Consider the following 72,089-nt stretch of genomic DNA (forward strand, 5'->3'; position numbering starts at 1 on the left):
CAATGCTCCGTTACTGAGCTGAAGGGAATAAAAAGACTCACAACCACATAGTGAAGGGGGACTTCTTACGACACTTCTTACTGGACAACACATACTGAACTCTCTTGTACACTGAGCACTACGCTCAATATTGTATTCAAACATTACTCAAATAATATACCGGTAAACACATTATTACCGTCACATGCAAATTTGATTTTGGTATGAAATTAATTAATTAATGAAAAGTTTTTATTTTAGTTTTTTTAGATTGACCTAAGTTTTTATGGTATAATTGTATTTATATCTTATAAAGCCACAAATTAATGCATTACTTATATTTTACCCTATGTATGGACTGTCTAGCATGTCAGTTTGGTCATGGACTTATGGCCCGTTGAACGAATGTGATTTATTTTGGGTTTTGCACCGTCTTTGGTGATTAATTAAAATTGGGACATGCGTGTCTCTTATCTAGTATTATAATGTAATCCCTTCCCCAAAATATGTACCACATTTCTGGTAGATCGGAAATGTATGTACAAATATCTCAAAGACTTCAAGAGTTGAAGACCCGTAGACTTCAAGAGTTGAAGACCCGAAGACAATGGGGATGTTTGGCAAATAGCTGTTAGCTGATTGGTTTAGCTGGTATTTAATAGTTGATTGTGTTAGCTGGTTTGATTAGTTGATTGTATTAGCTGGTTATAAAAAAAAATGTTTAGTTGTTTTTTTTTTTAGTGCTACTGACTCTCGGATGCCACTAGACCACAAGGTCATTGGCATGTAAAATGACCTTTAAGAGTATAAGTTATGTTAAGTTTTAACTATAATAAGGGTATAAACTCTTATGGATAAATGCTTATAAAATTTTGGTCACCAATTACACTTTTTCTAGAGACATAAATGTACTATTTTTATTTATTTAATATTATTAATTTTAAAATTTTAAATTCTAAAATGATTTTATTGAAAATTTATTATTATTAAATGAATAATCCACAATCAGTATTACTAATAATAATAATAATAATAATAATAATAATAATATATTATTATTATTATTATTATTATTATGACAAACCCTCCCACCCACCCCGTCAATCATTATTGAATGGACCATGGTCCACAGAGCTGTACATTTTTAATATACTAAAAGTACATTATTTTTGTACATAAAGTAAATTATTTTAGAGTACATTATTTAAATACTGAAAGTACATTATTTTTGTACATAAAGTAAATTATTTTAGAGTACATTATTTAAATACTGAAAGTACATTATTTTATATATACTATGAAATAATGTACATTCAGTACAAAAATAATGTACCACAAGTAATCAACTTTTGAAGTTGCGATTTTCCATTCAACTATTCGGTAACAATCAGAATCAACTCTGACTTTGCTAGCAACAAAAGAGCTCGATCACTAACTCGATCTTTATTTTTGGTACCAACATGGAAATAACAAGCACCAAGTTGATATGGTGTTCTAGTTAAACATAGTACCAGAATTAGGATTTGACAGTCGATCAAAAGTCGACCAAAAATAAAAAGTACATTATTTTTATATAGTAGGTACATTATTTTAGGGTACATTATTTTTGTACTGAAGGTACATTATTTGATATATACTGTCAAATAATGTACCTACAGTACAAAACTAATGTACCTTCAATATAAAAATAATGTACTATTTATTTTTTGTGTGGACCATGGTCCATGCAATAATTTGCCCCTCCCAGAAGTCCTAGCATTACCAATAGTGCTTCCAAAGCAGGCCGCCTCATCCCATTAGGCCCACCCTAAGGCAGGCTTAATTTCTGGTAGGCTTTTGCAGGCGGCCGCTAAGCCGTTGGCTAAGGTTCATGCAATACAATCACATTATTGAACCGGTGAACCCTAGCATCTTGGGCCGGCCCATGGGCTTTTTGTTTTGTTTCTTTTTTTTTTTTTTTTTTTTTTTTTTTTTTTTTTGAATCATGTGAAATTATGTACCAGAATTCAGCAAAGCCGGTTTCAGTCCGAGTAGAGCGCAAAAGGAAGAAAGCTCCGTGAGGCTGCCGGTCGGCTATGCAATGGAAGAAAGATGCGACTCTGGAAAACGCAATCTTTCTTGTACGCTGTTTAATTTTTATTTACCAATTTAATTTAATTTTTTGCCTTATATAATATTACGTATTACATATTAATTTTGGTAAATGGTAATTATTTTGTTTAATATTGTCATATTAATATTAACTTACTTACACGGATATGGCCGAAAAATGTCGCAACGAGATACGGACTTATCGATAAATGTCGAAATAAGATGTAGACTTAGCTGATCAAATCAATAACTTTTTATATGAGTGAGTAATTTAGTGTTACTAGACCACAAGATCCTTAATGCTCGTTAAAAGTTAATTATTATTTGTCCAAATTGATGGTGCCAATTTGTTATATAAAATATTTCACATGAGTCTCTGGCATTGAAATAATATTTAATAAATAGAAGTAATATAATGCCACGTCCCCATGCATATGTCGTGTATAGTTTGAGTATATTTCCATCGAAGTTAATGCCATAAATCCCATAATTATAAAACAAAACATCATGTTTCTAATACAACTCTTTTTAAACCTGTTTGGTCAATACTCAGCAAATCTATAAATTTCGACATTATTCTCACCAAAAAAATAAATTTCGACATTATACTATCCTTCAAAATATGCTTACCCTCGGCACGACTTAGGGTTTAAGCATAATAAAATCCAGGAATTATGGACACTAGCTAATTACTCATGATAGGTCATTGAATTACACAATTAAATTAAATAGTCACTGGTCAATTGTTGCATTTAGCTTATGAGAAAGATAGACAGAGGTATTAATGGATATAAAAGCATATTTATCAATGATGGGAAGTTTAACACAAAAGATAAGGATTTGCAACTAAAATCGTAAAATAGTGAAATAAACTTGCATTTTAATTGACCACACTATTTAATACTTAGTTCACACCAATTAACTTTGTCACCAATTAACTTGAATGCAATTTTATAGTAAATATTAATTACATCATAACCTCACACAATATTCATTTATTTAATTGTAGTGACAAATTCATTATAACAAATAATTACTCATCACAATTTCCATAACATTAGTAAAAAATTTAAAGTCGACGCGATTATTGTTACACTTTAGTAATTTTTGTTACGGAATTATATATAGAGTATCACAAATATGTGATACAATTTCATCACAGAAATGACAATATGAGTGACAATAGTATTTTTTTTCTTACAATCGTATCTCATTTCTAATGATACTAACTAGCTAATTGTATTTTTATTAACAAAAACATGTGCTACAAATATACTATACTAATAAGAGCCAAAGAAAGTTATGCCAAAAATGAATAGAAAAAATGACGGTCAAATTATTAAATCAAATGGATGGTTCGGATTGTTTAGATTTATATTTTTACTTCATGATTTCCTAATTTATCCTTAATTAAATGATTATCCGTTAAGTTTTCCTTTAAATATTATTATTTTTCGTTAATATTCCATTAACTTTTAACTTACCCATTAATTTATATAAGTAAGGTCTTAGGTTCGAACCTTATTCCACCCAAAGTTGACATAATTGTTGAACATATACTATGAATATGTTAGAATATATTATTCGAAAGTAAGTAACACACTCTATTACTTTTATTAAATTAATTCTTTTATTAAATTAAATAAATTAATAGTTACAACAAAAAAAATAACACATATGCATTTCTTTAATTTATAATTCGATGTCTACAATGTCTTTATTAAAAAAAATTATTATCCCAAAATCTAAAAAGAGATATAATTTCATTAGTTATATTGTCTATATTTTCTACAATACAAAGATTCCTTACCTCCAAATTTATTAATTAATTATATTCATTACATTTCAAAAAAAATAAATTATATTCATTACATTGTTCAATGTTTTTTTTACACTATCTTGTAATTAAATATCAAAGTTATACTAAAAAATAATGTTATATATTTATTTAAGTATTATGTTAATAAGATGAAAAATAAAAAAAATAAAAATAGTTTGAAACCAATCATATTAACCACTTATGGATAATTTGTTGGACAAAGAAAACATTCAAATAACCCAATAAATTGATTTAAAACTCATTATTAAAAATGTCAATGTAGGGCAATAGAACTATTTTTTCTCCCCTCCATTTGGCTATTTTATTACCCAATTGTTATGCTGTGGACCCATGTCCACCTTGCAAGGTGGTCCTAGGTCCAATACGACGTCGTTTCACAATTTTTTAATTTTTTATTTTTAAAAAATAAAAAATAAAAAAAATTAATGCCATTAACGGCTCCTCAAATTTAACATGTTTAATTTTAAATTCATGTTTCGATTAAAAATAAACTATAATTATATATATATATATATGGCTCGCGAGCGGCTCGACGAGCCACGAGCCTAAGACATTAGAGCTCGAGCTCGACTCGATTATTAAACGAGCCGCTCGAGCTCGGCTCAAACTCGAATTTGACCGAGCGGCTTGCGAGCAGCTCGCGAACCGCTCGGCTCATTTACACCCCTATTCCATATTTACAATTTGAAAACTCCACATTCACACATTACATGACTATATGTTTAGTAACTATAATACCACTATTATGCATTTACACATTCAAAACTCTATATTCACAGGTCCTATACTCCATGTTCACAACTCGGGAACTCCACATTCACACATTACAGGGCTACAAATTGCTAGAACTCTGTTAACTCTACTACAGATTTACACATTCATAACTCTACATTCACAAACTCCATATTCACAATTTGAAACCTCCACATTCACATATTTCAGGGCTGCTAGAACTCTATTAACTCTACTACAGATTCACACATTCATAACTCTACATTCACAAATTCTATACTCCATATTCACAATTTGGAACCTCTACATCCACACATTTCAGGGCTATATATTTAGTAATTTTTTTCTTTTTTAAATAATAGTGAAACGGCATCGTATTGGGTGGACCTGGGTCCACGGCATAATTTGCCTTTTTTACCCTTTCCAACTCAAACACAATATTCATTTATTTATGTTGGTTTTCAATTTCTCTGAACCCAAAATGCAATTCAACTTTTAGTATGCAAAACTTATGTTGAAACAAAACCACCATGTAATCTCTCTCTATTATTTTAAATCTATTTTGTATTTCATACTACTCTTCACTTTATTTATGGTATATTCATTCTTAACACAAATAATTCATTTGGTTCAAATTAACTTTGAACAAAAAATCAGTGCCCTTGCTCCACTATTTTTTCAACTGTACCAAACTACTCTATGCAAAATGGTTATGTGCAAGTTAAAACGGTTAGGCTATGCACTAAAACTAAGCAACATTTTGGATGCAAAATTGGGAGCCAACCTTCGCCTATCCCTTTTTTAATGTTATCCACATAGCGAGCAGAAGATAGAGCAGTGTTCGGTCATATTTTTCGTTGCTGTACCATCCTGATGAGTCCGAGGACTTTACTGCCTCACATCCATTCTCTTTCTGTGTTGATTTCTGTTTAGTATGAAAACAGTGAAATCATGTCACTTATATGTCACATATTGAGACTAGAGACAATCTGATATAACAATGCAGTAGTATTCCTTCACATTCATGTTCTAAAATATTCTGATTGTCGAGAACTGTAATGCAAGCAAGCAAATGTCAGCATCAGTAGGAACATGGAAAAATTGATTTTACCTTTCCGCAAACATAAACCCTTCCTTTGTCATTTTGAAGACTGACGACCTATTGAAGAGTTAAATCATGGTGAAAATTGGTACCTAGTCGTCCCTGGGGATAATTGAGTCTTTTCCATAATTCAGCTCAACTGGATGAGAAGTGTTGCTGCAGAAAGGAGAAAGAGAGTGATAAAAAACCATCGAGATGGATGCTATGTATGTAGCTTCAGGATACGCACTACTTAGAGCTACTTGAAACATACAAGCATCCATAAAATAATAATCAAAAACCAATTTCAAGAATAAATCAAAAAAAGGACAGAAAGTGGTTTAAAATATGATATATTTCCTTGCAATCAATTTTGCAACAACATGCATGGACATTTATAAATTTTGATAAAGAAAAAACATAACTGATGAATATTAGAACGAACAAATTGACCCATTTGTGTTTACAGCCATAGATGCCAAACACTTACCTTTGCATAACTTTAAGCATCCCTGTGCCCATCTGCATTGGTATGCCCATAATGATGCATTCACCGACTCCTTCAATTTTGTCATCCCGCCCACTTACAGAAGCATTGAAAAGGTGATCAGCAGTCTTCTCAAAGGAGGCTAATGTCAATACACTGTCTTTCATCTTCTGAATACCAAATCTAGTAATTCCTAATACTTCACCCTGAAACATTAAGAGTTATGAATGAATTGCAAGAACCTTTTGTTATGTTAAACTGGATAAACACTGAAAAGTATGCAAGTTTCTCGTATCACTACCTTAAAAGTCATTAGATCTGCTAGAAGCATCATGTGACGTACATCTATAGTCATTCCATGTTGTTTCATGATATACTTAATCTCACCAATTATACCCTGTCTTGCGGCTTCAATTCCAAGTACTTGATTCACTTCCATGATGTGATTGGTTTTTGTATTACATCCAACAACTCCATCTGTGCCCATAACAGCTAGAAGACCAGTCCTACAGCACATGACTAAATATTTTAAGGGAAACTGACTTTTATCATGAGAAGTAACATTCATATTAGTGGCCAGATACTCTTTCTCTGCCTTTTAACTGCCTTCTAGATACTTGAACCAAATTTTGTTTCAAAGCAATCTCCCAAAATGAAAGCCATATATATATATATATATATATATATATGTATATTTATGTATAGAGAGTAATAATCAAATGAGACCACCTCTTTCCGTGAGACTCTTCACAAATGCACACAAACTACTACACGAATGCACATAAACTAGATTGTGTGCAATTCCCCAGCATGAATGCACACAAGCTACCTTGTGTGCATTTACGAAGGGTCTCGCGGGACTCACACCAACAAGTGGATGCACTTGAATATTAGCCTATATATATATATATATATATATATATATATATATATATCATCATCATCCTATATGTGCAATTTGTGTACTATTCAAATATATGCTTCAGAATGCTTACTGTAATTTGCATGGAAACATGAAGTGACAAGCAGATAAAAGAACGTTTATTAGAATATAGCAAAGTTATGAAACTTGGTTTAGGTTGAATCACTTTGGAAATCCAAACTTTTCTCAAATACTATATATATCCCAATCAAGCAGACCAAAGCAGAACAGAAAAGAATAGTGATCATAGAAGATACAGAATGCAAAACTGTCATTCAGTTATCCTTGGAAAGATGTTAATCAAGTGATTTGCATGCAGGAAATAGACTCTGTAAGAAACACTAGAGAGGTTCTTTTCTAAGCAAAGATTAATAAAGACACCATGACAAAGGTGTGTACATCAGATAATATAACAATTGCTTGTAATTTGAAAGTTTCACTAGAAAAGGTAAATTGGCAATACCCTTCCACAAGCAAGTTGTACTTTTCCTTTCCCATTTCCTTTTCCTTTTCGTCTTTGTTGATCACAGCACGTTCAACAGTGTTGATACCCTGGTGAGGAAAATAAAATAACTGTTGTGAATCCACACAATTGAGCAGATCAAGAAACAAGTCACAATTGCGTTGGACTATAAAATAAAAATTTATGAAAATTCAAATTGTGCCATTGAATTACCTACCTTCACAACAACCCCAGGAAGTTTATTTTTGAGACGGTGGAGTTCAAAATGAAGTTTACTTCGATCAGCATGAGGGATAACTTCCAGCTTTCCAGGATCTAAAACCTTGATGTGCTGAAGGAAAACGCATATTTTAACATTGATCTGTCACAAGATGAATAGAAGAAACTTAAATGAATTGAAGCATATCCTACCTGTTCCTTCAACTTAATTTTTTTAGTCTGCAAAATTGATTCCTTGACAATATAAGCATCTATGGAAAGACATGAAGTTTGAATTGCTTCCAAATCAAGCACTATAACTATGGATGCTACTCTCGCAGCCATCACTATCTTAATACTCTTGGCAACCTACAAAGGAAAATGAAGTAACAGATCAGCTTAGTAATAACCAACATACTAGCTAGGTAGTTGGAAATCTTCTCATAATAATAATAATAATAATAATAATAATAATAATAATAATAATAATAATAAATAAATAAATAAATAAATAAATAAAGAGGGTCTATGCAGTAACATAGACAAAATATTGTTAATGAGTCTGAACAAACTAACAATGGCATAAAACACATTAAGACCAGATAAGTTAATGTTATTTTCATTACCAACTAGAGGAAGGGCGGATCGAGAGATTATACGACACACACCAGAAACAGAATTTTAGAAAAGCATTCTATGGAAGTTTAACATCCAACCCAGAAACAAGGAAAACTGTTGAAAAATGTACTTTCCATCTTTTTCCTTTGTTTCTTGGTGTTGTGTGTTTTATGGTAAAGAGCCTAGCCTAAATTATTATCTTAAAACATCACCACTAACAAAAAAGCATAGTGTCCCTCTAATGATAAAATAACTTTACTAAGGTTTGGTAAATTCACCAAGTCTACTTGTGGGAATCGAACCCAGGTTCTTCTAAAATTCTTCCCCACAAAGAGGGCTCACTTGCCACTTGAGCTACCCTATTGATTGCCTTTTGCATAGTTATTATTATTTAAAAGATGGAGAATAAGATGACTACCTGACCAAGAAGAGTTTTTTCAATACGACCCTTTACAATTCTAGCAAATTTTTGATTATCATCACATGAAAGTTTTGCTTCAATAATAGGTGTGCTGATCCTTTTGGCTGCATTTATAATTTCTTTTATGCGAGGAACACCGAGTGTAACATCTGAAAAGGTGTTAAAGAAACATTCTAAAGAAAAAAAAAATACAATCATGACTACTAATAACGATTCAGTTGGCCAAGAAACCATCTAAATTGGAGCAAAACCCAACACCAATTGAAACAAGGATACTCATGCTTGCAACACCAGCAAAGTGGAAAGTTTTTAATGTCATCTGCGTCCCTGGTTCTCCAATACTCTGAGCTCCTATTGCACCAATTGAAGTTCCGTCTTCTAATTTCTTTGCATGATAACGAGAGATGCAGGTCTCTAGGAAAACCTATGGCATTGGAAACACATCAAGCTGTTTTTGAGAATCAGGGCATATTGCATCATAGCAAGCAACACATAAAGCAGTGACCTTGTTACAGCTATACAAAAATAGATTAGCAGATAACAGCAAGCACCAATATCTACAAGCATAATTCTTCTGACACAGGATACAGAACAAAATGTATTATTCAAGTCCAGATAACTTTACATATTACTTTGAACCCAAAATCCAGAGGGCAGAGTTCCAGATCGTCAGCAGCTAGATTTCATAAGCATAAGGGCATCTAATTGATAAATTCAAAAAGCATAATTTCATAAGCATTTGAGGCAATAGTAATAGTAATAATAATAATAATAATAATAATAATAATAATAATAATAATAATATGCTTCTTATTTGTTTCATAGATTCCTGAAGAGTCATTCTACTTTTTGATCTCTAGCCTTGATGACTATTATCTGATGAACATTCACTCTAGTGGATAATGTACCGAATTGCCTCAAATTGCAATATCAATGTAGAGTCAAATAATGAAATTAGAAGTTCAAAATAATGAAATTAAAAGTGAATGTAAAAATTGACCAGGCATTAAAATGCAAGCTACTATGTTATTTTTTAACTAATATGTGAGCGAGTGCTTCACTCTTAATTACTCCATATAAATTATACACCAAAGACACTAAATCTAATTTCATAATACGTCTTAATGTGTAGTAGTACCAACAATGTCCAATGACTTGGCCTAGATGTCTTTTCCTGACCCTAAAATCAGGTGAATAAAGCTAAGATGCACGCACTGAAAATGCAGAAGGCAGCCAAAAGCGCCCCATCAAAAAATAATGTTATTGAGCAAATAGTTATATTATGTACATCACCTAGCTAGGGCAAAAGTCTACAACCACATGGAATTTATGTTTGAAGTATGAAAGCAACTTTGACAAACCTAAAGGATAATGATCATCATTCAACTTCAAATGCATTAAAGCTAGGGGCTGTCTTTGAAAATATATAATACACATTATGCTAACAAACATGGTATTATTGGTGAAAAATATACCTGTAGTTGCTTTCTTGTTACACCTGATATATTTAAAGTGATACTTTCAAGAGCATCAAGATCCTCCCCTGCATTATGTTCCCCATCAAGTTTGAGATCTTTCCGTGTTTTCTCTAAGCTTGCTACACAGTTGTTTTCAATGAATTCTTTTAATGAATTGCAGAAGGCCGCTGAGCACCCCCCATCTGGAGTCGTATCATGTTCTGAAAGCCTTTTATGCACCATCTGTTGGATTTCTGATGATGACAGACTCTTTTCCTCTCCGGGAGGACATGTTGCCTGTCAAAATAAATGAATCAATATTGCACTCAACCTGGAAATATATGTAATTGAGAAGAGATCATAAAAATTGAAGCTTCTACCTTAACTTTCATAAATAATCTATTAAAGTTCAGAGGATGCCCTTCTTTCTCTTCCATCTGTGCAGGGTCCATACCATCATCACCATACTCAAATTGCACTATGCATGAACTTGCATTTCGCACGGTTCTGTCGTACAAAATTGAAAGATCCTCCAGAGCCTTCATAAGCCGCCGAGACATATACCCTGTGTCAGCAGTTTTAACCTGTATAAATAAGAAAGTTTGAAAATGATTAAATATCGGTCTAGATGTTTAGTAGGGTAAACCGGTAAAACTTAATCTGTCAAAATATATATATATATATATTTTTTAAATCAGATTAATACAAATTAGCATCATTAACTACTGAAATAAGACAATGATTAAAAGCATTACCGCTGTGTCTACAAGGCCTTCTCTTCCACCCATAGTGTGGAAAAAAAACTCAGTAGCACTTAAACCATCATAAAATGAACTGGCGACGAATCCTTTAGCCTGAATTTACAATCATATGGATAAAATTCAGAACTAAAACTATCATATGTAATTGATGTTAGACTATACATTGTTACATACATTCAGCTTAATCTTCAATTCTTCACATAACAAAAAGATAGATAACACGATCAGATTAAATGAATTCAGATCAAATAATTTAGGAGGGTTTGAAGCCTATTCAGTGTTTCCATTTACATGAACTAAATACACAATGCAGGTTGGCATCCTCAAATTTTAAGGAAAAACAAACAGCAGAATGTCAAAAGCAAATCCACTCAACTCAAATTGCAATCCAAGCAATTAACTCTTTTGGATAAAGAAAAAGATGATGAAAGACCATGTGTTGATCTAGTGATAAGTCCAAGATCATATTGTGTACCCAGTAAAACCAACCACATTAAATCCACAGATAGCTTTGTATCACAAGTGCAACCTTTGAACTTCCACCCTCACCTATCTATCCACTTTAACCTTCACCTATACATAGCTCATAACATATTCATATAAAAAAAAATGTGTCTCATTCTCAGGACGTATGTATTATAACATTATTAATATAATCAATATGTTCATTCTTTCTCTGGTTTTCATATCTTAACTTTTGCTTCACTGTTTGATGATGGTTATTCGCCATCCACCACGCCTTGAATCCCTTTTTTTTCAATATTATAAGCAGAAATCAGAAATATACATATATGTTCATCTTTCTTTTTTTTTCACACTTGAAATCCGAATTAAATAATATACCCACAAGTAATCAACTTTTGAAATTGCGGTTGTCCATTCAACTATTCAGTAACAATCAGGATCAACTCTGACTTTGCTAGAAAAAAAGAGCTCACTTTAACTCAATCTTTATTTTTGGTACCAACATGGAAATAACAAGCACCAAGTTGATATGGTGTTCTAGTTAAACATAGTACCAGAATTAGGATTTGACAGTCTGCCATTTAGAAAGCCAATATAACATTTTTTTTTTATAAAAAACATAAAGAACTTACAGCTGGAAATATTGATTTTGTAGCAAAATGAGGAAGACTCCGGTCCATGAATCCATTTGGAGCACGACAACCCCCAACAGATTGCTGGCCGACACATGCAACCATCTGACTAATATTGATATCTGAGCCTTTTGAACCACATTTTGACATAATTAAGGGGCTATTCCTCCAATGTAGTGTATCAGTGCACACCTGCACAAAAAGGGTTAAAAAGACTACTATACCTATTTCCTCATAACACAAGCAAACTCAGAAAACATATGCACACTATATGGCTTATAGAGTCTTTGCCTTTAAAAGGTTAAACTTTCAGAATCGAGAGAAGCAGCGCCAAATTACCAGTTGCCCAACCTCAAATTTGAGAAACTATATTTAATATTTTGAATTTTTCATTACAAATTAGAAAATATTAGAGTGTATTTAGTAAACGGAAAATTTTTCATCTTTTTTTTTTTTCCTTGGAAAAATGGAAAACAGAATTTTATTTGGTTCAAAATAAACTATTTTCAGAATTAGGAAATGGAAATTAAAAAAATGGTCTTCCAACATAACAAAGGAATTTGAAAAACACTTCTTTCATGTTTTCTAAAATTTCAAATACAAATGTATTCAAAATTTAACTGGTAACTTACCATCTTCTTACTTATGAACTTCAACCTCACATATTTATCTAACCCAGTAAATAAATTTTAACAAACTATTACATTTGCATATTAATTTGATAAGTGTTCACCCCGTTATGGGTATTGGTGACGTCCAGAGCTTCTGTTTCAGGGGAAGGTCCAGTCCAATTTCAAGTGGTCAACTAGTTAGATTCAAAATGGCCTGGTTGTCCACTTGAAGGGAGTGTTAAGAGTCCCACATTGATAAAATAAGAGAGAATATATGCCTTTATAAGGCCATGGGTTAGACTAGCTAATAGGTTGGATTCAATCTTTTAGTGTGGTTTAGGCCATGAGCATTATAGCCCAATTGAGTGACCCTAGCCCAATCTTAGTTTATAAGAATAAGGTTATAGATTAACACACATGATAACAATAAGTCTGACAAGCTAGACCTAAATTTATGTTATTTTTCAATTGCCAGTCTTAGGCTCAATTTGACAGTGATCTAATATTTTCAGATCAGATACTAATGTAATTAATCTTCTAGATGCAAGTATACACCTACATTGTGTACTAGATACCCAAAAGGTTCCATTCCAATGCCCTAGCTGTTACTGTACCTATCAATAGGATCTGAAGTTCTAAATAGCAAATTAAGTTGTCAAACAAATTGAAAATTAATTCAGAATTTTGAACTTTTGAAATCTGTGTTCCCTAACATCATTTTGATTGTTCTACACATGAACAAATTGAATTTCATTTCTACATACATTAATTCCTGACTCCATGATCCCAGGAGTCATCCCTCAATACCTGAACAGAGTCTATAGAGTTCTGAATTTTTCATGTTTACTACAATCAAAAAGACATCCTGACCCTGAAATCCAATTGAATTTGTCCTTCATTCATGTGTCTTCTTTTCAGGTCCTTTCATTAAATGGACACAGATCTAACTGGGAAAAGCTGAGTCTAAAACTTTGAAATGTTATCCAGGTGACTAAAGGTTAAACCAGAAAGCTAAAGGAAAAATAATGCCATGTTAATTGCAGGAATGCAGGATCAGTAGCTAATGAGTAGTTATAACTTATAAATGGCTACTGTGCATTCCCTTTCTTTCTTCAGTAATTAGGATGAGGATGGTTCCATCAAAGCACAAACAAAATGATTGCAAAAAGATCTTACTTGCCCAGTTTTCACTCGGATAGCATTCAGTTCCTTTGTTATATTGGCTTCAAGTGTCTGTGCAGCATCACAGCCAGGTGCATCCTCAAGTTCCCCCTTCTTAAATGAAGCTATATACGCTTCACATATCCCATACCCCTTCTCTATTTCCATTGTCTTCTTTTCAACTAACTCCTTTCCTGGTTGGACATCATCGATGCCAATTGAAAATCCATGATTCCCTATCCAACGAGCACTGTCATGCCAATTGTGCGAAGATAAATAACCTTTTCAGTTAACTGAATATAGCAAGATATAATGAAATCAAAGTAACGATTGAACAAGTACCATTAAAAAAATCCACTTAACAGAAAATGCATATCAAACTCTATCCATCCATCATTAAGTTTATACCATGAAGAGAAATTTCAGACCTAGCCCAGGTCTCATAATCAATACTTTCTTAATTTCAGGCATCCTGAAAAAGAGTCTGCTCTAGTTTGGGAAAAGTAACTACTCTTTTTACCTTAATTGTTATCTAACTTAAATACTAACATGAAATGAAATAGTTGGTGATAACAGCAAAACTGTTTCAGTGAGAAACAACTATTTAGTGTGCTAAAATGTACAATAGCAAAGATAAGAATACGGAGTTAATTAGACAGGTTACGTCCAAATGACAAAAAACTATATAGAGTTGTGAGTTGACCTTTATCACGACTTAAACAACTTTAATTGAATACATTTAATGACCATTTGACTAAAAGCAACCAATTGAAGGTGACAGTTATACCATCTGGTGGTTTAGCAGAAGAAAAAAATGGTTCAAATAAATATACTTAAGTAATGCAGGGGCCAAATAAATACAGATGAGCATAAGAATCCAACACTATGTGTTGAAGCAAGTTTGGTGGACTACAAAAGAATGAGACGCCACAAATTTAGAATGAAAAATGTGTGATAAAACATGCAATGAGAAAAAAGAAAAGATGTGAAGTGCATAGGAAACAAATCTCATCAAAAGGACATGTATAGATATGCAAATATGCAAGGAAAACGCTGAGAAGCTGTTAGAAATGCCATAAGCATACCTCAACTTTGCAAGCCGATTCATACATATTGCAGCACCATGTGTGTTATAGTCCCTTAGCAGCACAGAATAAAGTCCATCCTTGTTTCCATTTCCTATTGCCCATTTCACAAAATACACATTCATAGTTTAAGTTAATTTTTTCCCTATTTAACAAGTATAATGAACATTTCAATGACAACCTTATCGATATTGTTGACATAAATGGTCTATGAAACATTAAGACTAATTCTCATTTTTATTTTTCATAAACACAATAAGCTGGTGCTTACAGCACTGACCACATGCAATGGGCTTTACCTATGACCTACCTCCTTACTTCAACATGAAGTAAGGAGTAAAATGGTGACATACGAAATTTCAGAGTCAACATCTGCCATATTTAAATAATTATCCAGTATCTAGATAGCATTTCCTATAAACAAAATACAGTTGCATTGGGATAAAATAGAGAACAAACAAATGTGAATCTGTAGTAATCAATACATATTATTATTTAGAATAAAATTTTCAATAGCCATGCATAAAATTACTTGATTTTAAAAAAATTGTTAAGTCAGATAAAGAAAAAAAATCAAGATTAGTAGAAACTATTTATACAGCACAGCAAATAACTTCATGTTAAAAACTATATATATATAAAGGGATGAAGAGAAGATGAAGAAGATATATTGGCGTTGAAGATAAAACAATACTTGGTGAAACTATAAGCTTCCAGTGGAAGAAGAAAAAATATAAATGAGCAATATTCAATATCATATACAGCAATGAATGCAAGAAAAAAAAAAAAGAAGTAAAAAAGGACACCTTTAACCCAAAAAAGTAATATAAGATTAGTATAGAATAAAAATTGGAAATTCACCTAGTGTGGCCTTTCCAAGTTGCCCACTTATCAGCTCACTGTTGCGGAAGTAAACAAACCCATCACTTGGGCACATTGTTTCTAGACCTTTTTCTAGACCTTTTTCTCTCGGGTAACTCTTCTCCTTAAGAGTAAGGTTTAAGTAGACTCTCATTTTACTATATGGACGTAGAAGCACACCAAATAATTGTTTTCCAGTCCAAAGCTCAACTGGCTACAAAAGCAACAAAACAAATTTTATTGTCTTTTTTCTAAATCTGAAAACAAATTAACCCCTAAGAATGGGATAAGGAAGAGAGCAATAATTTAGAAATGCATTTCATTCTAGAAACTTGACCAAACAAGAATTATGGAGTTCATGAGCCAACCTTAACTAAAGCTGGAGTTGGCAAATCAATGTGATCCATCGCATCGCCCATGTATGAACACATAAGTGAAAACGAAGCACGATCGTAAAATGTGTCCATCCTTGTAATGAGAAAGGAAGATGTTAGAAAATCCTGTGTAGAAGCAACCAAGATTTCCCCACTCTTTGGGGTGCATAAATTGTTTTGGACCTGCATTACCATCAGCAGTATGTTAAAACAATGGCAGAGTATTAGGAGATAATGTTGCCATATTTAACAATTTTCCTGTTGGTCTATTTCACACATATTGAAGAGAGACATATATAACTAGTTTTATGATCTCATGCTGATTAAAATAACATGTAAAGCAGTATTGGAAATTGGAATCCAAAAATATATTGGATATAAAGGTTATGAGTTTATCCAAATGAAGGAAATTGAACAGTTCACAAAATACTTGGCAAATAAAACACAAACAAGAAAAACTTATGACAAAGAACAAATAAACTCTTCCCATAAGGTATTGAAACCATTGCAATATTAGCCAGGACTGAGAAAAGGAGACTGAAACTATTTGATCAAGCAGCTGACAGCAAAACATATATCTGTAGCCACATAAGAATGTACTGAACACTGATTGACTAAACATTTTACCCCCATCAACAAAAGAGCCTCTGTGCGAGCCTAACATTTTACCCCCATCAACAAAAGAGCCTCTGTGCGAGCCTCTACTGTTTGTGGTACATGCATATTCATCTCATCACCATCAAAATCAGCGTTGTAGGGATTGCAAACAGATTCATTAAATCTCAAATCAGCGTTGTAGGGATTGCAAACAGATTCATTAAATCTCAATGTGCGCCATGGCATAATCCTTGCCTACACCCAAAGAAAATGTTAATATCAACATCATAATTAGACACTAAAAACAATTTTTTGAGTAATCAGTCACCCGATGGCACATGATAGACATTCGATGTAAACTTGGTTGTCTATTAAATAGAACAGCATCTCCATCTTCCAAATGACGATCAACTATGTAGCCATATTTCAATTCATCAGCATGACGCTTTCTACTAGAGTACATTAACGAACTGCAAAATTGCAAATGAACCAAAAAATTTTCAAAATCATCATATACAAATAGGATTGAGAAGAAATTGGAATTTACAATCCTACTTACATCTCGGTACCATCAGGATGCCTGATATACTTCGCACCAGGGTATTTGTTGGGCCCATTGCGAACACATTGCCTCAACTTCTCTATGTTGTGTCGTGAAACACGCTCAGGAAATGTTAAAATTCGAGCCATTAAGATAGGAATTGCTACCTGCAAATTCTATCATCATTTTCTATTTCTTTTTGTTGAACAGAGTGGTATAACCATGGTAAAACACAATACCTCAGTGATTTTAAGATTTGGATCGGGTGAAATAACAGTGCGTCCAGTATATTCAACACGCTTGCCTGACAGATTTCCACGGAAACGACCTTGCTTTCCTTTGAGGCGCTGAACAAAGCCACTCAGTGGCCTGGAAGCTTGCATTTGTGGTGGCAATCCACGTACATCACTATTTATGTACTGTGCAACTTCCATTTGGAGATCAACCCAACTAGCCTAACACAATTTTAAAACATAAATAGGGCTAAAGGCGAAGCCTCCAATTCAAGAGAACCACAGAATATCAGCACAGTGCAAACCATAATGGAGCATAAAACGTATTAGACATTACCATGTCAAATATAAACTTCGTATAGATGGCAATTGTTTTAAAGGGAAGAAAATATTTTATTAACCACAAGAATTCTCAAATCTCAGTGAAGGCATAATAAAGGCATCTACTTCAGATGTTTTAAATTTTTAAATAGGTTACACATGTTGGCACAACACAAGAGTATCTAAAATGCATAAATATAGTGACAACATGAAAGCTGAAAATAAAATAAAAATAATAAAATAATGTCCCCACCTAGAGACAAAGAAACTCTATTTGTCATGGAGATGCATGGCTTGGTTTTAGTAATGACAAAATGAAAAAAATCAGCTATTGTGCAAGATAATCTTAGATAACTTAAGAAAACCAAGGGAATCACATTCCCTCAAGAGAAGGGAAAAGGCTGATGTGGTAGGCATATCAGACTCCCTTGGATTATCACATAACATGAACCAAACAACACCTTTTATGTAACATCCCAACATAACATTACCTTGGTAATTTCAAATTACCTGAACCAAATGCCCCCTAAAAGATCAGAAAACATGGACTGGCAGATCCATTAACTAAAATGTCATATTCGGATTTAACTACAGAAACTATATAGGAGTACACCAGTCCAACATGAACACATCGTATGCAATTTTTTTTCTTTTAGATTTAAGTATCTTATTTACACCAACTAACCAAGATGGTGCTACAAGTGCTTTATACAAAGGTCAAATCTGAGAGAAGCTTCTACAGTCCAATAAATCCCATATTGCCTACATGCATGTCTCTGAATCATAAATAAAATAATATATTCAACTATACTCCAATCTTTGCACAGGAATCAATAACCCTTTAAACACCATCTGTTACTTTCCTCACTAACAATCCCATATGGTTAGAAGGACTGTGTCCAAAGTCTTTCATTTGCTTATGAATTTCTCAAATTTGCACAAAGAATGCAGTGATTGCAGTCCATTAGATTTTAGCTTAACTCAATCCATATAAAATATAAAATGATACAAAATATCCATGGTCTCACAATATGCTTGAATAGATAGTTGAGAGATTCATCTACTAAAATGTAGCAAAGATTCTCTTATTCTAGTATACCTACTGTGAGAATATGAAAGGAGCTCATCAAAATAATATCATACCAGACTTCTAGCTGGAAGAGTTGTATCGGAAATTTCTTGTCGAAGACTTGAATTTGCTTGGATAATGCGCTTCAGCCTCTCTGTGATGTCATTCTCATTACTGCAACAAAAACACCCAGGATCTCAACTAACTATATGTCTATATGTAATGTGAAGGAATAAAATGTAGTATAGCAATAGCACATTTTAATGCTAAAGAATGTTTAAAAAAAAAACTGAAGACAATCATGATTGCTGGAAAGTTCATCTTTTATATTGGTATAAGAAGCCAATAATTTAGTGTATTTACAAAAAGGATGTGAGGTTCAGAAATGCACAGACCACTGCCTGGTACTGGAACAAAATTTGCAAAAGAAATATTTTCTTACCTATCTCTCTTACCAGTAGCATTAGTCTATTATATTATTGTATTTCAAGGTGATTCTGATGACTTATGACTTTCACAAAAGTTTCCACCTAGTCTAAAATACCATTCCGACAATGTATGTTGACTTAACAAAATTTGTAGAAAACTTAAAGAGTCAACAGCATTTGTTCCAAGATTTTTATATCTAGTCATTGTTGCGATGCAGAAATTAATTTATATACCCTTACATAATGCTTTGGCATGATTACATGAGGCATTTATTCCCTCAATCAGAGTTGCATGACAACAAAGGCCAAATCCTGAATAGTTCACACAATTACACTTGAGCCAGACATACCTCTGCATTCCACCATCCACAAAGACAGAAGGGCGTATTGCTATTGGTGGCACAGGGATACTTGTGACAAGGAGTTTTTCTGGTTTGTCACTAAGATAAAGCAACTCACAGTCCTGCACATCACATGAAATAGGAGGAATTAGAATGTGGAAACAAAGAGGAAGAGCCTACAAGCATAATACTAACTGTGACCCAAATCAAATGTCCAATGTTATTTTATTTTTATGTGATAAGTTAATGTCAGAATTCAACTTTAAAAATCTGAAATGGAGTTTAAATTAACTGTTGCAACCATGTGTAAGAAATTGCTGGTCCACACTTCATTTACATTTAATGGATTGAAAAGTGTAAAGGCCTAAAGGGTGTTCACTGTTCAGGAAAGGGAAATACGCGCTAGAGCTTCACCTTAAAGGCAAGAAATTTCTGGTCCACACTTAAAAATCTTCTAAAGGATTGAAAACAAGGAAGGGTAACACCAGCAAACTCAAACTTTTGTCTTACAACTTCAGTGTAACTCAAGAGAAGGTAGAAGTAAATTATTGTATAGCAATCTAGATTGTAGACATTTTTGTGAATGAAAATTTACTTTAAAAAATAAAAAATAAACAAGTATATGCCTATCTAACCAATTTATTCAGATGAAAATTTTAATATTAAATTACTAAACTCAATTCAAGCCAGGTATCGCTAGGGAGAAAAAATAACCATATTTCTCTACTTAATATCATCAATGGCCATATTTACTATGAAGTCACAATATTGGTCTTTTTCTTCATGGCCTCTAACATTACTATGAATTATTTTACCACACCCAACTAGATTGTCAATTGACCATCACTATGTATGTCCCTACAATTACTTGGCCCATCTACTCTATAATTTTGAATGCAACCAGATCTATCAAGAGCAACCCTCAACTAGAGATCTGACCATATTTTTGACTGGCTATTTGCAACCCATAATGCAGCTTCAATTTTTATGCAGGAATAAAGTCTTAAATTTCATTTTTCATGTTATAATTTCATAGTTGTACTATGACATAACAGTTTTGAGCACATGCTTCATTAAGGTATTATATTATTATCATCTTTTGTCATATTAGACCAACACTCAGCATAGTGTATTTTATAAATTCTTTCTTTTGAAGGTCAAGAGGGAGATTTTGATCATTGGAAAATGAAACTCGTACTGAGATTCACACTCAATGTTAACATGGCAAGACAAGATTGGTTACTTGGCATAGAAGTTCATGCAACAAATCCTGTCCCGCCATGTCAATAGTGAGTGCAAATCTGGGTGCATGTAGCATAGAACTAGATAATCGTTACTCTTTTATTAACTTTTTGAGTGTTCTTGGATTCCAATTAACCCTAGAAGACTGTCTCTTCAATATTATTCCATTCTCTTCCTTAATTCCCAGTTCACTGCTTAATAATACTTCCCTTCCTAGTTCATGCACCTAGGCAGTTGGATTTTGCCCCAAGGGTAACCCTACTGCACCAATTTTGGCATTTTGCACTAACCATAAGCATTCATCTTCAAATGATACATGCACCATCTTCTAGAAGTTCATAAAACAGATGAAATCAAACCATTTTTTAGGTGTTCACACTTCACAGGTAGTAATTAAAAATAAAATTTGTAAATGAGAAGTAGAAAATGAAAGGAACCTGTATGGTTTTACTATGTAACTATAGATATAAACAAAGCACTACCTCATCTATCATTTTCTTGAAGAGGGCGTGAACTGTCTTCGAGTCGAGTTCTGGAGGCACGGTAATAGATCCCTTGATTTTGTTAGAAACGGCATTATGGCACTCATCTAAAAACTGACTTCCATATTCATGGATGATCTTCAAAGGGCCCTTTTTCACCATTCCTAGAATAGATAATCATTATACTTGACTCAATAACAGCTCATTCAAAAAGTCAACAATACTTCTTGAAAAGGTAAACATATCTAAATTTTCTTTCAGTCCATTTTGATTATCAAATACTTTGTTATGGCTAACATCACTCAACTAATAATGAAGCTACAAAATGGGTTCAACAATGAAATCACAAAAAAGTGAAAGTTGGAAGTGGGACCCACTTCAATATTACATGTCTTTGACACCAAGGATACAAAAGCATAAATTCCAAAAATTACATTTCACTTTTTCATTTGGTTTGATATTCTCCCTTTACAGCCTAAACACCTTTGTAAAGTTATTGTTAAAGTTTCATCGAAGGAAACGATCTTAGCCTTTATATTGACAAAAAATTATTCTACAGAAAAGAATAGGCAAAGAAAAATCATGAATTAAGGCTCATGGAATTGGAGGATTTGCAGATTCTATTATTGTGTGTGTGAGCAGGTGTAATAGGAAAATAATGCTATCCACCACATAGTCATATAGGGACAGAGAAGTTATTAACCATTTACGCATCCACATCTGGAACAAATCACTGCCTTGCGACCACTTGTCATGGCAGTGCACCGTTTCACAACTCTTTTGAGCAACTCATTCTTTTTCAAATGCTCCATCTTTGTATTTCTCATCTTTCTTAGGAAGTCTAGACGTTCTTTTTCACCAAGAAGAATGCGGGAACAACCCTGTAAAAATAAAATGGGGAGAATGAATGTAAGACAGTTTAGAATTGAGCAATCCTACATCCAGTGTTATTAAAACCAGACTGAACTGCAGTTAAAGAGAAAATGGTTCACTTTTTGTCAAATACCAACTATGCAATCCACCCATTTGACAAGCAGGTAAACTGCAAAAGTTATGTAACACCAGCAGTTTTTAAACTTTTTATCCAACCGAAAGGTTGAATCATAATTTTAATATTCATGGGTTAATGGGTAGTTCAGTTTTAATAAAACTGCCTGCATCAAACATCAAAAAATGTAAAATTTCCTTTGGACAATAACACCAGAACTAGTGCTCCGTAACCAAGTACCTTGCAAATGCATTTCAAGATGTCCACAATGATGGGTAGATATCCAACATTAAAAACTGGTAAAGCAAGATTCAAGTATCCATAGTGACCAGGACATTGTTTGAAATCTCCATTGCATGTGGCACAAGATTTGGTCTTATTTGGAGGGCCCTGAAACCCAAAGTTGTGTGAGTTATCTAAAAAATACAATTATAATCAAGTGGTTTGCAAGACTTGCTCTGCCCAAACAATGGTAGGCAAGATATAATGGACATAAATGAGAGGCAGTCATTCTAAAATATTTAACCATTGTTTCCACTGTCAGTTTGTCGAATTTGTTTCCATTCCAATGATCTATGACAAATACCATAAATTTATTCTTATTCACTTCTCAAAATGAATATAGAGACGGTGCAAGATGCAGGTAAAGTGATCTAGATTAAGATCAGTAATGTGAAGAATGGTTAACAGCATAATTTTACAAAAAATAAAAGGTGTATTCAAGCATGTCACGCTAATGAATCAAAAGGAATGCCAACTGAAGCCACTCATATTTCACTACAATGTTGATTAGCATCCCTCCTCTTAATCCAATATTAGCACTCCAAGTTTACTTGGCTTTCATGTGCACCACCTACATTCATGCTTTACTTTGTCCCCAAAAATCTGCCCAGTCAGTGTATGGCTCTAAATCTACTACCTACCATTTTACAAACCATAGAGAACTCCGTGTCTCGTCAAAGCAATAAATAAAGAATACAAACAGCTATGGAGGTCATAATGAAGTACAAATTGAAGAAACCCACAGCAGTTATAATGAATAGGACTTACAATTTATTATTTTATATAAGGAAAACAATTGGCTTCATTAGCTATCAAGTTAAAAGTTGCATTGAGGACTTCGTTTAATAATGGCATCCATGCCAAGTTGTAACAAGCTTTTTATCAAACCAAATGCTAATAGTTTTGTTTTAAAGCTTGCTTCTCATAATTACAACTTAGACAATGCATTCCTATACTTATCACAAAAGTAAGCATTACCATGCGAGGGTCTAATAGGCCGTTGGGAATAGGATTCTTGGAAGCATCATAGTAAACTCCACGATAGACTTCCACTTCAGCTGATTTCATTACTTCAGAACCAGAGAAAGTTGAAAACTGAATACTTTTTCTATAAAATGGCAATGAAATTAGGGTAAATATATAGATTAAACTCAACTTAAAGACACTCAAAAAGAAGGGAAGAAAGAACATGCTCAAATTGAGAAGAGCAGAAAGCATACATTTTCCGAGGGCCCACATCTTCAATGTAAGGCTGCTTGGTGAACAGCATTGCTTCACTTTTCCTCATCATCATCTTGACCACTGCTAACCTCAATCAACTTGTTTGTGGGGAGGTACCTCTACTCTGAGAAGTTGATCACTTGTATAGTGTCCTTAGGGTTCAGCCTAAGCATAAGCAGCAATGCAGTTATAATTTTTCAACGAAACAGTCCAACATCATTGCACCAAACACTACTGTAAATTGATCAAAGAAGGTTCAATGGATAAAATTGATTGAAAATAAGATTGCATTTACATTGAATTATATTTAGTTAACAAATACAACATTCTGAGTTTCAAATCTACCAGATACACTGATTGCATAGTCGAATTTCTTCTCCGAATGCTATCTTCCTTGCCGCTCCACTAATACTTACGCCCAATGTAGCAAGGCCAAAACAAAACGAATTGTATTGCAAAGATCAATGCACAACCCATATACCTCCTAGGAGTCCTAGCATTACCGATAGTGCTTTCAAAGCAGGCCTCCTCATCCCATTAGGCCCGCCCCGCTTAATTTCAATCATTATTGTGTGGACCAGCCATACTATTAAATAATGCACATTCAATATAAAAATAATGTACATTCAGTATAAAAATAATGTACATTATATTCAGGGGATGTACATTATTTGTGTACTATAAAAATAATGTACATTCAATACAAAAATAATGTACATTTAGTACATTAAAAATGTACATTTGATTATGGTCCACACAATAATTTGCCGCTTAATTTCTGGTAGGCTTTTGCAGGCCCACCCGCTAAGCCGTGGGCTAAGGTTCATGCAATACAATCACATTATTGAACCCTAACATCTTGGGCCGGCCCACAGGACTTCTTGTTTTGTTTTATTTTTTCTTTTAATTCATGTGAAATTAAGTACCAGAATAACAATATGCTAAATATGGATAAATTATTGTGTAGACCATAGTTCACATAGCTGTGTGGACCATGAATATAAGGTACATTTTTATTAGTACTAAAAGTATATTATTTTTGTATTGAAGATACATTATTTCATTGTATATATAACATAATGTACTTTTAATACATAAATAATGTATTCTAAAATAATATACTTTTTATTTATGATTTACAGAGTTGTGTGAACCATGGTCTATGTAACAATGATCGATAAATATTAGCCTTAGAGAAAGAAAAACTCAGCACAAAAGAAGAACAAACTATTCTTTCTTTTTCTGTTTCCAAAATCAAGTCTTTTTAGGTACAGAAATTGACAAAGATCAAAAACTTTACCAAACAATCAATAATTAACCCGGTTTTGAGCCACAAAAACAAGATAGAGAGATTATCCAAATCATGAAAATGCTAAAAGGGTGAGAGAAAGAATATGCGTTTAAATTCTGGTCTCGAACCGGAGGAGAAAACAAAATCCCATTAAAGAGCTGACAAGAAGCAGGGGACGCGTTAGTTTTGGGTTTTTGTGGGGTGGACTGCGGAGCAATCGAGGACTCTACTCCCTTCAGCAACGCCGTTGGATCTCTGTCTTCTCCCTTCAGCAACGCCGTTGGATCTCTGTCTTCTCCCTTCAGCAACGCCGGTTTCAGTCCGAGTAGAGCGTAAAAGGAAGAGAGCTCCGTGAGGCTGCTGCTCGGCTATGCGATGGAAGAAAGATGCGACTCTGGAAAACTCAATCTTCCTTGTACGCTGTTTAATTTTTATTTACCAATTTAATTTAATTTTTTGCCTTATATAATATTATTACATATCTAATCTAATCTAAAAACATAATAAATGTGGATGAAGGTTATACCCCTCATGTCTGTTTTTTCCGTTAAATTTTTTTGTACATTATGCTATAAAAGTTGTACTACATAATATTTTGGACAAACATACCCCTACCGTTATAACTTCCGTTATCTTTTCCACTATTGTTACTATACACATGCATCCACTATATATTTTCTTATCTTCTTCAATAATAATAATAATAATTATTATTATTATTATTTACTATTTAAAATTTTAATATAAAATATTAATATTGTGAACCTATTTTTTGCGCATCGCGCATAAGAAAAACTAGTTAATTTTGATAAATGGTAATTATTTGGTTTAATATTGTCATATTAATATTAACTTACTTACTGAGGCTCAAACCAACAACTTTTCACATGAGTGAATAATTTAGTGTCACTCCTTGATGCTTGTTAAAAGTTAATTGTTATTTGTCTAAACTGATGGTGCCAATTTGTTATATAAATTATTTTACATGAGTCCATGGCATTGAAATAATATTTAATAAAGGGATAAGGGTCAAATAGACGCTCAAACTATACCAAAAACAACAATTGGACTCTCAATCTATAAAACCTCCAATTGAACCTTTAAATTAGTGCAATTGACCCATTTTACCTAACTTCCAGGTTAATGCTGACATAAGCAACCATGAGGACTAAAAAAATAAAAAAAAATAAAAAAAAAAACAAAAAACTTACATATGGTGACATGTACTACAATTAAAATATATTTAATGTATATTATTATTATATCTAAAGCTAAAAAAAAAGTAAAATAAATAAATAAAACCCTAAACTAAACTCTTACCCAAATTCCACTCCACCTATTCTGATTATACCCAGATTCTATCGCGACTCCATTTGCGACTTCAACACTAACAGCAGTAGACACCATTAACCAGTTTAGAAACCAATTAAGAGAGCACAAGAGGTGTTTCAAATGTTTTGAACCATGGCAGCCTGGGCACAGGTGTAAATGACCAACTTTCAACATTATTGAGGACCAGGAAGAGGTAGAGACACCTGAGGTGGTTAGGCAAGAAGAAGTTGAGGAGGAAGCAAATGTTACCCTCTGTGTTGTGATTGGAGGTGAAGGCCTTAACACCATTAAGCTGCTGGGAACCATACAAACGCAACTAGTTGTAATACTGGTGGATAGTGAAAGCACTTACAGCTTCCTATACCCAAAACTGTTGTGCCAACTCAAGAGAGAACCAGAAAAAGCTAAGCTTCTCTTGGTTACAGTAGCCATTGGTGAACAGATGATTAGTGACTCCATTTATTATGGCCTCAAGTGGCAGATTCAGCAGGAGTGTTTCACCAAGGACTTTAGGTTGCTGAGGTTAGGAGGGTGGGACATGGTATTGGGAATGGATTGGGTGGACTTATTTGCCCCAATCCAACTCCATACCATGCCTCCTAGTATCTCTTTCCATAAAGATGGGAGAAGGGTGTTGCTGAGGGGTTTGACTAAGAAAGTGATGTTGTGAAGGGTGCCACTGAGAAACAACTCAAGAGGTGGAAGAAGGATGGAGTCCAGGGGTTTTTGGTGCAGTGCAGACCCTTACCTGCCACTGAAAATGAGGAATTGTCCACCCTATGCCACACAACTGCCCACACAAACCACCCTGAACTATCCCTATTGTTGCAAGAGTTTCAGGAATTGTTTCAAGAGCTCTTTACCCTACCCCCACAAAGAAACCTTGACCACTCTATTCCCCTAATTCCTTGTGCAACCCCTACCAACACTGGTCCATATAGATATTCCTTTGACTAGAAGAATATCATTGAGAAGATGGTGGATGAGATGCTTGAGGCAGGAATCATTACCCCTAGCACCTCTTGTTTTGCCTCCCTTGTGCTTTTAGTCCCTAAAAAGGATAACTCATGGAGATTCTGCATTGATTATAGGGCATTGAACAGTATCACTATTAAGAACAAGTTTCCAATACCATTGGTGGAGGACCTCTTTGCAGAACTTGCTGGGGCAGTCTGTTTCTCTAAGCTGGACTTGAGGTCTGGCTATCACCATGTGAGAATGAAGCCTGGGGAAGAGTATAAAACAGTATTTAGAACCCATCAATGGCTCTATGAATTCAGAGTAATGCCCTTTGGGCTCACCAATGCCCCTGCTACCTTCCAGGCATTGATGAACCAGGTATTTAAACCCTTATTGAGGAAGACAGTGATAGTATTTTTTTGATGATATTCTTGTGTACAGCTCTAACAAGGAGGCCTATTGATGACTGGGCAACACCTTAGCTCTAACAAGGAGGCCTATTGGCAGCACCTCAGCTCTAACAAGGAGGCCTGAGGCTGCTGTGCATTCCATTACTGTGTTGCAACCTCAGTGGATAGAGGATATCGTCAAAAGTTATGACAATGATGACTGGGCAACTGAAAACCTCACTGCTGCATTGGTAGCCCCAACTGTTAACAACTTGATGTCAGTATCAAAAGACCTTTTGAGATACAAGAACATATTGTATGTGGGGTCTTCAGGGAACTTAAGGGGGGACTTGATACTCAAGCTACATGAGTCTGCTATAGGGGGGCATTCTGGCCAAACTGGAACATATCAAAGGCTGAAGACTCTCTTCTACTAGAAGGGAATGAAAAAAAATGTAATTGACATGGTTAAGAGATGTGATGTATGTCAAAAATGCAAGCATGAAAATGTTGCCAGCCATGGGCTTCTACAACCTTTAAACATCCAAGAAGAATCCTGGCAGTGTATTTCTATAGATTTCATAGAAGGTCTTCCTAAGTCTAATAGAAAAGAAGTCATATTGGTGGTGGTGGATAGACTAACCAAGTATGGCCACTTCATTTCCTTGGCACACACCTACACTGTAGAAACTGTAGCTGAGCTTTTTATGGAACATGTGTATAAGTTACATGGGCTGCCTAGAAGCATAGTCTCTAACAGAGACATGGTCTTTACTAGTAAGCTATGGCAAACCTTGTTCAAGAAGATGCAGGTCAAGCTCAACCTCTCTATTGCTTACCACCCACAAACAGATGGACAAACAGAGAGGGTGAACAAGTGTGTGGAAGGATATCTGAGATGCATGGTTTTCCAGAGGCCTAAGTTTTGGGAGGGATAGCTACACTTGGCTGAGTGGTGATATAACACCAACTATCACTTAGGCCTACAGTACACTCCATTCCAGACCCTCTATGGTTATGCTCCTCCTCTCATGGGCTGCAGCCTGAACACAATTGACAGAGGGGTCTCATGGCTCACTAAGAGAAACACTGTGCTAGCAGCATTGAAAGAGAACCTTAAGCAAGCCCTAAACAGAATGAAACTCCAAGCTTATAAGGGAAGGAGTGAAAGGACACTAGAAGTTGGGGATTGGGTCTACCTTAAGGTGCAGCCCTACAGGCAGGTTACCCTAGCCATTAGGAGTAACCTCAAGCTCTCCTCCAAGTATTATGGACCCTATAGGGTCATTGAGAAAATTGGGGAGGTGGCTTATAGACTGCAGCTACCTCTTGGAACCCTGTTGCATCAAGTCTTCCATGTCTCTCAGCTTAAGAGGAAGGTGGGTAATGGGGGAGTGGCTCAACTGGATCCTCCAGTGGTAAGTACAGATGGACAGATCAGAACTGAGCCAGTGGCTATCCTAGGCAAACGGTTGGTAAAAAGGGACAATAAAACAGTAACACATATCCTTGTTTAGTGGGCCAATTTACCAGAAGAGGGGGCTACATTGGAGGATTATTATCACATCAAGAGTCTATACCCATGATCCTTGGGGACAAGGATCAGGTAATTGGGGGGGATGTAATGAACCAGAGAAATGAAACTAGGAGTTAAAGAAGGAGAAGTCCAATACGGCATCGTGTGAAACGACCGTTATTGGCAGTTGATTGCCTAGGCCAAAACGCCGCCGTTTGAAGGGGTTGTTGATAGCAGTTGAATAACCTTCGGACGACGTCGTTTCCATCAGCTTCCTCGTCGTTGAGTCTATTAAGCAATCAACTGTATTTTTGCAGTATTATACAGTATTTTAGCATTAGCTTTTGGATTGTATTTAAGGATTTTTGGTGCAATGTGGTGGATTATGCTAAGATTTATGATAATTCCTTTTCTCCTATCTCTTCTCTCGCCCTTGAACCCTAATTTCTTCCCTCTTTACCTCCCTTATCCTCTGAATTTGCTATTTTACTCCATAAGTGCATTGCAAAATCAAAAGCGAAAACTAGAAATTTAATGAAAATCCTTCTATGAAGACGTAGCTTGTGGTTGGCCGCAGGGCAGTAGGAATTGACAACTTTTTTTTTTTTTTACAGAAACCCTAGCTAACTGATATCAGATGAGAACTGAATGAATTGTATTGAATAAGATAATTCAAAGATACAGATTACAATGATATATATAATGAGAGAATCTCAGAAATACTAGAATAGGATAATCACAGGAAGCCTAGAATAGGGAGTCATGATTCAAATACATAGAGTCCTAATAATAGTAATCTTTTGAGTGGACATGGTAATTTATCAAATGAGTATAATGTTGAAATATATTGGTTGACAAATGATTTGTCCCTTATTTTGATACTAGTTTTATACGCGCATTGCGCGAATGGGTTAATGCCCGATGTTTATATTTAAATAAATATTTGAAAGTATATATCAATGCAAGATTATATAGGAGAAGTTTATACATGGGTAATTGAATGTCGAATTTTTTTATTTAAATATCTAACTCAAAGTATATGAACCAAGATAATTTAGAAAATTCATTATAATTATTACTAAAATAAATGTTTGCAACCTTGTAAAATCGATAGTCTAAATATTCGATCTAAAAATGATTGTCTAAATAAATAGTACTTTTAATTTGAATTTTTCTAAGTGTTCTTAATTCTCTTTTGAGTAACATTGTCATTGTCGATCTTCATCTTTACTAGTTGTTCTCTTCCTTTTTGTTGGTAGTGTGTTATTTGCAATTCGGTTATTGTTGGTAGCATAGATGACAACGTCATGCAATAAGATTATGATATCTGAGCTATGTACTTTCCTTTAGGTGTTCTGCTTGGGGTTCATTTGGTTCAACCATTATTGTTGAATGCGTTATTATGGATAAAGAAATCCCTAGTTTAAGAAAAAAAGATTAAATAAATTAATAAAAATCTAAAAATTTAAAATATTATGTATTCCAAAGTTATTTAAAGGCAGTTTCTTACTTCAATTTGCTGGGTAATGGGGTATTTGAGTACTTTCATTGTCAACAAATCCCCAAAGTAGTTAATATGATTGGTTTCAAACTATTCTTTTTTATTTTTTCATGGTATTAAAGAAATACATATGTATCATTTTTTGGTGTAACTACTAATTTATTTAATTCAATAAGAGTAAAATAGAGTGATTCCGCTTCAATTTGTTGGGTTATTATTTGAGCACTCTCTTTGTCAACCAATCCCCAAGTAGTTAATATAATTAGTTTCAAATTATTTTAAAAAAATTTTTCATGGTTTTAATAAAATACTTGGTAAATAAATATATAACATTATTTTATACTATAACTTTGATATTTAATTACAAGATATTGTAAAAATAAGATAATGGACAATGTAATGAATATCAATTCATAAATTTGAATGTAAAGAATCTTTGCATGAGAGAAAATAAAAACAGTATAACTAATGAAATTATTTCTCTTATTTAATTTAATTTTTTGACAATGAATAATTTTTTCAAATAAAGGTATTGTAGACACATAATTCTAAATTAAAGAAATACATATGTATCATTTTTTGTTGTAGCTACTAATTTATTTAATTTAATAAGAGTAAAATAGAGTGAGAAACTTAATTATGTCAAATTTGATTGAGATGAGGTTCGAACCTAAGACCTTTCTTATAGAAATTAATGGGTAAGTTAAAAGTTAACGGAATATTAACGGAGAAGATGATATTGAACGAAAAACTTAACGGATAATCATAAAAGTAAGGTTAAATTAGGTAATCTCTATTAATTATATTAATTTGAATTATCTTAACCATCTATTTGATTAAATAATTCATCTGAACCATCCATTTGATTAAATAATTTGACCGCCATTTTTTCTACGCATTTTAGATCTAACTCTCTTTGGCTCTTATTAGTATAGTAGATTTATAACCCTAGAAATGGAAAAGATTTTCCCACAGGGATTATGATATCAAAATATATTCTTAGAAGGATTGAAGCATCATAAGATATTCACGTAAGGTAGGGCGTATCAGTATTCGATTCAGTTTTTTTTTCAATTTCGGTTTGTTCGGTTCTTAAAAAATGAAACAATTTGATTTAACATTGTAATTCAGTTTCGATTCATAATTGGTTCAGTTCGATATCCGGTACGGTTTAAGAACCTCAATTCACATTATTTCATAGTATTCTGATCTAGCACAACTAATTAATTAATCAATTATTTATTTTTACTAATAATTTAGGATTAAAAATCTATTATGCATCCATTGGTTCAATCAAACTCATTTAATGAGACTTTCAATTCTCACTTTCATAAGTTCTTTATATAATGTAGCAAACTTTTTTGTTCAAATCCAAATTAACTAGCAAAATTAGAAATAACGGAAATAGAAGGGAAAAGAAATCACTCAAATAAATAACACATGACCATAATCATGAACACCAATGTTTCACTCCCATATATATAGTATTTTCATTTTGAGTGTCATAAAGTCGCATTCGGTTCAGTTTGATTTTTTACTGAACAATTCGATTCGTTTCAATTTTTTACTGAATCATTCGATATACAAGAACTCATTACTGTTCGATTGTTCGGGAAAATCAAACCTTATTGCCCACCCATATATTCACATACGATCTTATTCTGGTTAAAAGAACTTCCAGCACGTTTGGTTCACGGAATGGATTTGGAGGGAATAGGAATGTTATTCCATAAGGAATGGAATAAGTAAGGAATAGAACATGAATTGTATTCTATTGTTTGGTTCGCTGAAAGAATAGACTTTAGGAATTGTATTCCAACATTTAGTTGGTTAAAGGAATAAAAATGGAATATATATTTAAAAGACATAAATACCCTTATACAAAATTTACTACTATTATTATTATTACATAAGATTTTTATATAATATTATTCCATAGCAATTACAATATTAATAAAATGATCTATAAATTATGAAATAAAATATTCATATAAATAACAAAAATTTTTAAAGAACATTTATTAATACTTAGAAAATGAGATTATGAAGTCTTCAGGAAGTTGGTTTGAGATGTGTGTATCTCCTTATTTCAAGTAGGGCTGTCAAAGTGGACCAAAGCCCGCGGGCTGGCCCACACTCGCCCCGCGGTGGGGCGGGTTAGGGTCATGAAAAAATAGGCCCGCGAAAATGGGGGCCTAATGGGGCGGGCCAAAATTAACCCGCGGCCCGCGGGCTAAGTAAAAAAAGTTTTTTTTTAAAAAAAATATATATATATATATATATATATATATATATATATATATATATATATATATTACTATTTTTTTTTAAAAAAAAGAGGAAGATGAAAAGCCCGCCTGTCGGCCCGCGAACCCGCGCAGGGCGGGTTAGGGTTACACAAATTTTGGCCCGCGGGCCTAACGGGCCGGTCCGCAAAAGCCTGCCAGAAATTTGGCCCGCGGTGGGGCAGGCCGGCCCTCTTTGACAGTACTAATTTCAAGGAGTCTTCCTGTACCTAGATTACATTTCGTTTTTATATTTATTTATTTAAATGTGTATATTGTGAATTATTTGGATAGAGTTATTTATTTTTTGGTATAAAATTTAAAAAATTATACCAACACTTGATTATTTGTATAATATTTAATTAATCTATATTAAATATTAATCTTGTTTTAATCGTCTTGATGAGATGATATTATTTGTGTTTAATAATATAAAATATATGTATAAATATTTAACAAAAATATATAAATACATAAAAACAATATAAACGAAATATTACTACGAAAATAATAACGAAAATAATATTTTTACAAAAAAATAAATTTGATTCAAAAGTGTTGTGATCTAAATATATTTTAAGTTTAATTAAGGGTAAATAATAAATAAGAAAATTTATCGATTCCTGAGAACTCAGAAATAGGTTAATACCAAAGGGGGTCTGGTAATAGCTATTACCCTTGCAAGAGTAATAGCTCATTCCTAGGAACAATGTTCGTGGGAATAAAAAGCATTACCAAATAAAGGAATAGGCCTATTCCCGTGAATGCTATGCCATTCGAGGCCTATTCCGCGTACCAAACATGCAGTTCTAGTTAAAGAAGGCCTGCTAAGACATATAATATTTATTAATATAATAAATGATTCTTTACTAAGCTAATATAATAAATTTACATATTATATTATATTATATTATAGAGGATAGAGGAGGGATATCTAATGTGTATGGCCGAAATGGTCGTTTTAGTGGCCACTTTTGGGTCACATGTATAAACTTTTTTTGAGTTGATGAAATAAAGTCCAAGGTTTCTGTTAAAAAAAAAAAACTTTCTTTTTAATGAATTTCTCATAAAAGCAACATGAAAAAATTGACATCTTATATCTCAAAAGTTCGACAGTAATACGAAACTCAGATTACTAATAAGTCACGATGGTTATTGACGTACTGTAGTATTTTTTTTTTTTTTTTGAGTTCTACTGACTCAGTTACATTGTAGTATCTGTTCATACCTACTTTCTCAACCTACTGAAGCACAAAGAGTCAACAGATGCCTCCACTGAGACTCGAACTCACTCCCTTCCACATGGGAGCGACGTACTGTAGTATATATAAAAAAAAAAACAATTATCTATGGGAAACTCTTCACTATTTTTTCTCCCCTCCATTTGGCTCTTTTTTACCCTTTCCAACTCAAACACAATCTTCATTTATTTATGTTGGTTTTCAATTTCTCTGAACCCAAAACCACCTTCTAATCTCTCTCTATTATTTTAAATCTATTTTGTATTTCATACTACTCTTCACTTTATTTATGGTATACTCATTCTTAACACAAATAATTCATTTGGTTCAAATTAACTTTGAACAAAAGATAAGTGCCCTTGCTCCACTATTTTTTCAACTGTACCAAACTACTCTATGCAAAATGGTTATGTGCAAGTTAAAATGGTTAGGCTATGCACTAAAACTAAGCAACATTTTGGATGCAAAATTGGGAGCCAACCTTCGCCTATCCCTTTTTTAATGTTATCCACATAGCGAGCAGAAGAGAGCAGTGTTCGGCTATATTTTTTCGTTGATGTACCATCCTGATGAGCCTGAGCACTTTACTGCCTCACATCCATTCTCTTTCTCTGTTGATATCTGTTTAGTATGAAAACAGTGAAATCATATCACTTATACCTCACATATTGAGACTAGAGACAATCTGATATAACAATGCAGTAGTATTCCTTCACATTCATGTTCTAAAATATTCTGATTGTTGAGAACCGTAATGCAAACAAGCATATGTCAGCATCAGTAGGAACATGGAACAATTGACTTTACCTTTCCACAAACATAAACCCTTCCTTTGTCATTTTGAAGACCGACGACCTATTGAAGAGTTAAATCATGGTGAAAATTGGTACCTAGTCAGTCTCTGGGGATAATTGATTCTTTTCCATAATTCAGCTCAACTGGATGAGAAGTGTTGCTGCAGAAAGGAGAAAGAGAGTGATCAAACACCATGGGGATGGATGTTATGTATGTACTATCACTACTTAGAGCTACTTGAAACATACAAGTATCCATAAAATAATAATCAAAACCAATTTCAAGAATAAATAAATAAAAATGACAGAAAGTAGTTTAAAATATGATATATTTGAGTTATTTCCACTTTTGGTCCCACGAGTATGGGACCATTTCCACATTTGGTCTCACGACTTTTAAATCCCTACCACATTTGATCCTTTCGATCAAATTCCGGCCACATTCCGATCACCGGCAACTATTTTCCGACGAATGAATTAAGTCAAGGACAATTTTGTCATTTCATTTTTTTAATTTAATTTTTTAAAAAAAAACATATTAGTGGTTTTCTTCTTCTTCGTTTGACCCAGCTGGCACGCGAACCATGGACCTTCGTTGGCGTGAGAGAGAGAGCAAGGGGGGAGTTCACCATCTTCGTCTTTTTCCTACAGGTACCACCGACGGAGAGAGAGAGAGAGAGCGGGGGGAGCAGCTGGTCTTCTTCTTCGTCTTCGTTTGGCACCGACGAGAAAAAGAGAGAGATGCCGGGAGTAGCTGGTCTTCTTCTTCTTCGTTCGGCACGAGAGGGAGAGAGAGGGATGCAGTGGCGAACATGGCTCGGTGCAGCGATGCCGGTGGCAGTGGCTTGGTGCGGCGGCGACGGTGGTGACAGCTTGGCGTGGCAGTGGCGACTTCGCTCCTCCCTAGCCGGCGTCCATGGTTCGCGTGCCAGGTTCGAACGAAGAAGAAGAAGAAAACCACTAATATGGTTTTTTTTTTTAAATTTAAAAAATGAAATGACAAAATTGTCCTTGACTTAATTCATTCGCCGGAAAATAGTTGCCGGTGACCGGAATGTGATCGGAAGGACCAAATGTGGTAGAGATTTAAAAGTCGTGGGACCAAATATGAAAATTTTAATAGTCAGGGACCAAATGTAGAAATGGTCCCATACTCGTGGGACCAAAAGTGAAAATAACTCTGATATATTTCCTTGCAACGAATTTTGCAACAGCATGCATGGACATTTATAAATTTTGATAAAGAAAAAACATAACTGATGAATGTTAGAACAAATAAATTGACCCATTTTTGCCAAAGATCTTGTGGTCAAGCGGCGTAGCTGTGGCCCTTCTAAGTGAGAGGTCACAAGTTCGATCCCCAGTGGGGGCGTTGGTCTTTGTACTTTAGTAGGTTGATCTACTAATAGTCCATACTATTCAAGAAAAAAAAAATTGACCCATTTGTGTTTACAACCATAGATGCCAAACACTTACCTTTGCATAACTTTAAACATCCCTGTGCCCATGTCCATTGGTATGCCCATAATGATGCATTCACCGACTCCTTCAATTTTGTCATCCCGCCCACTTACAGAAGCATTGAAAAGGTGATCAGCAGTCTTCTCAAAGGAGGCTAATGTCAATACACTGTCTTTCATCTTCTGCATACCAAATCTAGTAATTCCTAATACTTCACCCTGAAACATTAAGAGTTATGAATGAATTGCAAGAACCCTTTGTTATGTTAAACTGGATAAACACTGAAAATTATGCAAGTTTCTGGTATCAATACCTTAAAAGTCATTAGATCTGCTAGAAGCATCATGTGACGTAAATCTATAGTCATCTTATAGTCTGACATGATATCCTTAATCTGTTCAATTATACGCCTTCTTGCGGCTTCAATTCCAAGTACTTGATTCACTTCCATGATGTGATTGGTTTTTGTATGACGTCCAACAACTCCTTCTGTGCCCATAACAGCTAGAAGACCAGTCCTACGAAACATGACTAAATATTAGGGGAAACTAACTTTTATCATGAGAAGTAACATTCATATTAGAGGCCAGATACACTTTCTCTGCCATTTAACTGCATTCTAGATACTTGAACCAAATTTTGTTTCAAAGCAATCTCCCAAAATGAAAGCCATATATATATATAGAAAGAGTAATAATCAAATGAGACCACCTCTTCCCGTGAATCCCGTGAGACTCTTCATAAATGCACACAAGCTACTACACGAATGCACACAGACTAGATTGTGTGCAATTCCCCAGCATGAATGCACACAAGCTACCCTATGTAGATGCACTTGAATATTAGCCTATATATATATATATTATGTAGCATCTTCCATAATAATCATCATCCCTATTACCTATATGTGCAACTTGTGTACTATTCAAATATATATAAAGCATTAGCCAATGTCCCCCGACTTGGGAATCCAATTGCTGTACAGTTAAGCTAGGGAGGCAAATCATGGTTTCAGTCATATTCTTGATTAACCAAACCACCTCAAAAGGGTTCACTGAGGTTTATTAGAATATATCAAAGTTATGAAACTTGGTTTAGGTTGAATCACTTGGGAAATCCAAACTTTTCTCAAATACTATATATATCCCAATCAAGCAGAACAGAAAAGAATAATGTTCATAGAAGATACAGAATGCAAAACTGTCATTCAGTTATCCTTGGAAAGATGTTAATCAAGTGATTCGCATGCAGGAAATAGACTCTGTAAGAAACACTAGAGAGGTTCTTTTCTAAGCAAAGATTAATAAAGACACCATGACAAAGTTGTGTACATCAGATAATATAACAATTGCTTGTAATTTGAAAGTTTCACTAGAAAAGGTAAATTGGCAATACCCTTCCACAAGCAAGTTGTACTTTTCCTTTTCCGTTTCCATTTCCTTTTCCTTTTCGGCTTTGTTGATCACAGCACGTCCAACAGTGTTGATACCCTGGTGAGGAAAATAAAATAACTGTTGTGAATCCACACAATTGAGCAGATCAAGAAACCAGTCACAATTGTGTTGGACTATAAAATAAAAATTTATGAAATTTCTAATTGTGCCATTGAATTACCTTCACAACAACCCCAGGAAGCTTATTTTTGAGACGGTGGAGTTCAAAATGAAGTTTACTTCGATCAGCATGAGGGATAACTTCCAGCTTTTTAGGATCTAAAACCTTGATGTGCTGAAGGAAAACGCAAATTTTAACATTGAGGTGCCACAAGTTGAATAGAAGAAATTAAATGAATTGAAGCATATCCTACCTGTTCCTTCAACTTAATATTTTTAGTCTGCAAAATTGATTCCTTAACAATATAAGCATCTATGGAAAGAAATGAAGTTTGAATTGCTTCCAAATCAAGAACTATAACTATGGATGCTACTCTCGCAGCCATCACTATCTTAATACTCTTGGCAACCTACAAAGGAAAATGAAGTAACAGATCAGCTTAGTAATAACCAACATACTAGCGAGGTGGTTGGAAATCTTCTCATGAAAATAATAATAATAATAATAATAATAATAATAATAATAATAATAATAAAGAAAGAGGGTCTATGCAGTAACATAGACAAAATATTGTTAAGGAGTCTGAACAAACTAACAATGGCATAAAACACATTAAGACAAGATAAGTTAATGTTATTTTCATTACCAACTAGAGGAAGGGGGGATCGAGATTATACGACACACCAGAAACAGAATTTTAGAAAAGCATTCTAGGGAAGTTTAACATCCAACCCAGAAACTGTTGAAAAATGAACTTTCCATCTTTTTCCTTTGTTTCTTGGTGTTGTGTGTTTTATGGTAAAGAGCCTAGCCTAAATTATTATCTTAAAAACATCACCACTAACAAAAAAGCATAGAGTGTCTCTAAATCTCTAATGATAAAATAACTTTACTAAGGCTGTTGATAATACCAATAAGTAGTTAGAGAATCAATAGCTGCACTTTTGCATAGTTATTATTATTTAAAAGATGGAGAATAAGATGACTACCTGACCAAGAAGAGTATTTTCAATACGACACTTCACTATTTTAGCAAAATCTAGATCATCATCACATGAAAGTTTTGCTTCAATAATAGGTGTGCTGATCCTTTTGGCTGCATTTATAATTTCTTTTATGCGAGGAACACCGAGTGTAACATCTGAAAAGGTGTTAAAGAAACATTCTAAAGAAAAAAAAAATACAATCATGACTACTAATAACGATTCAGTTGGCCAAGAAACCAACTAAATTGGAGCAAAACCCAACACAAATCGAAACAAGGATACTCATGCTTGCAACACCAGCAAAGTGGAAAGTTTTTAATGTCATCTGCGTCCCTGGTTCTCCAATACTCTGAGCTCCTATTGCACCGATTGAAGTCCCGTCTTCTAATTTCTTTGCATGATAACGAGAGATGCAGGTCTCTAGGAAAACCTATGGCATTGGAAACACATCAAGCTGTTTTTGAGAATCAGGGCATATTGCATCATAGCAAGCAACACATAAAGCAGTGACCTTGTTACAGCTGTACAAAAATAGATTAGCAGATAACAGCAAGCACCAATATCTACAAGCATAATTCTTCTGACACAGGATACAGAACAAAATGTATTATTCAAGTCCAGATAACTTTACATGATACTTTCAACCCAAAATCCAGAAGGCAGAGTTCCAGATTGTCAGCAGGTAGATTTCATAAGCATTAGGGCATCTACTTGATAAATTCAAAAGGCATAATGTTCAAAAGTAATAATAATAATATGCTTCTTATTTGTTTCATAGGTTCCTGAAGAGTCATGATTCTACTTTTCTTGAGTCCATCGTTGTTACATATGACTAAAAGAATAATATCACAACTAGTCTTAGATTTCCAATCTGTTCTGGTTACTTAAGTCCTTTAAGGAGTTCTCTACCTATTTTGAGGGAAGATCACAGAAAATTAGTACCTATTTTCGATCTCTAGCCTTGATGACTATTATTTGCAGAAGGGAAGAATACTTGAAATGCAAAGAACACAACAATGACAGAATTTTTTTTAAAGGCAATGAACCACATACTAATGAATATTCATAAAAGTGTGATGAACATTCACTCTAGTGGATAATGTACCTCCTCAAATTGCAATATCAATGTAGACTCAAATAATGAAATTAAAAGTTCAAAATAAAACCTTTTTGACACAAAGGGAAGTGCCCCGTGAATGTAAAAATTGACCAGCCATTAAAATGCAAGCTACTATGTTATTTTTTAACTAATATGTGAGCGAGTGCTTCACTCTTAATTACTCCATATAAATTGTATACCAAAGACACTAAATCTAATTTCATAATACGTCTTAATGTGTAGTAGTACCAACAATGTCCAATGACTTGGCCAAGATATCTTTTCCTGACACAAATATCTCCGGTCTAAAATCAGGTGTATAAAGCTCAGATGCATGCACTGAAAATGCAGAAGGCAGCCAAAAGTGCCTCATCAAAAAATAATGTTATTGAGCAAATAGTTATATTATGTACGTCACCTAGCTAGGGCAAAAGTCTACAACCACATGGAATTTATGTTTGAAGTATGAAAGCAACTTTGAAAAACCTAAAGGATAATGATCATCATTCAACTTCAAATGCATTAAAGCTAGGGGCTATCTTTGAAAATATATAATACACATTATGCTAACAAACATGGTATATTGGTGAAAAATATACCTGTAGTTGCTTTCTTGTTACACCTGATATATTTAAAGTGATACTTTCAAGAGCATCAAGATCCTCCCCTGCATTATGTTCCCCATCAAGTTTGAGATCTTTCCGTGTTTTCTCTAAGCTTGCTACACAGTTGTTTTCAATGAATTCTTTTAATGAATTGCAGAAGGCCGCTGAGCACCCCCCATCTGGAGTCGTATCATGTTCTGAAAGCCTTTTATGCACCATCTGTTGGATTTCTGATGATGACAGACTCTTTTCCTCTCCGGGAGGACATGTTGCCTGTCAAAATAAATGAATCAAGATTGCACTCAACCTGGAAATATATGTAATTGAGAAGAGATCATAAAAATTGAAGCTTCTACCTTAACTTTCATAAATAATCTATTAAAGTTCAGAGGATGCCCTTCTTTCTCTTCCATCTGTGCAGGGTCCATACCATCATCACCATACTCAAATTGCACTATGCATGAACTTGCATTTCGCACGGTTCTGTCGTACAAAATTGAAAGATCCTCCAGAGCCTTCATAAGCCGCCGAGACATATACCCTGTGTCAGCAGTTTTAACCTGTATAAATAAGAAAGTTTGAAAATGATTAAATATCGGTCTAGATGTTTAGTAGGGTAAACCGGTAAAACATAATCTGTCAAAATAATTTTTTTTTTTAAAATCAGATTAATACAAATTAGCATCATTAACTACTGAAATAAGACAATGATTAAAAGCATTACCGCTGTGTCTACAAGGCCTTCTCTTCCACCCATAGTGTGGAAAAAAAACTCAGTAGCACTTAAACCATCATAAAATGAACTGGCGACGAATCCTTTAGCCTGAATTTACAATCATATGGATAAAATTCAGAACTAAAACTATCATATGTAATTGATGTTAGACTATACATTGTTACATACATTCAGCTTAATCTTCATTTCTTCACATAACAAAAAGAAAGATAACACGATCAGATTAAATGAATTCAGATCAAATAATTTAGGAGGGTTTGAAGCCTATTCAGTGTTTCCATTTAAATGAACTAAATACACAATGCAAGTTGGCATCCTCAAATTTTAAGGTCAAACAAACAGCAGAATGTCAAAAGCAAATCCACTCAACTCAAATTGCAATCCAAGCAATTAACTCTTTTGATAATTTTCAAAAAAAAAAAAAAAAAAAAAAAAAAAACTCTTTTGGATAAAGAAAAAGATGATGAAAGACCATGAAAGACCATGTGTTGATCTAATGATAAGTCCAAGATAATATTGTGTACCCAGTAAAACCTACCACATTAAATCCACAGATAGCTTTGTATCACAAGTGCAACCTTTAAACTTCCACCCTCACCTATCTATCCACTTTAACCTTCACCTATACATAGCTCATAACATATTCATATATAAAAAATGTGTATCATTCTCAGGACGTATGTATTATAACATTATTAATATAATCAATATGTTCATTCTTTCTCTGGTTTTCATATCTTAACTTTTGCTTCACTGTTTGATGGTGGTTATTCGCCATCCACCACGCCTTGAATCCCTTAATTTCAATATTATAAGCAGAAATAAGAAATATACATATATGTTCATCTTTCTTTTTTTTCACACTTGAAATACGAATTAAATAATATACCCACAAGTAATCAACTTTTGAAATTGCGGTTGTCCATTCAACTATTCAGTAACAATCAGGATCAACTCTGACTTTGCTAGAAAAAAAGAGCTCACTTTAACTCGATCTTTATTTTTGGTACCAACATGGAAATAACAAGCACCAAGTTGATATGGTGTTCTAGTTAAACATAGTGCCAGAATTAGGATTTGACAGTCTACCATTTAGAAAGCAAATATAACATTTTTTTAAAAAAAAAAAAAAACATAAAGAACTTACAGCTGGAAATATTGATTTTGTAGGAAAATGAGGAAGACTCCGGTCCATGAATCCATTTGGAGCACGACAACCCCCAACAGATTGCTGGCCGACACATGCAACCATCTGACTAATATTGATATCTGAGCCTTTTGAACCACATTGTGACATAATTAAGGGGCTATTCCTCCAATGTAGTGTATTAGTGCACACCTGCACAAAAAGGGTTAAAAAGGCTAATATACCTATTTCCTCATAACACAAGCAAACTCAGAAAACATATACACACTGTATGGCTTATAGAGTCTTTGCCTTTAAAAGGTTCAACTTTCAGAATAGAGAGAAGCAGCGCCAAATTACCAGTTGCACAAACTCAAATTTGAGAAACTATATTTAATATTTTGAAATTTTCATTACAAATTAGAAAATATTAGAGTGTATTTAGTAAACGGAAATTTTTTCATCTTTTTTTTTTCTTGGAAAAATGGAAAACAGAATTTTATTTGGTTCAAAATAAACTATTTTCAGAATTAGGAAATGGAAATTAAAAAAATGGTCTTCCAACATAACAAAGCAATTTGGAAAACACTTCTTTCATGTTTTCTAAAATTTCAAATACAAATGTATTCAAAATTTAACTGGTAATTTACCATCTTCTTACTTATGAACTTCAACCTCACATATTTATCTAACCTAGTAAATAAATTTTAAAAAACTATTACATTTGCATATTAATTTGATAAGTGTTCACCCCGTTATGGGTATTGGTGACGTCCAGAGCTTCTGTTTCAGGGGAAGGTCCAGTCCAATTTCAAGTGGTCAACTAGTTAGATTCAAAATGGCCTGGTTGTCCACTTGAGGGGAGTGTTAAGAGTCCCATTGATAAAATAAGAGAGAATATATGCCTTTATAAGGCCATGGGTTAGACTAGCTAATAGGTTGGATTCAATCTTTTAGTGTGGTTTAGGCCATGTGCATTATAGCCCAATCTTAGTTTATAAGAATAAGGTTATATATTAACACACATGATAACAATAAGTCTGACAAGCTAGACCTAAATTTAGTATTTTTCAATTGCCATAATTTTAGGCTCAATTTAACAGTGATCTAATATTTTCAGATCAGATACTAATGTAATTAATCTTCTAGATGCAAGTATACAACTACATTGTGTACTAGATACCCAAAAGGTTCCATTCCAATGCCCTAGCTGTTACTGTACCTATCAATAGGATCTGAAGTTCTAAATAGCAAATTATGTTGTCAAACAAATTGAAAATTAATTCAGAATTTTGAACTTTTGAAATCTTTGTGTTCCCTAACATTATTTTGATTGTTCTATACATGAACAAATTGAATTTCATTTCTACATACATTAATTCCTGACTCCATGATCCCAGGAGTCCTAGCTCCACACCTGAACAGAGTGTATAGAATTCTGAATTTTTCATGTTTACTACAATCAAAAAGACATCCTGACCCTGCAATCCAATTGAATTTGTCCTTCATTCATGTGTCTTCTTTTCAGGTCCTTTCATTAAATGGACACAGATCTAACTGGGAAAAGCTGAGTCTAAAACTTTGAAATGTTATCCAGGTGACTAAAGGTTAAACCAGAAAGCTAAAGGAAAAATAATGCCATGTTAATTGCAGGAATGCAGGATCAGTAGCTAATGAATAGTTATAACTTATAAATGGCTACTATGCATTCCCTTTCTTTCTTCAGTAATTAGGATGAGGATGGTTCCATCAAAGCACAAACAAAATGATTGCAAAAAGATCTTACTTGCCCAGTTTTCACTCGGATAGCATTCAGTTCCTTTGTTATATTGGCTTCAAGTGTCTGTGCAGCATCACAGCCAGGTTGTTCCTCAAGTTCCCCCTTGTTAAATGAAGCTATATACGCTTCACATATCCCATACCCCTTCTCTATTTCCATTGTCTTCTTTTCAACTAACTCCTTTCCTGGTTGGACATCATCGATGCCAATTGAAAATCCATGATTCCCTATCCAACGAGCACTGTCATAATGCAACAGCAGGAATTGTGCGAAGATAAATAACCTTTTCAGTTAACTGAATATAGCAAGATATAATGAAATCAAAGTAACGAGTGAACAAGTAACAGTTATACCATCTGGTGGTTTAGCAGAAGAAAAAATGGTTCAAATAAATATACTTAAGTAATGCAGGGGCCAAATAAATACGGATGAGCATAAGAATCCAACACTATGTGTTGAAGCAAGTTTGGTAGACTAGAAAAGAATGAAACGACACAAATTTAGAATGAAAAATGTGTGACAAAATTTGCAATAAGAAAAAAGAAAAGATGTGAAGTGCATAGGAAACAAATCTCATCAAAAGGGCGTGTATAGATGTGAAAATATGCAAGGAAAACGCTGAGAAGCTGTTAGAAATGCCATAAACATACCTCAACTTTGCAAGCCGATTCATACATATTGCAGCACCATGTGTGTTATAGTCCCTTAGCAGCACAGAATAAAGTCCATCCTTGTTTCCATTTCCTATTGCCCATTTCACAAAATACACATTCATAGTTTAAGTTAATTTTTTCCCTATTTAACAAGTATAATGAACATTTCAATGACAACCTTCTCGATATTGTTGACATAAATGGTAAGACAAATTCTCATTTTTATTTTTCATAAACACAATAAGCTGGTGCTTACAGCACTGAACGCAATTATGCAATGGGCTTTACCTATGACTTACCTCCTTACTTCAACATGAAGTAAAAAGTAAAAAGTAAAAAGTAAAAAAGGGCATCTTTAACCCAAAAAAGTAATATAAGATTAGTATAGAATAAAAATTGGAAATTCACCTAGTGTGGCCTTTCCAAGTTGCCCACTTATCAGCTCACTGTTGCGGAAGTAAACAAACCCATCACTTGGGCACATTGTTTCTAGACCTTTTTCTAGACCTTTTTCTCTCGGGTAACTCTTCTCCTTAAGAGTAAGGTTTAAGTAAACTCTCATTTTACTATATGGACGTAGAAGCACACCAAATAATTGTTTTCCAGTCCAAAGCTCAACTGGCTGCAAAAGCAACAAAACAAATTTTATTGTCTTTTTTCTAAATCTGAAAACAAATTAACCCCTAAGAATGGGATAAGGAAGAGAGCAATAATATAGAAATGCATTTCATTCTAGAAACTTGATCAAACAAGAATTATGGAGTTCATGAACCAACCTTAATTAAAGCTGGAGTTGGCAAATCAATGTGATCCATCGCATCGCCCATGTATGAACACATAAGTGAAAACGAAGCACGATCGTAAAATGTGTCCTTCCTTGTAATGAGAAAGGAAGATGTTAGAAAATCCTGTGTAGAAGCAACCAAGATTTCCCCACTCTTTGGGGTGCATAAATTGTTTTGGACCTGCATTACCATCAGCAGTATGTTAAAACAATGGCAGAGTATTAGGAGATAATGTTGCCATATTTAACAATTTTCCTGTTGGTCTATTTCACACATATTGAAGAGTGACATATATAACTAGTTTTATGATCTCATGCTGATTAAAATAACATGTAAAGCAGTATTGGAAATTGGAATCCAAAAATATATTGGATATAAAGGTTATGAGTTTATCCAAATGAAAGAAATTGAACAGTTCACAAAATACTTGGCAAATAAAACACAAACAAGAAAAACTTAAGACAAAGAACAAATCAACTCTTCCCATAAGGTATTGAAACCATTGCAATATTAGCCAGGACTGAGAAAAGGAGATTGAAACTATTTGATCAAGCAGCTGACACCAAAACATATATCTGTAGCCACATAAGAATGTACTGAACACTGATTGACTGAACATTTTACCCCCATCAACAAAAGAGCCTCTGTGCGAGCCTCTACTGTTTGTGGTACATGCATATTCATCTCATCACCATCAAAATCAGCGTTGTAGGGATTGCAAACAGATTCATTAAATCTCAATGTGCGCCATGGCATAATCCTTGCCTACACCCAAAGAAAATGTTAATATCAACATAATTAGACACTAAAAACAATTTTTTGAGTAATAATCAGTCACCCGATGGCACATGATAGACATTCGATGTAAACTTGGTTGTCTATTAAATAGAACAGCATCTCCATCTTCCAAATGACGATCAACTATGTAGCCATATTTCAATTCATCAGCATGACGCTTTCTACTAGAGTACATTAACGAACTGCAAAATTGCAAATGAACCAAAAAAATTTCAAAATCATCATATACAAATAGGATTGAGAAGAAATTGGAATTTACAATCCTACTTACATCTCGGTACCATCAGGATGCCTGATATACTTCGCACCAGGGTATTTGTTGGGCCCATTGCGAACACATTGCCTCAACTTCTCTATGTTGTGTCGTGAAACACGCTCAGGAAATGTTAAAATTCGAGCCATTAAGATAGGAATTGCTACCTGCAAATTCTATCATCATTTTCTATTTCTTTTTGTTGAACAGAGTGGTAAAACCATGGTAAAACACAATACCTCAGTGATTTTAAGATTTGGATCGGGTGAAATAACAGTGCGTCCAGTATATTCAACACGCTTGCCTGACAGATTTCCACGGAAACGACCTTGCTTTCCTTTGAGGCGCTGAACAAAGCCACTCAGTGGCCTGGAAGCTTGCATTTGTGGTGGCAATCCACGTACATCACTATTTATGTACTGTGCAACTTCCATTTGGAGATCAACCCAACTAGCCTGACTCAATTTTAAAGGGAACAAAATATTTTATTAACCACAAGAATTCTCAAATCTCAGTGAAGACATAATAAAGGCATCTACTTCAGATGTTTAAAAATTTTTAAATAGGTTACACATGTTGACACAACACGAGAGTATCTAAAATGCATAAATATAGTGACAACATGAAAGCTGAAAATAAAATAAATTTAACAAAAGTAGAGAAAATGTCATATTACCTTAGGGAATTGTAGATTGATAGAAATGTAGATTTCTAGGAATGTATTCAAATTGTGTTTAGTTAAGATTGGAAGTATGTAATATTAACATGTTTGGTTGATTGTTATCTTTTATATCCCATTAATCACTTTTACTTTAATACCCTCAATCCATTTAATAATAATAGTAACAATAACAACTTTAGGTGAGTGTGGGTATGATTTTTAGATTTATTAAAGTAAAAATTTAAAAAAATAAATATAAAAATAATAAAATAATGTCTCCACCTGGAGACAAAGAAACTCTATCTGTCATGGAGATGCATGGCTTGGTTTTAGTAATGACAAAAATGAAAAAAATTAGCTATTGTGCAAGATAATCTTAGATAACTTAAGAAAACCAAGGGAATCACATCCACTCAAGAGAAGGGAAAAGGCTGATGTGGTAGGCCGTAGGCATATCAGATTCCCTTGGATTATCACATAACATGAACCAAACAACACCTGTTATGTAACATCCCAACATAACATTACCTTGGTAATCTCAAATTACCTGAACCAAATGCCCCCTAAAAGATCAGAAAACATGGATTGGCAGATTCATTAACTAAAACGTCATATTCGGATTTAACTACAGAAACTATATACGAGTACACCAGTCCAACATGAACACATCGTATACAATTTTTGGATAATGCTTTGAGAATATGAGAGGAGCTCATCAAAATAATATCATACCAGACTTCTAGCTGGAAGAGTTGTATCGGAAATTTCTTGTCGAAGACTTGAATTTGCTTGGATAATGCGCTTCAGCCTCTCTGTGATGTCATTCTCATTACTGCAACAAAAATACCCAGGATCTCAACTAACTATATGTAATGTGAAGGAATAAAATGTAGTATAGCAATAGCACATTTTAATGCTAAAGAATGTTTAAAAAAAAAACACCCTGAAGACAATCATGATTGCTGGAAAGTTCATCTTTTACTGGTATAAGAAGCCAATAGTTTAGTGTATTGACAAAAAGGATGTGAGGTTCAGAAATGCACAGACCACTGCCTGCCTACTGCCTGATACTGGAACAAAATTTGCAAAAGAAATATTTTCTTACCTATCTCTCTTACCAGTAGCATTAGTCTATTATATTATTGTATTTCAAGGTGATTTTGATGACTTATGACTTCCGCAAAAGTTTCCACCTAGTCTAAAATACCATTCCGACAATGTATGTTGACTTAACAAAATTTGTAGAAAGCTTAAAGAAGAGTCAACAGCATTTGCTCCAAGATTTTTATATCTAGTCATTGTTGCGATGCAGAAATTAATTTATATACCCTTACATAATGCTTTGGCATGATTACATGAGGCATTTATTCCCTCAACCAGAGTTGCATGACAACAAAGGCCAAATCCTTCTACTCAACCACACCCTCCAAGTGGTAAGAGTGCTCTACCTACAGCCAAGAGGTTGGAGGTTCGATCCTCAAACCCTTGGGTTTGAGCCGGTCAGCTATGGGTAACCTAGGCTGGTTTACCTCCTTGTGGTCCTTTGCCGACTAGGGTCACAGGGCGAGGAGAAACCCTCGTTAAAAGAACAAAGGCCAAATCCTGAATAGTTCACACAATTACACTTGAGCCAGACATACCTCTGCATTCCACCATCCACAAAGACAGAAGGGCGTATTGCTATTGGTGGCACAGGGATACTTGTGACAAGGAGTTTTTCTGGTTTGTCACTAAGATAAAGCAACTCACAGTCCTGCACATCACATGGAAATAGGAGGAATTAGAATGTGGAAACAAAGAGGAAGAGCCTACAAGCATAATACTAACTCTGACCCAAATCAAATGTCCAATGTTATTTTATTTTTATGTGATAAGTTAATGTCAGAATTCAACTTTAAAAATCTGAAATGGAGTTTAAATTAGCTGTTGCAACCATGTGTAAGAAATTGCTGGTCCACACTTCATTTACATTTAATGGATTGAAAAGTGTAAAGGCCTAAAGGGTGTTCACTGTTCAGGAAAGGGAAATACGCGCTAGAGCTTAATCGTAAAGGCAAGAAATTTCTGGTCCACACTTAAAAATCTTCTAAAGGATTGAAAACAAGGAAGGGTAACACCAGCAAACTCAAACTTTTGTCTTACAACTTCAGTGTAATCAAATGTTAAACTTTATTTCGCAAAATGTGGATACTATTTTGAAACAAACCGAACAGAAAACAAGGTTATTTAACTCAAGAGAAGGTAGAAGTAAATTATTCTATAGCAATCTAGATTGGAGGCATTTTTGTGAATGAAAATTTACTGTAAAAAATACAAAACAAATAAGTAAATGCCTATCTAACCAATTTATTCAGATCAAATTTTTAATATTAAATTACTAAACTCAATTCAAGCCAGGTATCGCTAGGGAGAAAAATAACCATATTTCTCTACTTAATATCATCAATGGCCATATTTACTATTAAGTCACAATATTGGTATTTTTCTTCACTGGCCTCTAACATTAGTACATTACTATGAATTATTTTACCACACCCAACTAGAGTGTCAATTGACCATCATTGGAAAATGAAACTTGTACTGAGATTCACACTCAATGTTAACATGGCAAGACAAGATTGGTTACTTGGCATAGAAGTTCATGCAACAAATCCTGCCCTGGCATGTCAATAGTGAGTGCAAATCTGGGTGCATGTAGCATAGAACTAGATTATCGTGACTCTTTTATTAACTTTTTTAGTGTTCTTGGATTCCAATTAACCCTAGAAAACTGTCTCTTCAATATTATTCCATTCTCTTCCTTAATTCCCAGTTCACTGCTTAATAATACTTCCCTTCCTAGTTCATGCACCTAGGCAGTTGGTTTTTGCCCCAAGGATAACCCTACTGCACCAATTTTGGCATTTTGCACTAACCATAAGCATTCATCTTCAAATGATACATGCACCATCTTCTAGAAGTTCATAAAACAGATGAAATCAAACCATTTTTTAGGTGTTCACACTTCACAGGTAGTAATTAAAAATAAAATTTGTAAATGAGAAGTAGAAAATGAAAGGAACCTGTGTGATTTTACTATGTAACTATAGATATAAACAAAGCACTACCTCATCTATCATTTTCTTGAAGAGGGCGTGAACTGTCTTCGAGTCGAGTTCTGGAGGCACAGTAATAGATCCCTTGATTTTGTTAGAAACAGCATTATGGCACTCATCTAAAAACTGACTTCCATATTCATGGATGATCTTCAAAGGGCCCTTTTTCACCATTCCTAGAATAGATAATCACTACACTTGACTCAATAACAGCTCATTCAAAAAGTCAACAATACTTCTTGAAAAGGTAAACATATCTACATTTTCTTTCATTCCATTTTCATTATCAAATACTTTGTTATGTCTAACACCACTCAACTAATAATGAAGCTACAAAATGATTCCAACAATAAAATCACAAAAAAAAAGTGAAAGTTGGAAGTGGGACCCACTTCAATATTACATGTCTTTGACACCAAGGATACAAAAGCATAAATTCCAAAAATTACATTTCACTTTTTCATTTGGTTTGATATTCTCCCTTTACAGCCTAAACACCTTTGTAAAGTTATTGTTAAAGTTTCATCTAAGGAAACGATCTTAGCCTTTATATTGACAAAAAATTACTCTACAGAAAAGAATAGGCAAAGAAAAATCATGAATTAAGGCTCATGGAATCGGAGGATTTGCAGATTCTATTATTGTGTGTGTGAGCAGGTGTAATAGGAAAATAATGCTATCCACCACATAGTCATATAGGGACAGAGAAGTTATTAAACCATTTACGCATCCACATCTGGAACAAATCACTGCCTTGCGACCACTTGTCATGGCAGTGCACCTTTTCACAACTCTTTTGAGCAACTCATTCTTTTTCAAATGCTCCAACTTTGTATTTCTCATCTTTCTTAGGAAGTCTAGACGTTCTTTTTCACCAAGAAGAATGCGGGAACAACCCTGTAAAAATAAAATGGGGAGAATGAAGGTAAGACAGTTTAGAATTGAGCAATCCTACATCCAATGTTACTAATACCAACTATGCAATCCACCCATTTGACAAGCAGGTAAACTGCAAAAGTTACGTAACACCAGCAGTTTTTAAACTTTTTATCCAACCAAAAGGTTGAACCATAATTTTAATATTCATGGGTTAATCGGTAGTTCAGTTTTAATAAAACTGCCTGCATCAAACATCAAAAAATGTAAAATTTCCTTTGGACAATAACACCAGAACTAGTGCTCCGTAACCAAGTACCTTGCAAATGCATTTCAAGATGTCCACAATGATGGGTAGATATCCAACATTAAAAACTGGTAAAGCAAGATTCAAGTATCCATAGTGACCAGGACATTGTTTGAAATCTCCATCGCATGTGGCACAAGATTTGGTCTTATTTGGAGGACCCTGAAACCCAAAGTTGTGTGAGTTATCTAAAAAATACAATTATAATCAAGTGGTTTGCAAGACTTGCTCTGCCCAAACAATGGTAGGCAAGATATAATGGACATAAATGAGAGGCAGTCATTCTAAAACATTTAACCATTGTTTCCACTGTGAGTTTGTCAAATTTGTTTCCATTCCAATGATCTATGAAAAATACCATAAATTTATTCTTATTCACTTCTCAAAATGAATATAGAGACGGTGCAAAATGCAGGTAAAGTGATATAGATTAAGATCAGTAATGTCAAGAATGGTTAACAGCATAATTTTACAAAAAATAAAAGATGTATTCAAGCATTTCATGATAATGAATCAAAAGGAATGCCAACTGAACCCACTCATATTTCACTACAATGTTTATTAGCATCCCTCCTCTTAATCCAATATTAGCACTCGAAGTTTACTCGGCTTTCATGTGCACCACCTACATTCATGCTTTACTTTGTCCCCAAAAATCTGCCCAGTCAGTGTATGGCTCTAAATCTACTACCTACCATTTTACAAACCATAGAGAACTCCGTGTCTCGTCAAAGCAATAAATAAAGAATACAAACAGCTATGGAGGTCATAATGAAGTACAAATTGAAGAAACCCACAGCAGTTATAATGAATAGGACTTACAATTTATTATTTTATATAAGGAAAACAATTGCCTTCATTACCTATCAAGCTAATAGTTGCATTGAGGACTTGGTTTAATAATGGCATCCATGCCAAGTTGTAACAAGCTTTTTATCAAGCCAAATGCTAATAGTTTTGTTTTAAAGCTTGCTTCTCATAATTAAAACTTAGGCAATGCATTCCTATACTTATCACAAAAGTAAGCATTACCATGCGAGGGTCTAATAGGCCGTTGGGAATAGGATTCTTGGAAGCATCGTAGTAAACTCCACGATAGACTTCAACTTCAGCTGATTTCATTACTTCAGAACCAGAGAAAGTTGAAAACTGAATACTTTTTCTATAAAATGGCAATGAAATTAGGGTAAATATATAGATTAAACTCAACTTAAAGACACTCAAAAAGAAGGGAAAAAAGAACATGCTCAAATTGAGAAGAGCAGAAAGCATACATTTTCCGAGGGCCCACATCTTCAATGTAAGGCTGCTTGGTGAACTGTATTTCTTCTCTTTTCCTCATCATCATCTTGACCACTGCTAGCCTCAATCAACTTGTTTGTGGGGAGGTAACTCTACTCTGAAAAGTTGATCACTTGTATATTGTCCTTAGGGTTCAGCCTAAGCATAAGCAGCAATGCAGTTATAATTTTTCAACGAAACAGTCCAACATCATTGCACCAAACACTACTTTAAATTGATCAAAGAAGGTTCAATTGAATAAATTATTGAAATTAATCATCATAATCATTATAAGTCCATAGCCATCACCATCTCAAATGCCATATAATCATTTAATCCAATTACCTCATCATTATCGGATAATCATAATCTCAACATCCAACTCTTAATCCATATTTAACAACTTAATCACCATCATTAAACCATAAGCAAGGTCATTACTATACTAATCATCATCATAATCTCATCTCATCACCTAAGTATCATTATCATCCAATTAACTCATAATCATCAATCTTAATCTCCATTAAATCATAATTCCATAATTGATCTAGTAATCACATCATTATCCCAATTATCATCATCATTAAATCATAATTACTACATTAAACTATAAGCAATTAATTAAAGCCTAATTCAGCCATTACCTCATCCAGTTTCTACCAAATAACACACTGCCAACCACCACACCTCCACGCTATGGTCACCGGAGTTCCACCGAACGAAACGCTGGCCACCACTGCCCTACCGGAAGGACAACCGCCGCCGCCGAATCTGCCTTGCCACGCCGGAAACAGAGGAGCTGCTTCTGCTTCTAGAGCCTGCCGTCGACGAGAGGAGGAAACGGAAAAAAAAAAATTTGTATATATAGGAAACTTTAACCTAAAAAATTAAGCCCGCCCACAAATAATTGCCTACTAGGGCTCGAACCTAGTACCTATCATATGAAAGTGTCACTATATTACCATTGAACCACAAGATCCTGACATGTATATATATGTCTGTTTATATATATATATATATACTAATATCTATGTAATTAATTACTGAGTTACTATACTAGAACATATGAAACTCAAGATGTTGACTTGATTCAAGCTATAGAAAAGGGTTTTGAACTTCAAATTTACAGCTACTTAACAACATATTTTGATTTTTCTTTTGTTTATTGGTTTTTTCCCAATTTTAGGTGTACTAATAAAAGAATGGATGGTTATACGTTGTATAGTTTCATGTTGAATGTAACATCGAAAATGTAAGGGGGTGTGAGGATAGTACAAAATGTTTTGTAATGAAGTATATATCCAACACATCTATATATATATATTTATATATATTAAAACAGAAGTATTGTTTTCCGCTCATCCTAAGAATACTTCTATTTTGAATTTTGAAATTTGAAATTACAATCATTTTTACCTAATTAAATAATAACAAAAATATTATATATGCTAATTTAATTTATAGTAATAATTACCTAAAATATTTATTATACCATTAATCATGGTCTACTTTTAAGGTACACTAAATTAATACTCAGTATATTCTTTTTGAACTTAAGTTTAGTTTTTTTATATACAAATAAAATTAATATATAAAAATATATCATTAAAAATTTCTAATTAAAAAATTTTAAATAACATACCTATATTGATATTTGTATTTTTAATGTATTAAATTAACATACAATTATATTAAATCACTATATTATATTCATTTTCAATATAATATTGGTTCATTTTCAAAATGTTGTAGATTGATTTTTTACATAATTAAATTCTATTAGAATTGAAATCTTCTATTTAATTTAATATTTTATATGGAATGAAAATTAACATGTTATTATTTTAAGTCTATTAAATTAATTAAAATTAAATTCTTTTATATAGAATTGAAATATTTTAATTAATTTAATATTTCAGTATTATAGATGTTTTTAAATTTTTTATTTGTTTTGAATTTCAATTCAAAAACTAATAAAATTAAAATAATTTCATTTGGTTAGAGTTTAGATATATATCTTTTTTAATTCTATAGTTAAATTACGTACGACAAATGAAACAATTCTTTTTCAAACTTTTCATGTGCATAAAATTAAACTTTGGTGCAAAATAAAATAAAAATAAATCAAATGCAATCTCATGGTTATTTATAATTATATCTTCCATCATTATATTGCTATATATATAGATCTCTATCCTTTTTAGAGTTATTATTAAATAATAATATGATAATTTAATGGTAATAGAATTTATATATAAAAATATATATATATTCTATTAAAAAAACCTAAATCAACATAGATATGTCAAATTTAATTTATTCTAATAAGATAAAATTGAAATCTTCTATCTTCTATTCAATTTATTATTTTTGTATTATAGATATTTTTAATTTTATTTGTTTTATTTTTCTAATTTTAATTAAAAATTATTAAAATTAAAATAATAATTTGATTCATGTATGTATGTATGTATATATCTATATATATATATATATATATACATAGCTAAAAAGAGAAAAGAATTATTTTCACTTTTGGTCTCACGAGTATGAGACCATTTCCACATTTGATCCCTAACTATTAAAATTTTTAGATTTAGTCCCATAACTTTTAAATCCCTGCCACGATCTTATTCTGGTTAAAAGAACTTCTGGTGAAATAAGGTCTCCTAAGACATATTATATTTATTAATATAATAAATGATTCTACTAAGCTAATATAATATATATATATATATATATATATATATATATATATATATATATATATATACATACATACATACATACATATATAGGGTTGCACTCTCGTGCGAACTCTCGCCCAGGTAGGAAATGAGAACACTCCACAGCCGTCCACGTGTCCAGATCAACGAATCAGATGCAATTTTTAAAAAATGACGCGGTGGCATTTTCGTAAATAACTGGAACTTTGGTGCACCTAGTTTCACTTACAAGTGCACCTATTTTCGCACCTATTTTCACTTACAAGTGCGAGTAATTTACCTTATTAATATTCATGCACCTATTTTCGCAAATATTTTCACTTACAAATGCAAGTAATTTACCTTGTTAATATTCATGCACCTGGTGCAACCTAGATGCACCTAGTTTTAACATAGGTTGCACCTAGTTATAACATTAGGTGCACCTAGTTATAACATTAGGTGCACTTAGTATTGATGCTCACTGTACAATTCACTTGCACATGTAATACATTTTACTTGCACTTGTGCAAGTAATTTACTTTGTTAACATTCATGCACCTGGTTGCAACCTATGTGCACCTAGTTGCAACCTATGTGCACCTAGTTATAACATTAAGTGCACCTGTTGCAACCTATGTGCACCTAGTTATAACATTAAGTGCACCTAGTGCAACCTATGTGCACCTAGTTATAACATTAAGTGCACCTAGTTATAACATTAGGTGCACTTAGTATTGATGCTCATTGTACAATTTACTTGCACTTTTAATACATTTTATTTGCACGTGTGCACCTATTTTCACTTGCAGATGCAAGTAATTTACCTTGTTAACATTTATGCACCTGGGTGCACCTATGTGCACCTAGTTATAACATTACGTGCACCTAGTTATAACGTTATTTGCAACTACATTCCGGACACGTGGCGCGCTGTGATTCGTCCGCAGTTCTCTCCTGGGCGGCCTGTACGCACCTGAACGCGATCATATATATATATATATATATATATTGTACGTACATTTTTTTTGGTAAATGTATAGGGTCTTTCTCTCCGTCCATTTAACGGTCCGGGGTCCACCCATGTTCGCTCCGGGAGGCACGGGAGCTAGCCCAGGGTCTTTTTGGTACGTACATATTATATGAAATATATATATACTAGTAGTATATTAATGTATACTAGTATGAAATATATATATACTAGTAGTATATTAATGTATACTAGTAGTATATGTAGTGTGTGTGTGTATATATATATATATATATATATATATATATATATAACCCTATTTATATATATATATATATATATATATATATATATAACCCTATTCAGGTGAGGACTATTATAGTGTGGAGGATTTTGAGGGTTATTTCTGTATGTTGGATTGATTTATTGAATGGCTTAGATTAATTATATTTTTGGTTATGTTTTAGTTGTTCCAATTTAATTTTAGTCTGAAGGGGTATTTAAGTCTTTTGTATGGTATTTTATTGTAGTTAATAATAGTAGTAGCGTTGTTTTTAGGGTAGTAATTGTAATAGGAGGCGCTTCATTTTCCTGTTACCGATTCGGTCGAAGCAGTTTGCACGGCGCTTGGTATCTGCGAGGTATTAGACGGTTTATTGTTCTAGGAGTTCGTCTACTGTTGGGTTGGTAGTAGTCATTGTCCGACGGAGTTGTGGGTTGTTTTTTCTGGCAGCGTTTTTGTTTGTGTGTTTAGGCGGATTGTTCGGTTTTGCGAGGTATGTTTTTCGTTTTTTCTTTTTAATAATTATTTACTGCCTAGATGTTGGTCGTGTCGATTATGTGGTGTGTGTTTGGCGTTGTTGATGTTATTAGATGTTTTTCTTGATGATTGTGTGGTGCGTGTTTCCTGTGGGCGTACGTTGAGAGGCGAAGTCCGTTTCTGTTGTTCTTTTTTCTTTTTTCTTTTTTTTTTTTTCTCTCTCGTATGAACAACCAAGTATGTATTGTCAATAGTCCTTGCGATCTTTAGTAGGCCTAGCTTCCAAACCCCTATCTGCTCTTAGTTGTTGTTCAATTCGTAAGGCATATAAGTACCAAGTATTCTATCCCATGTCACAAAGAAAGATTGTGAAAAGTTGTATTTGCTCCCATAAAGCTGGTGATGGACGTCATGGTATGCAGAATTATTCTTAATGAAGATCCAGGTGGGCAAGGTTTAAATCTTGGCTCGCCACAAAATTTACATTGTCTATCATTGATTTCAGACTTATAGTATAGCATACAATTGTTTACACAGCAATCAATCTTCTCATATCCAAGACCAAGCTTTGTAAGTAATTTTTTTGCATCATAATATCTGGTAGGTACTCGATTATCGGGACTCATACGGTTATTATATTGAAATATCTTATCCATTGCTACATGCGGAATATTATAAGTTGTCTTGATATTCATCATCATCAATGTATATGCCAACTTTGTTTCATCACCAACATTCATTGATAAAGATTGTCTCGCAGCATTTAACAAATTATAGAAGTTTCTTGCACTACTATGTGGTTCTTCATCTTGCTCATTTTCGGCATTTAATGAAAAAATGATGGACCAGCTACATAAAAAACCATCTGTTCATACCGATTGTTTTCACTAGGGCCCTCATTCATATGAAGTTGTATTGAGGGGGTAAGCTCACCGTGACATGTCTAAATCCAATAATTCGGTTTAAAACCCTTCTTATACAAATGAACACGAACATCATCTGCAGACAAGTTACTCTATTTTTACACTTACTACATATATGGACACCTAATTTGCATTGAATCCATGTATACAGGAAGTGTGCTGGCATAATTTACAAATTCCTCAACACCCATTAAAAACTCATCAGTGTACCCCCTTCTTCCGGGTAACAATCAATTATACATCCATTTTCGATGTTCAGGTATATTAGCCATGTAAAACAACTGCAAAAGTATATCCAATACAAACACAACATATATAAATACTAGTTTTTCTTATGCGCGATGCGCAAAAAATAGGTGCCCAATATTAGTATTTTATATTAAAATTTTAAATTAATTTATATTTTAATATAGTAAATAATAATAATAGTAATGTAAAATATTTTTATAAATTGGATATTTATATTTTAAAAAATAACTAACATATAACTCTAATATTTAATGTGTATATATTATTATTATTATTATTGAAGAAGATAATAAAATATATGGTGGATGCATGTGCATAGTAACAATAGTGGAAAAGATAACGGAAGTTATAACGGTAGGGGTATATTTGTCCAAAATATTATGTAGTACAACTTTTATAGCATAATGTACAAAAAAAACTTAACGAAAAAAACGGACATAAATGAGGGGTATAACCTTCATTCACATTTATTATGTTTTTTGATATTACAAGTAATATAAATAATTATATATCAACCTACTAATAAATAGACAACATATAAAATTCAAGGTTTTTTTTTTTTGAGTTCTACTGACTCTGTTACAATGTAGTATCTGTTCATAGCTACTTTCTCAACCTGCTAAAGCACAAAGAGTCAACAGATGCCTCCACTGAGGCTCGAACCCACTCCCTTCCACATAGGAGTGTACACCGGGTGCCGCTTGACCACAATGTTAAAAAATCATAAATATACAAATAATTCTAAACACACATATAATATAAATATATAAATATTACACACACACACACATACTCACAAGAATATATACAAAAAATTAAAGTTAAATTTATAAAAAATTAAAGATAAATTTATGAAAAATTAAAGTTAGATCTACAAAAAAAAGTGACATAAATAGAAATTCTAAAAATATATACGCATACCTTAGCTAGATTTCAACACTATAGAAAAAAATATCCTGCAAAAAAAAAAAAGTACAAAAAAGTTAGTCCAAACTAGATCTAAAAAAATGACATAGATGAAAGTTCTAAGTATATATATACATACTTTATTGATTTCTACACTATTTGTGAGTGGATTAGTAAAAACATCCCGCAGAAAAGAAGAAATATGTAGAAAGAGGTAAAAGAAAGAAGAAGAAAACTGTGGAAACTCAGACAGAAAGTCTATCTGGGCGTATATATATAAAGACATTTCCGACCACATTTAGGTGGTCGGAACACTACTACAAAAATCACATACAACGTCGGCTAAGTAATTAGCCGACGTTATATGTTATTTAAATAATTAAAAATAAAAAAAAAAACCTTTAACGTCGGTTATCATGACATAACCGACGTTTAAAGTCTCAACCTAATACTACTACGCAATACGACGTCGGCTCGGTGGTTAGCCGACGTCGTATCACCGGCGACGAGTGCTACGACGACGGCTACATCTTTAGCCGTCGTCGTATCACCAAACGGACTCCGACGTTGCGCAATACGACGTCGGCTAGGAAGTTAGCCGACGTCGTATTGCGACGTGTTTTATATGATTGACCTACAACGTCAGTTATTTGATATAACCGACGTTGTAGGGTTAATAAATCCAAGCCGTCACCCCCAAATTAACAAAGCCGAACGTTCAATCCCTAATAAACCAAAACCAAAATTGGAACATTATATTCGAACGTCCTACAGCCGTCGCCTCCCGAACTACCCGTCGCCGATCGCCGTCGCCCACCCATCCCCGCAAAGCGCCTCCGCCGCCGGAGTCGCGAAGCAGTCCCGTCGAACCGCAGTCGCGAAGCACAGTTGCAGCCACACCGCCGCAGGAGATCGGCCGTTGCTCAAAGGCGCACCGCCGCAGCCGAACCGCCGCACCGTTGCACCGCCGAAGCTCCGCCGCCGATCAGCCTTCACGGTAAGGTTTTTATTTTTATTTTTAAATTTTTGAATTATTTTATTTAAAAATATCATTTAGGATCTCACACTTTATTCATTAGCAATATATTTTTAGTTTATTGTTTGGCCTCTAAAATAATTATAAGTGATGGTAGATGCCTCCAACATTAATGTTTATGGATTTTTTTAATGATATTTGCTTGTTAGCTAAATTGTTCACTAGCAAAAAAAATAAAAAGGAATAAGAAAAAAGCTAAGGTTCACTAGCATTACATTTTTGTCCATCTCTCTAGAAAAGTAGTTATCCCCACTTACATTTTTGTCCATCTCTCTAGAAAAGTAGTTATCCCCACACCTTCGTTGGCACATCTCTCTAGAAAAGTAGTTATCCCCACACCTTCGTTGGCAATCAACTAAGGTATGCCTACATCATTATCCATTATATATTAATGAATGACTACATCATTATCCATTATCCACAACTTCTTTAATTTAGGATTTGTTAGGGTTTATTTTTTAATTGCACTTTTGATTTTTAATTAAATTAAATAAGAATAGTTAAATTATTCATTAATATATTTCTTCTTTGTGTTGGGTTTCAAGGAAAAAAAGTTAAATTAATCTTCAATCACAAATCACAATGGACCAATATCATTAAGGAGTATTATATGTCTTAAATTTTACACATTATAAAATTATTAAATCATTAAAGTATTTAGTTTCTCCTTTAATTTCCTAGAACATTACTTTATACTACATTACAAATAGTTTTAGTTATGATCAAATCACCCTTTCCATTGTAGGTGATTAGTTTGATTCGAGGTTTAGCTTATCGACGTGGACAAAGCTTTGGTAAGGTAAGATCTTTATTTATTTATTTTTCTACGAACTTTCGGCTTTCTTGTATGCATCCGGTGATTAGCCACACCGTGGTCTGTGCTTATTTATGTTTTCGGCTTTCTCGTATGCATCCGGTGATTAGCCACACCGTAGTCTGTGCTTATTTATGTTTTCGGCTTTCTCTTATGCAACTGATGATTAGCTATACCGTGGTCTGTGCTTTTTTAAGTTTTCGGCTTTCTATTATGCATCCGGTGATTAGCCATGAAGCGACTAGATTGGTCGTGGAAAAAATTGTAAGTAAATATGTTATAATTTTTTACATTAATAATTATATATGTTGAATAAATTGAACTATAATAGTAATCCTTATTCAATATTGTTAATATATGTTAGGATTCTCTCACTTTGCAAGCTTCTCAAGGAGAATTTGTTGAGACGGGTAGACAAGATATATTGTCTAGTGCCATAGGTACTGATGAGCATTGTGGACGTGTTAGAGCTATGGGAAGAGGGCATGGCTTAAAAAGCTACTTTGGCTATGCAAAACGCTGTCAAAGTGAGACGCCTACGCTAGAAGTTAAACAAATGATTAAAGTTGCAGTTACTGAGGCATTAGACAATCAAAAAATGGAAATGCAAGAGGAGTTTTCTAAACAACTTCAAGCAAGCATGGATGAGATGAGGAAGCAATTTGGTTTGATGCAGACTCCCATTTGTCAACCTGCACAATCAAGGCGGGAGGATGACATATATGTCGACACACAATCTCATCACAGTGACAAAGCTAGTTCTCCAGACCCTTTTGCTGATTTACCAGCTGTAAGTAATCATTTATAGTTAATCTTATTATTATATGTTAAAACACAGTTTTGCTGATTTTTAAATATGAAATCATGTAGTTAGGAGCACGATGCCAGTTGTATTTGGAAGATCCCGTTAGACGTGCAGCGGCATTTGGGATAGCTTACAAGGGTGAAACGGTTCACGTGGTAGAATTAAATGCAGATCAAGTGAAAGTAAGTGTGGATAAAGTTATTGATCCAAGAGCTCCTGTACCATTCCCTACCGATGAGGTTCAGCTAGTAGGAGCTGCAATGCATCAATTTGTTATTTGGTCAAAGAAGTTGGTAGAGTTATGCACTCAAGCTGATGAGGTATGCATTCTCAAAACTTTTGGTTCTTAAAAAGTATTTAATTTACTCTTTAAAAATAGTAATTGTTATTACTTATATTGAACAGTTAAAAAGAATGTCCAAATTGACGATTGAATCCGCTGTGCAACAATCTAATGTTGATATGATTATAGTTGATCCGACTTCTTTNATTACATTTTTGTCCATCTCTCTAGAAAAGTAGTTATCCCCACACCTTCGTTGGCAATCAACTAAGGTATGCCTACATCATTATCCATTATATATTAATGAATGACTACATCATTATCCATTATCCACAACTTCTTTAATTTAGGATTTGTTAGGGTTTATTTTTTAATTGCACTTTTGATTTTTAATTAAATTAAATAAGAATAGTTAAATTATTCATTAATATATTTCTTCTTTGTGTTGGGTTTCAAGGAAAAAAAGTTAAATTAATCTTCAATCACAAATCACAATGGACCAATATCATTAAGGAGTATTATATGTCTTAAATTTTACACATTATAAAATTATTAAATCATTAAAGTATTTAGTTTCTCCTTTAATTTCCTAGAACATTACTTTATACTACATTACAAATAGTTTTAGTTATGATCAAATCACCCTTTCCATTGTAGGTGATTAGTTTGATTCGAGGTTTAGCTTATCGACGTGGACAAAGCTTTGGTAAGGTAAGATCTTTATTTATTTATTTTTCTACGAACTTTCGGCTTTCTTGTATGCATCCGGTGATTAGCCACACCGTGGTCTGTGCTTATTTATGTTTTCGGCTTTCTCGTATGCATCCGGTGATTAGCCACACCGTAGTCTGTGCTTATTTATGTTTTCGGCTTTCTCTTATGCAACTGATGATTAGCTATACCGTGGTCTGTGCTTTTTTAAGTTTTCGGCTTTCTATTATGCATCCGGTGATTAGCCATGAAGCGACTAGATTGGTCGTGGAAAAAATTGTAAGTAAATATGTTATAATTTTTTACATTAATAATTATATATGTTGAATAAATTGAACTATAATAGTAATCCTTATTCAATATTGTTAATATATGTTAGGATTCTCTCACTTTGCAAGCTTCTCAAGGAGAATTTGTTGAGACGGGTAGACAAGATATATTGTCTAGTGCCATAGGTACTGATGAGCATTGTGGACGTGTTAGAGCTATGGGAAGAGGGCATGGCTTAAAAAGCTACTTTGGCTATGCAAAACGCTGTCAAAGTGAGACGCCTACGCTAGAAGTTAAACAAATGATTAAAGTTGCAGTTACTGAGGCATTAGACAATCAAAAAATGGAAATGCAAGAGGAGTTTTCTAAACAACTTCAAGCAAGCATGGATGAGATGAGGAAGCAATTTGGTTTGATGCAGACTCCCATTTGTCAACCTGCACAATCAAGGCGGGAGGATGACATATATGTCGACACACAATCTCATCACAGTGACAAAGCTAGTTCTCCAGACCCTTTTGCTGATTTACCAGCTGTAAGTAATCATTTATAGTTAATCTTATTATTATATGTTAAAACACAGTTTTGCTGATTTTTAAATATGAAATCATGTAGTTAGGAGCACGATGCCAGTTGTATTTGGAAGATCCCGTTAGACGTGCAGCGGCATTTGGGATAGCTTACAAGGGTGAAACGGTTCACGTGGTAGAATTAAATGCAGATCAAGTGAAAGTAAGTGTGGATAAAGTTATTGATCCAAGAGCTCCTGTACCATTCCCTACCGATGAGGTTCAGCTAGTAGGAGCTGCAATGCATCAATTTGTTATTTGGTCAAAGAAGTTGGTAGAGTTATGCACTCAAGCTGATGAGGTATGCATTCTCAAAACTTTTGGTTCTTAAAAAGTATTTAATTTACTCTTTAAAAATAGTAATTGTTATTACTTATATTGAACAGTTAAAAAGAATGTCCAAATTGACGATTGAATCCGCTGTGCAACAATCTAATGTTGATATGATTATAGTTGATCCGACTTCTTTGAGTCCTTTATGTCAAAAGGCATATAAAGTTGCTCGAAAACTAGAACAAAATCTTGTGGTGCAAATGTCTCGTGGTATTGTGGGCGACATTGAATATGATGTATATGTTGAGAAGTTGGAGACCATGCGGTTTTTGAATATGGAGACGTTGGATATTTGTTGTATGCAGTTCTTTATAAGGTATAAGTTCTTTGCTATTATTTGTTTATAATATTTTTCATTTCAATTATTTGATATATATATAATTAATTGGATGTATTTTTGTAATAGGTGTCTGTATAAGGAATTTCATTTGGCATCCAAGACCACGTATGGCTTTATAGATCCATATTACATTCAACCAAAATTGACGACTAAAGCACAACGAACATGGTATATAAATGTCACCATGCAATATGGACAGAAAAAATGTTATTTAGCCCCTTACATTTATAAGTAAGTTTTAATTGCTTTAAATAAAATAGCTTAAATACAATGTGCTTTTATTACATATTATATTTACTTACAACTAATAAATTATTTGTTTGTAGGGAACATTGGATGCTGATGGCAATTTGTCCACTGTTATATGAAATCTATTGGTTTGATTCCATTGGACGCGAACCACGTCAGGACATTAAAGACATAGTTGAAACGTCGGTAAACTTATAACTAATTAATACTTATTATACATAAAGTACGGTGCCATATAGTATTTATGTATACATATCTCTTATATTTATAGGTGTATGAAATCAACATTACATTCCAAAGGAAGGAAAACAAATCGTCAACCAAAATAGATTAATTGTTTGGTAAGTATTTTATACATTTGTAAAACTACATATATTTCATAGTTTTTAATTAAATGAATTCTTAATTGTATTATAATTCAAATATATAGTGTGCCAAACAAGTTGGAGTTACCGAATGCGGGTACTATGTGATGAAGTACATGTTTGAAATTCTTTCCAAAGAAGAATACGAAGGAATGGATAAGGCAAGTAATTTAAGAAAATACATTTCTCATTCAAATTTTAAAAATACTAGATTAAATTAGCTTACTAATTATTATTTATTACTTTTCAAAATTATTACAGATAGTGAAGAGAGTTGGTTCATTGAGCTACAATCAACAAGAGATTGATGAAGTTAGAGACACATGAGCCAAGTACTTCATTGATGAATGGATTAATACATTGCATTAGTATGTGAAATAGTAATGTGATGTATTGCTTTTATTGCTTCGGTACAAAGTTTGGGATAATATTATGACTTGTATTAATTAATATAGATAATTTTTGATGAACTTCTATTATTAATTATTATCAATTGTGAGATTTATTGCTTTTATTAATTTTGATATTATAAATATAAATTGTACAGGTTTTGAATGTGATTGTGATTGCTATATATATTTGAGCAGGTTTTGGGTGTAAATAGAAAAATAAAATGAATATTTAAAAACAAAAAAATTACCTTACAACGTCGGCTAGTCTTATTAGCCGACATTGTAGGGTAATTTTTTTGTTTTTAAATTACCTACAACGTCGGCTATTTGTAAATAGCCGACATTGTAGGGTAATTTTTTTGGTTTAATATTACCTACAACGTCGGCTATTTGTAAATACCCGACGCTGTAGGGTATTTAAGTAGTTTTCAAATTCCCTACAACGTCGGCTATTTATAAATAGCCGACGTTGTATGTGTACCTTACAACGTCGGGTAACATATAGCCGACGTTGTATGTGTACCTTACAACGTCGGCTAACTTTTAGCCGACGTTGTATGTGTACACTTACAACGTCGGCCAAATCAACGTCGGCTTTTAACCGACGTTAAAGGGTCTATTTAGCCGACGTTAAAAGCCGTATGTGTAGTAGTGGAAACAAACGACACGATTTTAAAATTATAATAAAGGTAATATTTCCGGCCACCATTCTAAGGTGGTAAGATATTTCCGACCACATAAGTCGTCGCTAATCCTTTCGGGCGTGGCAAAATCCATATTTAATAGTTTACCAACCACTTCTTTGCATGTGGCCGGAAATATCCGACCACTTTCAGACGATTTTGCTGCTTGACGAAAAATGGAAAAAAAAAAATCACTTTTTGAGACCACTTTTTTCGGTGGTCAGAAAAATGGTCGAAATTTCGTTGATTTCCAACCGTGCATGCATGGCTTTCTTTGTCTAGATCGTAGATCTAATATATGGTAGCAACGACCGTGGTAGTTTGAATTTTTTTAATACAAGTTTTTTGGTGTATTATTGGTAAAGCATAAGGTTAACAAGTTAGTTTGAAACCCACATTAACAAAACAAAAATAAAAACAAAAACAAAAGTTATATAGTCATATATAATTGTAACTTGAAGGCGATTGCCTAAAATTTCAATTTTACTATTTATCGTGTATGTTTGTTAATTTGATTTTTTTTTTTACTTGGATAGTTTAATTATTACTTTCATACAAGTTCTAAAACTTATTTGAACATATCATTTTAGTTTTTTTTTTTTTTAGTATTATCGACTACAAGATAGTATCTGTTCGATATACTTTCTGCATCTGTTGTAGTCCAAGGAGTTATTATCTTACTACTGGAGATTCAATCTTGTGACCTTCCTTCAAAGAGAGTCACAGAGGTACCATCTGAGTATAATGTGTTTGGCATTTTAGTTATTTATTTATAGAATACAATCAAATAAACTTTCAAACTTTTATGAAAAATGTAATTTACATATTAGAAATATAAAATTTAAATAAACACAAAATAAAAAGTGACATTAGATAATTTTATCAATAAACAATTAGTTTTTTCAAAATAGGATTTAAACATTACATCATGCAACAGCTAACAAAAAAGTGATTTATTTTGATTTGATTAACCGATTGAATTGTGTTATGAGCCCATATAGAATCAGACGTGTAGTGTAACAATAACAACAAAAACAATAATAACATAGTGTAGTTGACTAAAGCATAATTAATCATTTAAATTGCAGGTGCCAGATTACTTGGAACTTACACCCAATTAATTAAGCTTGAAAATTACATGTATTTTGGTATCAAGTCACATGTGCAATGTGCCGACCTGGATCCTATGGCATTTTGCTCAAGTATGGAAAAAAGAATTCGGTCAAGATCTTGTGGTTTAATGACACTAAAATTGTACTCCTATAAAAGAGATTGTGAGTTTGAGCCTTAGTGGATGTGATATTAACTCTTTGTGCTTTAATATGTTGAGAAAGTAGTTACGAACAAATTAAAGAACGATTGCTTCCATGGCACTGTTCTCCTTAATTAATTGATTTTAATTTTTTTTTTAAAATTAGTTATTATTTTTTTTGTTTGTTATCGTTGTATGAGCTCTATTTTTTTGTGGTTTAATTTTTTTTTTCACACTAGTTTCATTATATAGTAACGTTGAAGTATCATTTTAATTACATTTCGATCATGTTTTTGCTATCCAGCTTCATTTTATACATATACACAATAGGTTCACTATAGCCACACTAAAGTATGATTTTAATTTCACTACAGGTTCATTTGACGTACAATATGCATATCTGTATGAGCTTTACTATAGTATAGGCTCATATATTATAACAAACCTAAAGTATCATTTTAATTTTACTATAAATTCATTTGACAATATGCATATTTGTATAAACTTATTCAATTTCATTTTATACATACAATAAATTTATTATAACAACAATGAAGTCTTATTTTAATTTTATTATGGGTAAATTTGACAATATACATATCTGATCTATAACGTGATACGACATTTGTTCACGAAAACGACAACTATTTTTTTAATTAAAAGAAATAGATTAGAGTCGTATTCGATTATTCCACACATGCCCAACTATGTGAATCATAGTCTACCATATAATGATTTTTAAGAAGCCGTGGAATCGCTCTTAAATAGCTCAATACCTAATTAAAGATTATACATGCAGTGTTGTCACAATCATTATACCATGGACCATGGACCATGCATGAACCATGGTTCATAGTGCATTGTGGACCATAGTGTATATGTATGTGTCTTATGTTGTGAGTTTTTTCTGTCTTGTGTTATAAAATTCTATAACATAAAAATATGAATTATGTACCTGAAACAAATTTGTAATAGTATCTTATGTGTTATAAATTTTTGTGTCATGTGTTGTTAAATTTTATGCCTATGAACACAAATTATGTACCTAAATCATATTTGAAAAATAAGTAAATATATAACATGCCTCATGAAATTTTGTACACTACACGTATGAATTTTGTACCTCATCATTTCGATACAGTGTCCATAATACTATGTAGACTAATGGACCATGATCCATGATATAACTTGGCATGTTGTCATCGCTATGGAACGTTATACCGTGGACCCTGGTCTGAAACGAGCCGTGCGTATGCGGCGTATTACATGTTTTTTTTTAAATTAAAATATAACTGTGATTTGAACAACAACAAAAACAGTGACGAAGAAGCAAGAACAAAAAATACACACAAGTTCATCAGATCACAAAAACACACACGACAAAAGGTAAATATTTAAACAACATTGTGAAATTTGAAAAACATGGAACATAAGAGATAATGTTTGGGCTTATATTCTGTGTGTCCTAACATTCGAATGCACAAACACATCACAACTTGTGTTAATAACATGAATACACAGAACGGTTGCCTAAAATACACAAAATATTGACACGAAATACACAGAACTCATCCTTCTAAATATTCGAATGTACAAACACATCACAACCTGTGTTACTAACATGAATACACAGAACGATTGCCTAAAATACACAGAATGATTGCTTAAAATACACAAAATTCATCTCCTAACATTTTGATACGGAGTGCATAATGCATTATGCACCCTGGTCCATGATATAAATTAACGATCGCTATAGTTTGACATTGACCCAAAAAAAAAAAAAAAAAAAAAAAAAAGAGATTGAAAGGACGCTGTGGAGAATCCAACTAAATTCCTTTGGTGTCTACCTCTTTATGATATCTAGCGTGAAGTGCTTGCCACTTTGCCAGGTTTCAATGCATAATATAACAATTATTATTGTGTAGACCATACTCTATACAATTATGTGAACTATATTATTAAATAATATATTTTTAGTATATAAATAATGTATTTTAATATATATTAAAAATATACATTGTATTCAAGAAAAATACATATTTAAATATTGAAAATATATATTTTTTTGTGTAATGTACATTATTTAGTATACGAATAATATACTTTTAAATAATATATTAAAAATATACTTTTTGTTATAATCCACCGCCGCCCAAACAATAATTTGCCATAATATAATGCCTCCTCCCTCAGTAATTGGGCATAGGGGTTAATGCCTTAATGAGTTATAATTATTAATAATGTCAAAGTATTAAACTGAGTTCATTATATTATTGGGCTATACAAAATGTATAGCACGTCTATTTAATAAATGAATTAATATAAAATGCCACATCCCACATGCATATGGCGTGTATAGTTTGACTATACTTTCCATCGAAGTTAATGCCATAATTATAAAAAAAAAAAAAACAAAACAAAACAAAACATCATGTTTCTAATACAACTCTTCTTAAACCTCTTTGGCCTATATATTAATGAGTGGTCCTACACATTGTCTTTTAAGAGGGATCGGGAGTTCAAACCCTCTCTCGTATGAAAAAAATCAATTTGACTAACACTTTACTCTTTAATTGGGTTGGCCTAATGAATTTAAATGTGCTTCCTACAATTAAGCATGTTTAGGACACCTCGTAGACTGACAACAAAACCTATTTGGCCAATACTCAACAAATCTATATATTTCGACATTATATTGTAGCTCAAAATATGCTTACCCTCCGCACGACTTAAAGTTTCAAGCTAGCATAATAAAATCCAGAAATTATGGACACTAACTAGTTGAATCAATTAATCAGATGTTACTCTTGTATGCCAGAAAAATAATCAAAATAGCCATCAAACTGAAAAGGCTATTGAACAAATTAAAGAAATAATGTCTAAATTATATTAGACCATTGAGTATTCATTATTCAAAACTCTCGAATTATATATCAAGTATCCCTCAAATCAATCAGTTTTGCCAGAACATTGACGACGTTGAACAGAATATGAATCTAACTCATTTTCTACCAACATAGAACAAATTAAAGTTGGATAAAGACACTTAGCTATATATATTTACTTGTATGAGGTATGCTATATGTTGAATGAGTCGATAAATATTCTAGACTGCGTTTGGTTTGCATATGTAAACAACCGTGGGTGCAGTGCTGTATTGCAAAAAATGGTTAATATCGAGATTCCATTGAGGTTCAATCTCATGACCTCCCATATAGAAAAATCACTACATACCATTTGAGCACAAGGTACTTAACAAAAGTTATAACTAGTAGCAAAAATATAACTTTATTTCCTCACATCAATTCTCTTGACAACAATCACCTAATCACCTACCAGGTAGGGCTGGACTTATCCCACACATACATACATAAAACAAGATTAATTACTTATTTAACAATAATTGGATCGGAGATGGGTCAATGATTGGGGTGGAAACCGGCGTCCACCACCAAATTATGGCCCGTCACGAACTTCGAATCGTCACAAGCCAAGAACAACACTGCATCTGCTACATTTTTGGGCTTCAGAAACTCCCCATTTTTCAGCACATTAAACGGCTCGAAAACCTCGGCGATCTCCTCTTCCCGCAAGTTCATCGACGCGCACAGCAACGGCGTCGCCACCGCCGACGGCGACACGCAATTCACCCGAATCCCATGCTTCCCCAGCCCGATGCTGGCCGACCGGACCAGCCCCAACACCGCGTGCTTCGACATCGCGTAGTCGATCTTCAACGCCGTCCCGAGCGTGGCCGTCACGCTGGCGGTGCAGACCACGCTCCCCTTCACGCCGCCGTCCACCATCGCGCGCCCCGCGTGCTTCACCGTCGCCGCCGTCCCGCGCACGTTCACGGCGAAGAGGCTGTCGGACGCGCCGAGGTCGAGGTTGAGGATGTCCTGGTCCTGCGCGGATATCACCCCCGCGCAGCACACCGCCACGTGGACTTGGCCGTGAGCCTCCACGGTGGCTTTCACGAGGGATTCCACTTGTCGCTCGTCGCTCACGTCGCACTTCACGAAGTGATGAAATGACCCCATTGATTCCGCCACTTGCCGCCCCTTCTCTTCTTGAACGTCGGCGATCACCACCGTGGCGCCCTGCTCCGCGAAGAGGCGG

General features: G+C 33.6%; 3 protein-coding genes across 5 annotated transcripts in view; all 3 read right to left on the reverse strand.

Moving 5' to 3' along the window:
* Nucleotides 1-5,222: 5,222 nt before the first annotated feature.
* LOC116010342 (DNA-directed RNA polymerase III subunit 1-like) lies at nucleotides 5,223-24,468 on the reverse strand. Of its 2 annotated transcripts, XM_031249703.1 has the most exons (30): nucleotides 24,330-24,468; nucleotides 23,984-24,149; nucleotides 23,742-23,871; nucleotides 22,722-22,871; nucleotides 22,197-22,374; nucleotides 21,494-21,657; nucleotides 19,779-19,891; nucleotides 19,075-19,174; nucleotides 17,617-17,832; nucleotides 17,396-17,544; nucleotides 17,165-17,306; nucleotides 17,063-17,091; nucleotides 16,909-17,020; nucleotides 16,234-16,422; nucleotides 15,866-16,079; nucleotides 15,005-15,098; nucleotides 13,935-14,169; nucleotides 12,148-12,339; nucleotides 11,045-11,143; nucleotides 10,670-10,873; nucleotides 10,308-10,586; nucleotides 9,109-9,256; nucleotides 8,830-8,981; nucleotides 8,007-8,162; nucleotides 7,813-7,926; nucleotides 7,596-7,684; nucleotides 6,512-6,716; nucleotides 6,214-6,416; nucleotides 5,754-5,900; nucleotides 5,223-5,567 (listed from the first exon to the last, which is right to left on the reverse strand). In XM_031249703.1, the coding sequence occupies exons 2-29, from the start codon at nucleotides 24,055-24,057 to the stop codon at nucleotides 5,837-5,839; spliced, it is 4,194 nt and encodes a 1,397-aa protein (XP_031105563.1). In that variant the 5' UTR covers nucleotides 24,058-24,149; nucleotides 24,330-24,468; the 3' UTR covers nucleotides 5,223-5,567; nucleotides 5,754-5,836. The 2 variants fall into 2 exon arrangements, with proteins under 2 accessions (XP_031105563.1, XP_031105562.1); XM_031249702.1 differs by having other exon boundaries at nucleotides 16,909-17,091.
* Nucleotides 24,469-34,632: 10,164 nt separating this feature from the next.
* LOC116009206 (DNA-directed RNA polymerase III subunit 1-like) lies at nucleotides 34,633-54,203 on the reverse strand. Of its 2 annotated transcripts, none has more exons than XR_004096488.1 (29): nucleotides 53,997-54,203; nucleotides 53,343-53,508; nucleotides 53,101-53,230; nucleotides 52,081-52,230; nucleotides 51,605-51,782; nucleotides 50,898-51,061; nucleotides 49,431-49,543; nucleotides 48,523-48,622; nucleotides 47,369-47,584; nucleotides 47,148-47,296; nucleotides 46,917-47,058; nucleotides 46,703-46,843; nucleotides 46,070-46,258; nucleotides 45,702-45,915; nucleotides 45,291-45,384; nucleotides 44,647-44,881; nucleotides 42,882-43,073; nucleotides 41,723-41,821; nucleotides 41,355-41,558; nucleotides 40,993-41,271; nucleotides 39,577-39,724; nucleotides 39,298-39,449; nucleotides 38,562-38,717; nucleotides 38,369-38,482; nucleotides 38,150-38,244; nucleotides 37,068-37,272; nucleotides 36,770-36,972; nucleotides 35,307-35,454; nucleotides 34,633-35,120 (listed from the first exon to the last, which is right to left on the reverse strand). XR_004096488.1 is itself a non-coding variant. In XM_031248737.1 (29 exons), the coding sequence occupies exons 2-28, from the start codon at nucleotides 53,414-53,416 to the stop codon at nucleotides 35,394-35,396; spliced, it is 4,197 nt and encodes a 1,398-aa protein (XP_031104597.1). In that variant the 5' UTR covers nucleotides 53,417-53,508; nucleotides 53,997-54,203; the 3' UTR covers nucleotides 34,633-35,120; nucleotides 35,390-35,393. The 2 variants fall into 2 exon arrangements, 1 of the variants encoding a protein (XP_031104597.1); XM_031248737.1 differs by having other exon boundaries at nucleotides 35,390-35,454.
* Nucleotides 54,204-71,237: 17,034 nt separating this feature from the next.
* Nucleotides 71,238-72,089, reverse strand: part of LOC116009692 ((-)-isopiperitenol/(-)-carveol dehydrogenase, mitochondrial-like) — a 1,068-nt gene continuing 216 nt past the window's right edge. Inside the window, exon 1 of the mRNA XM_031248812.1 lies at nucleotides 71,238-72,089. This exon is cut by the window's right edge and continues 216 nt beyond it. Within this exon, the coding sequence (XP_031104672.1) occupies nucleotides 71,390-72,089 (700 nt within the window). The 3' untranslated portion in view covers nucleotides 71,238-71,389.

This window comes from Ipomoea triloba, chromosome 2 (assembly GCF_003576645.1).
Source record: "Ipomoea triloba cultivar NCNSP0323 chromosome 2, ASM357664v1".
Classification (NCBI taxonomy): domain Eukaryota; kingdom Viridiplantae; phylum Streptophyta; class Magnoliopsida; order Solanales; family Convolvulaceae; genus Ipomoea; species Ipomoea triloba.

Bases quoted from the DNA above. Each gene is read 5' to 3' on its own strand.
- LOC116010342 (XM_031249702.1), bottom strand. From the start codon at position 24,057: ATGATGATGAGGAAAAGTGAAGCAATGCTGTTCACCAAGCAGCCTTAC. The intron at 21,658-22,196 runs GTTAATAACTTC...TATCTATTCTAG, and splicing joins CAGATGTGGATGCGTAAATG to GAATGGTGAAAAAGGGCCCT. The intron at 6,417-6,511 runs GTAGTGATACGA...TTAATGTTTCAG, and splicing joins CAGATCTAATGACTTTTAAG to GGTGAAGTATTAGGAATTAC.
- LOC116009206 (XM_031248737.1), bottom strand. From the start codon at position 53,416: ATGATGATGAGGAAAAGAGAAGAAATACAGTTCACCAAGCAGCCTTAC. The intron at 46,259-46,702 runs GTAAAATGTTCA...ATGGTAATGCAG, and splicing joins AGGCTCTTTTGTTGATGGGG to GTCCAAAACAATTTATGCAC. The intron at 39,725-40,992 runs GTATATTTTTCA...CCAATGCCATAG, and splicing joins TAACAAGAAAGCAACTACAG to GTTTTCCTAGAGACCTGCAT.